This window comes from Pseudorasbora parva, chromosome 8 (assembly GCF_024679245.1).
Source record: "Pseudorasbora parva isolate DD20220531a chromosome 8, ASM2467924v1, whole genome shotgun sequence".
NCBI classification, from domain to species: domain Eukaryota; kingdom Metazoa; phylum Chordata; class Actinopteri; order Cypriniformes; family Gobionidae; genus Pseudorasbora; species Pseudorasbora parva.
This window is the reverse complement of record NC_090179.1, coordinates 19,381,021-19,453,109: the sequence shown is the minus strand read 5'-3', so window position 1 is coordinate 19,453,109 and position 72,089 is coordinate 19,381,021. Positions and strand designations below refer to the sequence as shown.

Here is a 72,089-nt window from a genome sequence, read left to right as displayed (position 1 = left end):
CCAGCATTCTCAATTACTACAGCAAACAGCCCGCTGTGAAACCAAATGCCTGATGCAAGTCACTCTCAACAGGATTGGTTTTAGAATGAACAGGTGTTATGGCGACTCATGGAAATACTTGGTAATAACGGTATCCTCAGCAGTCTTGTTCCGAAATCAATTGGACATAGAACTAACTGCGAATTAGTATTTGTGTGTTTTTACTGATTCGGTGTAATATTATGCTTGTAATTAAGGGCACTGACATTAAAAGGACCCTAAAGTGTGCACAAAGTCACAACAGCAGTTAAAATAATGAGGGTGAAATTGTTCAATATTCATGTGCCTACACGTAGTCTAAAAAAAATACCTTGAAAGAGCATTTAACAAAAGACATTCATTAGCCTAGAGCCTGTTTTCCTTTTGTGGGATGCCGTTAAGTCGTTTAGTCACAAGCTATAAACGCATAAATTACTGTATAGGTAAACCTAAACATCCAATAATTAAACGCATAATAAATCAAATAAATAACAGCGAGTGAAAAATACAGTATTTAAGAGATTTTAAAAAAAGGAATTTGTTAAAATATAATCCGAAGATAATAAAAAATGCAAGAGAAAACTCCACGAACAAGAGTTTTTATACGTTTTAAGAGGAACTATTTCTCATAATTAATTTGATTAAAGTCAACAGCGTCTCGACAGTGTATGTTTCAGAAACTATTAGACCCTGCAAGTTGCAACTGAAACTGGGATCATCGTTCATGCTTAATGCATCACTTTTAGGAATTTGCCAGCGATTTTTGTGGCTCGTTGTAGCGGTACAGCTGAGATGTGGGACTGCTGTCGAGACTGGTCAGTGCATGTCAGGGTGGCTGATCTAAATCTGTCGGCCCATCTGGGAGAGCTCGCCCAGGGATTAGGTAAGCTCAGAGAGATCCAGAGTCTCGATCTGGCAACGATGCCAGTCCTGGACCAACAGCTGGTAGGGGTCATGGTTCTCTCTTCTATCTCTCCATGACAATCTTTCACTCCATTCACATGGTGTTTGAACAAATAAATACTGAAGCTGATATGCAACTGTTTGATAATATGATATATCAGTTAATTTCTAAAGAATGAGGGCACAGGGGTGATGAACATTTATAGGAGCAGCTCTGAGGGTTAATCTCAAACAACTCAAAGTCTCATCGGATGAGATTATAGAGCCTTAGTTTTCAAACTACAAAGCACTGTCTGATACTCAAGCAGATTTGGTGATAAAGATCAGCTTTTAGAAATGTATATAGACCTGTTGCGTTTCCAGGAGATATCGCCAAAAACACCTCTCATAACTAAGATAACATCTGAACAAAGCATTATACTTATAGATCTCCGCACTGTCTGAACCACAGGTATCCAAACCTGTCCTGGAGGACCCCCGGCCCTGTACATTTTGTCTCCCATATTTGAAACACCCACTTAAGGTCTTGCAGTCTCTAATACCGAGCTCATGAGCTGAATCAGGTGTGTTAGGAGAGGAAGATAAAATGTTCAGTGCTGGGGGTCCAGGACACGTTTGAAAACCCCTGGTCTGAACAACTTACTGTAAAAAAAAAAAAAATCAGTGTGAAATGTTTAAGTTTGACTTGTATGTTTAAGTTATTTCAACTTAGATTATGTTAAACTGACTGTAAAAAATTAGTTACATCTCTTATGACTAAAAAAAGTTTAACATTTCTTATCTTATTTTGATGATTAAAACAATGTAAAAACACGTTGTTGTTTTTTATATATGTTTTTACAGTGCAGGAATAATACAGCAAATGATGTAGCTTACACACTGTAAAACAATTGGTTGGTTTTTGTTGGTTTAACTTAAAAAAGTGAGTAACCTGGTTGTCTTAAAATTTTGAGTTTATTGAAATTAAAAATTTGAGTTGATATAATGAAGGAAATTTATTTAATAAATAGAAACTCAAAATATTATTGTATCTGAACCACATAAAAAAAATTATAAATCATGAAAATAGCACTATTTGTCATGTTTCACTGCGTCATCAGAAATAAAACACATACAATTACCCAATATGCTTACAAAATCTTTTAATAATATTATAATAAAGGTTGTCAAATCTCAACAAAAAAAGGTCATTGTATTAACTCAAAATGTTAATTTCAATGAACTCAAAATTTTAAGGCAAAATTTTAACTTTTTTTCGAAATATTTTTTTACAGTGTAGAGGTGTGCTATAACTTTTATAAGTGAGCCAATTTTCGCCTGGTGGATGTTAAAATGGACCATATTCAATATGAATATGGCAACATGATAGCTCTTTCTACAATGCAACAAAAATTATTTAAAAAATACATGGTTGCCTTAAAATTTTGAGTACATGGAAAATAAAAATTTGAGTTAATACAACAAATATTTTTGAGAATCGGCAACCTTTATTCAAATATTATTAAAAGACTGTAAGCATATTGGGTAATTGTGATGACGCAGTGAAACATGCCAAATTGTGCTATTTTCATGATTAATCACATTTTTTATGTGGTTCAGATACAATAATATTTTGAATTTCTATTTATTAAACCAATTTCCTTCATTGTATCAACTAAATGTTTTTATTTATTTCAATAAACTCAAAATTTTAAGGCAACCAGGTTATTTACTTTTTTTAAAGTTAAACCAACAATATTTTTTTACAGTGTATTAAATCACTGACAGAAACCCTCCGCTATCAGTTAATCACTGTGTGCAAAGTAATTTAGCATGTTGACATCACCATAGCAACTAGGTCAACCTCACCCTTATGCTTGACTTAAGATTTAGCTCTATTTCTTAGTAAAAGTTGATCTCAGCAGCTTAATGAATAGGTTTTTAAAGGAAGCTCTTAACTAAAAACTTTTACTGCTATTTAGGTTAAGTCGTATACCCCTTTCCCACCAGCATGAACCAGATTCTAGTTCAGTGCTAGTGCTATTGCCGGTTTGTTGTTGGTTTGACTGACAAACCTTCTAAGAAGCGGTTTACCTTTCCACAGGCTAGAGAACCATCTTTCCGCCTCATCTCTCCCAGCACACACACCAGGCTTGTTCAAAATGCATCTGCGTATGACATCAAATTACCCCAAGAGCAATTCAAAAGCATAAAGGAGTCAAATGCTCTCCAAACGCTCTTGCGGTACTTTGATGTTATACGTCAGTCGGTCTGTGCTGATGCATCTCGGACAAACCTTCCATCAACAATGGTGGACATTGTATTACTATTGATGCACATGGTTTTGCAAACCTACATCAGCATCTGAACACGGCAAATCCAACGTGCTTGTGCAGCTCACCGTAATTTGTGTAGGTGGAGATTACAATTGAGCTGTTATTAGTTTGATTAACCGCCATTTTGGCTATTTTATATGGCAGTAAACAAGATTCTGTTGATCTTGATGATCACGGTAACCCCGCCCCAGCCCCTGACGCAAGCAGTTATTACTTCAGCAATGTTTTGGTGCTACTCAAAAAGCACTTTCCCTTGTTCAGATCTGGTGCTTTGGGTGAACGAAAGTCAAAGAACTGATTTGAAACTAGGCTCTGAATCAGCACCCAGACGTCCTTGGTGGAAAATGGGTATTAATGGTAATATCAAAGGTTTTGGGAATATGGCCCCAGACTAGTAAGCAACCATCTAGAAATACCTAACAACCCAAAAACACCTTAACAATGCCCTGTCAACCAACCAAAACTATGGTAAAGAGTTGTGCATCTACACTCTTGAAAATAAAGGCTCCAAAATAGGGTTTTTGCCATAAAATAACCATCTGGGGTTCCCCAAAAACCTGTGAACTGTTGTTAACAGACCTCTTTTATTCTTAGAACATAGAACATTTTAATAATCGAAAGAACTACGAAGAGTGCAATGGAAATGTTCTGTGGGCAATGAAGACTCTTCATGGAACCATGCCAATAAAGATTCTTTATTTAGAAGAGTGTGGTCTGTCTTTTAACTAGAAAAAAATAAAAATAAAAATAAATAAAAATAAAGAACACTGGTGGGGAAAGCGTCAACAGTATATATATATATATATATATATATATATATATATATATATATATATATATATATATATATATATATATATATATATATATATATATATATATATATATATATATATATATATATATATATATATATATACACACACACACACAGTATATATATCCACAAGTTTCATGGTCCCCAGAATATTTTTATAAATATCTGAACATGCAATACATCAAAAGAGAGAACATCAGCTTTTAAACAAACATTTTTTTTTATTTCTAGCTTAATGCATTCTTTTTGATCAATACTTGAATGTGGTAAGTAACATTTTGAGCAAAAAGCTGAGAAAAGTGCATTATTGTTTAAGACAACATGCGGATTGAATTCAGAATGATGATCAAAACATATATGGAATAAATCGAGTCCATCAACCTTTACAGTCCTATAGCTTGTCCTGGGTTGATTTCATTCAGTAACATTAGGCAGTTTTGCTGTTCGTGTGATTGTGCTATTTTACATATGCAGCTTACATACCCTATCGCTTGTTTCTTCTTCTTCGCATGTGTTTTGATCTGGAGCTTCTATACTCTTTCAGAAGATGCATAATAGTGCCCCCTACACTATAACAATAAAAACACGAAATTTTCGTCAATTTTGAGGAAGCATTGTCTCATAAATGATGAAAATGTCTGTCAATGGAAGGTTAAAAGTTAATACATTACAACTATGCATTACTGTGTATTCGAACAGACAAAAAACACAAGGAGAATATTGGCTTGACACATTTGAGGACAATTTCGTTCCATTCTTCCAGTGAACATCTGTGATAGCGTTGGAAAATGTATCTATATCCCTTCGGCATCCTTTCCAACTCTTCCAAACACAGTGACCATCATTCAAAACGTGCTTTCTCAACCAACCTTGATATAACCCAAAGCCTGATACCGTCACCCTATTTGACATAATTCAAAATCATTTTGGATGAGAAAATACATTTTTACCCTAGTGCTCAACCTGCCCATTTGATCACACCTCCATCTTGCAAGTATCACTATCAGTTTTCTGAGGCCTAGTGTGTTGTACTCTTCCCTACATTTTAATGTGCATTTTTATTGTAGGCTGATCTGGAAAGAAGACACTTGCTAAGAATATAAATCTAGCCATTTCCTAGGTGAATGCTACTTTTGTGCAGACGTCCTCAAATCAACTTTAATCACTACCAAACACAGAAGCAGACAAAGACTGCCCCAAAGAGAATGTGCTTGTATTGATCAGATTGTTCAGTCTGGGCCTACTGATTAATGCAGACTGAACAAAGAGTGAAACAAACAAAAAAGATTTTGAATTGTCAGTATTAAGGCATTTTTCGCAAGATAAAGTATTACAACTTTTAGGCCTGGTTTCACAGACAGGGCTTAGATTAAGCCAGGGTTATAGGCCTTAGTTCAGTTAGGACATTTGATAGCTTGTATAAACTTGCCTTGGAATAAAACATTACTGTGGTGCATCCTGAGACAAAACAAATGGCACTGACATATTTTGAGATATTTCAGTGCAAGTTGCTTTCAGTTAAAACAGCTTAAACATGCATTTTAGCATTATGGGTAATATGAATATGGGTAAGTTTCATTAAAAAAAGCAACATTTTGTACAAAAAGCTGAGAAAATCACGTTTTTTTGTGAAAGACTGTATCCAGATCAGATTCAGAGCGATGATCAAACACAGATGGAGTAGACCGAGTCCATCAACACAATGCTTACACAGTCCTGTAGCACGTCCTGGGTCCACATTTCATTCAGTAACATCAGGCAGTTTGGATTTATATGATGTTTAATATTGAGGATCAAGTTTTTTTTCATATGCATATGAATACATGCGATCGCTTGTTTTGCTCCGTCTTACTCGCGTGTGTTTTGATCAGGAGATTCAGTACACTGTTAAAAAAATGTTGCTGGTTTTTGTTGGTTTAACTTAAAAAAGTAAGTAACCTGGTTGCCTTAAAATTTTGAGTTTATTGAAAATAAAAATTTGAGTTGATACAATGAAGGAAATGTGTTTAATAAATAGAAACTTAAAATATTATTGTTTCTGAACCACATTTAAAAAACGTGATAAATCATGAAAATAGCACTATTTTGCATGTTTCACTGCATCATCAGAAATAAAATACACACTGCAAAAAATTATTTTTAATTTTTTTTTTGAGTTCATTGAAATAAAAATTTTGAATTAATACAATGAACATTTTTTGAGATTTGACAACCTTTATTAATATTTTTAAAAGATTTTGTAAGTATATTGGGTAATTGTGTGTGTTTTATTTCTGATGACGCAGCAAAACATATTTTCATAATTTATCAAATTTTTTATGTGGTTTAGATACAATAATATTTATTCTATTTATGAAACAAATTTCCTTTATTGTATCAACTCAAATTTTTAATTTCAATAAACTTGAAATTTTAAGGCAACCAGGTTACTTACTTTTTTAAGTTAAACCAAAAAACAACCTTTTTTTTTACAGTGCACACAATTACCCAATATGCTTACAAAATCTTTTAGTAATATTTTAATAAAGGTTGTCGAATCTCAAAAAATGTTCATTGTATTAAGTCAAAATTTTAATTTCAATGAACTCAAAATTTTAAGGCAACCAGTTAAGTTTTTTACTAAATAATTTTTACAGTGTATACTCATTCAAAAGATGCGTAAAAATCTAACAGTGAAAACACGGAAACCCAGAAAAATCCGTTTTTGGCCTGGAAGCGTTTTTTTCACAAATAGCGGAAAATTCAGTGTTTGGCGGGGAAAGAGTTAATGTAAGTTTTTGCTTGTACTAAAGCATAAAAATACCATAATATATTTACATGTTTAGGAAGCATGTTGAGTTCACACACTAGTTTCTCTGAAAGACAATGCTACAGCCAGTTATTGTGCTTTGAAATGTACGTTCTGTGTCGGAATAACACATATTGGCAGTTTACTCAATAGTATTTTGACAGCACAGTTTGCCAGTTGATGGAAAGCACAGCATATTGTTGCCATTGCCAGGGAACCATCTGGGTCAGCGATCGCAGATTCTACCCGACCTAAAAAGCCTAGGCATCCATCTGAAAATCTCAATGAATGGAAGCACATTAACTCTTTCCCCGCCAGCGTTTAAAAAAAAAAAAAAGTTGCCAGCCACCGCCAGGGTTTTTGACAATATTCACCAAAATTGAATAGCCCATAGAATATTTTGTTTAATGAATATCTGAGCATGCAATATATCAAATTAAAGAGCTGACCCTCTTCTTAAAAAAAAAAAAAAATCTATTCTATGCTATTCTTTATTCTAGCTTCATGCATTCCTTTTTTTATCAACACCAATATGGGTAGGTTTCATAAAAAAAGCAACATTGATCAAGACATTGATCAATCATTGATCAATTTCTACAAGTTTCCAGATCAGATTCAGAGCGATAATCAAACACAGATGGAGTAGACCGAGTCCATCAACACCCCTAATGCTTCACAGTCCTGTAGCACATCCTGGGTCCACATTTCATTCACTAACATTAGATAGTTTTGATTCATATGCTGTTTAATGAGGATGATAACGTTATTTTCAATATGCATATGATTACATGCGATCGCTCGTTTCACTGCGTCTTCCTCACGTGTGTTTTGATCAGGAGATTCAGTACTTTCATTCAGAAGATGCGCAATAGCGTCCCCCTAGCGCCCGACAGTGAAAACACGGAAACCAGGAAAATTCCGTTATTGGCCTGTTTTCTCACAAATAACGGAAATTTCCGTGTTTGTCGGGGAAAGAGTTAAATCATGGATAAAAAACTCCTCAACTTACAAAGTCTCCTCACCTTCCATGGTCAGTTGCGCTTGTTCCTGTTACGTGTCCTCAAACTGGCAACCTGCTTGAGCGTCGAGTCTAAGGAGGAGGGGGCGGGGCAAACAATATTTAGAATTTGGGCTGCAGTACCCATTTCAACCACTAGCTCATTCTTACCTCCAGCACCTTTAAGCCTTGTCTATGAAACTGGGGTTTTCTATAATAAGGTCCAGATTTACTAATCAGGGCAAATTAGCACAAGAGCACAATTACAAAAAAAAGTGTCGATGGGGTGAAAAGTTCTGCACATGATCTACTGATGACATGCAAATTAAGACGCAGCAATCATTCCCATAATGACCATCACAATCTACCAAGAGCAACGAAAAATAGCTTCTGGTTTGAGATATGCTTTATATATATATATATATATATATATATATATATATATATATATATATATATATATATATATATATATATATAATGGTGCAAATACCAGTAAACTGACTAGCGTAAACCTTAGTAACCTTTCCTCCAATACATGTTATGTCTGAAAGGGAAACTCCTACAAATGCATATGCAAGAAGGCCAGGCGCAAAAATCTACCTCGTCTACGCTTTTTCAGCGCTAATTTCTCACTGTGTTTCTCTCTAGTAAACGTTAACCGAGCTTTTGGAAACCGCAATCTTAACTGCACAAGCCTCCAAAGCGCAGTCACTCACAAATGACTCCACATCACACAGGCACTTGATATTCTCTGTAACTTTAAACCTGACTGTTGAAACCTGTTCCAGTCTAAGAATACCATATCACACAATAAGGGGCACGGCACATGGAACGAAGCAGCGTTTATCACGCTCCCGTTTCCGTAACACAGCCTTCTTCAGCAGCCTGTGGCCCAGCAAAAGGTCATACCCTTGACCCTTCAGCAACTATATACCTCCTGAACTTCCCCCGAGGTACTTTCATTTCAGCCAACTCTGCTTTCAATAATGGCCTGCCTGGTATTTTGATATTAGAATGAAAGACATGTTGATGACTGTTCTTTTCATGATGGTATCTGTAGTTACAGTCAGATAAAGATGACTTAACAGTACTCAAGTTTGAAGCAGTGCTCATATGCATATCAACAAAATGCATTATATAAACAATAATAATGCATGAGATGGCTGGCATAGGTAAAGACAGAAAGAGTTATTGCCATGTAGCAGTACTTAGAGTTATGGTTGACACAGATCAAGGCTGTACTCAATAACACAATTATAGTAAAAGCTGCTGTAATGTTCCATATGGTGGATGTAAAGGGAGGAGAACTTTGACCATATAGCAGACTGAGGACCACTCAGCACTAAACTCTGAACTGATGTTTTTAATGATGAAAGGCAAAAGTAATACGCTAGCTGTGCACTACGTTAAATGTGTGCGCGTGTGAGTCAAAATAAAATGGACTTTGCAACCGATTTTACTTAAGGAAACGTTCACCCAAAAATGAAATCCTTTACTCAACCTCAAGTTGTTCCAAACCTGTATGAATTTCTTTCTTCAGCTTCAATCATAATTCAGAAGGATATGGTTAACAACAGCTAATGGACCCCTTTGATTTCCATAGTATAGAGGGGGAAAATACTATGGAAGTCAATAGGGTCCAACCACTGTTTGGTTCTCATCTTCTCCAATATCTTATTTTGTGTTTAGCAGAAATTCATAAAGGTTTGGAACAACTCTTTCACCCCCATCTCCGAGTGAAGCAGGACATTCAATGAAAGGAGGCAAACCTAAGATGAAAACTGTTTAAAGGGATCATAAATTGAGAAATCAATTTTCCCTTGAGCTTTTGATATATAAAAGTTCATCGTGATATAAGAATATCCCATAAGTTTCAGAACTGAAAACTTCCTTTAAAAAAAGTCAAAGAAAAGCTTTTATTGACAGCTGGCTCAGCAAATGATCGATCTGTGAATGTGCTTCCCTGTGATGTCAGAGAGCAGTGAAACGTCCGAAAAAGAAGAATGTCGAATTATGTAGCCCTGCCCACCGATTTGTGCATGGCATGTTATAGATAAAGAACATAGGCCTACGTGGAGCTAAACCGGATTGAACTTTCAACAATAACCATGCCACATAAGCTTAATTCAGATTCCAATATTAGGAATGCATGGTTGAACTTTATTTTTTATAAAGATCCAGCTAAAGATCCAGCTAACGTGGGTAACACTTTAAGTGTTTCTTCACTTCATTTCATGTGGATGAAAATGAGGTAAACATGAGACTGGACTTGCAGACAATGAGATTAAACAATGATGCTTTTCCTTGCTATAGCATATCAATGGTGCAACACACTTATGGGAGTAATACATGCATACATATATATATATGACTTCCACCGTTTTTTATTATTATTTATATAAAAAAATAAAAAAGTCAGTTCATGACCCCTTTTAGAAAAAAAGAAGAAGCAGTTATATCACAAACAAATGAAAAAAGGAACATTATTTCAGAGGCAGAGCAAATTAATTACATTTTGATGAGAGAAAGAATCCGTTTTTATTTCAAGCTGACTTCAAAGTAACAATAGAATTCACTTAATTTACACTGCGGAGTCATACCGGTTGATAAAAAGAGACATTTGAAACTCAATCTTGACATTATTATATGCCTGAGACTATTAATAGCATACATACTGTGACATTTGGATGAACTAGACATAAACCAGCTCTGATTTATACATTTAGAAGGAGCGCTGACCTTTAAGTGATACAATATTTACTTAAGGGATGTAGAGGAGACCATTTTAAGACTAATGAAAAGACATTTTAACCTTTGTTTGTCCACGTCAGCAAGAAAATGCTCTCCGTGGAGGGAATGCCATTTTAGTTTGTCTTCAAGAAAAATGCCCAGAAAGCCATGTTTGTCCATCAGAGCGAGATCGGAATCGACTTTTTAGCGCCTCGTCAAATTAAAATGAAATCTCACGACAATACAGTCGTTTCAGTTCAACTTTGCATCAGCCTTGCAAATTAGACGGGAGGGGAAAGGCTTCAATGTTAATTTCAGTCTTGCGTCCTCGTCGACGCTGACGTTTCTTTTCTAATTGACCCCGGGTCAAATGGGCCTGAGATAATATTTTGTTAAAATATTCTCATTTCCTGGGGAGACACATTTCCATATAACTTCCACCTCATGCTTTATTTATGACTTTCTTTACAATCACCATGCAAAACGACATCTTAACTGTCGCCTTCTCTCCCACCCCCCGACCAAGAACAGTTTAGTAAATATCAAACTGTATTCATTATTAATAAATCTACAGTTAAAAACCCCTCTTATAAGTACATGAATTATTTAAGTGTTCAAAGGCCTGGGGTGGGTTATAGCACCCTCAGTGTGAGGTTACACAATTACTGTAGCCTATATTGCAGTGAGAACACTACTAAGTAGATATACGTCACCCTTGACTGCATGAAAGTAGCTGTTAATTTACACGTCTGGCTCACACCCTGTCAAGACCTGGTAAACTCTACGCAGTAGCTGTGGATGTTTACTCAGAACTCACAGCAGGTGTGAGACCCTGTTGTTTAGAGATCATCTATTGCTCCTTTACTCAACCTCGTCTCTTTCAACTCACAGGAATCCCATCATCTGCTGTGCGTCCAGCAAGCTGTTTCTCTCATCATTGTGTGCTTGTGATCTGCAGTCTCACATTTGATCCCCTCACCTACAATAAATCTTAACGGGGTGGAGACCAAAACCATCCACATGGTTTTACAGTTCTCCTCTCTTTGACACAATTTCTACAAGATTTCTTTATTTTTTTTTTCTCGTGAGAAATGACAAAGGTCTAACCCTAAGAAATGCATGTAAACTTGTGTATTAACAAGATGGCGGGCAATCTCTGCGCAGTTAATCACATTTTCAGAGCAGCATGAAAGTGGCATAAGTCTATTATGAAAAAGAAGTAATGAAAAGTGAGTGAATTTGCGTTCAACCAACAAGCTACGTTGAGTTAGAAGAACTTAATCATTTGTAGAATAAGCACACATTTTGGAGTTGATTACTTGAAAAAAATAAGTTGTCTAATACCAGAGTTGTAGCCCTGGATTCAATAAATCTTAGCATGTGCTAACATAACTTATTGATCATTTATATTTAATGAACAAGTAAGATATGTATACTTGTCACTGGCATTAGCGCAAGTCAGTAGTAGTGTTTACCTTCATGTATCTCTTTAACATATTGGTAACCATAAAAACTTTAACATTACAGAAACTTTTTTTTATGTCAAACATACTAGCATTAAACAGGTCTTTCCCTTTATTAAAAATAAAAAAAAATGAACACTCATTTTCAACATTTATTCTCCTTATCCAGTCCTATGCAAAGCATGCTGAGAACTAAAAATCCGCTGCCTAATTTCACTGCCTAAAGACAATTTAATTAATTTGAGTTTAAATTACGCACAATATTAAGTTGAGGTAATAAGCCAATGCAGAAATTTGAGTTTAAATCGCACACGATATTAAGTTGATGTAATAATCAACATACACTCTAAAAAATTCTGGGTAAAAAACAACCCAATGTTGGGTCAAATATGGACTAATCCGGCAATTGGGTTGTTTTAACCCAGTGGTTGGGTTGTCTTAAGCAAATATTTAACCCAACCATAGGACAAAATCAACCCAATCACTGGGTTAAAACAACCCAACTGCTGAGTTAGTCCATATTTGACCCAACATCGGGTTAAAACAACCCAGCATTTTTTAGAGTGTACTTGTGTCAACAGAACTCTGTTATAGAAAACAATGTTTGCAACTTAAAAGGTTTAATTAAAACATGACATCTGATTTTTTAACTTGCAACCATGCATTTATTTAAGTTGTGGTAACCACCTTACGTTTTATTTTGTAGTGCCGCAACTTTTAAACAAGTGTGAATCCAAATAATTACACTCTTTATCCCAATCAACTTCCCAGCCAAGGTATTGTGACATTCCAATTCCAATTCCTGTGATGAATCTTTATTTTCTTAGAAGAGTGCTGAACTTTTCCAAATAACTCATTGGTTTACTCATTCAATATTCAGAGTAAGTCAACAAAACTTTAATAGCACAAATTGTCAGCGTTTACAGTATTTCTAATGTAAACAGAACTTAGTTAATTCTGGGATCATTTTTATTACTACAGTGAGTTCACTATATGGGTCGAACGAACATCAGTAAATGTATCCGGACAATGGATACATTTTTTTTTTAATATTGTGTCATGACAGATTGTGTCCTTCCTCAAAAGCAGGTCTCCCCAAACTGTCAGTTAATGATTATCCTAAGTATGTGCAAATTATATTCATTCAAAATATGCATATCTTATTATATAATCTATACAAATACTTATTTTATGCATAATAAAACCAATTAAACATAATTGTATACACTTGATTAACTTTTAATTATTAACAATAGCTTATTAATTAAATAATTTAACATAATTCATTATTTTTATTTTTTTTATAACTTAAATATTTGGATATTTAACACTTAATTCAGCACATACTACACATTACACATACATTAAAGATGATTGAGAATAGGGTAAATGTAGCCTAGAATTCTAGACGCACCCTAGCGGCAGCAAATCTAATCTGTCGTGAGTATCGTCTAGCAACTCTCAATACACTTCAAAGCTGTAAACGCTAAACTCTGGTCAGGCCAATCATATTGTGTATAGAGTCGGTGGGCGGGGCTTCACATAATGACGGCAGAGTTGCGCTTGTGTGCTACTAGTAAACACAGAAGCTGGCGAACGACGATCGTTCGAATCAGCTTTGACCGCGACTCTGGAAGACTTGGAGTTGAGCTTTTCTCTGAGAAAAGAACAAAGAACGGCACTGAAGTCTTTCTTAAAAAGGGAAGATGTGTTCGGAGTTTTGTCGACCGGATACGGCAAATGTTTAATCTGTCAACTAGCTCGCTTCACCTTCTTTATTGCTCTGGTTGGTTGTAGCGCTATCCTATCGCGTGCAGAGGGAGTTTGAAAGACAACCGTTTATCCCGCCCCTCGGATTGAGCCCTGTCAATGGTGAGGTTCCAGACCAAACATCTGGATGTGGGTCTGGCTTGTCAGTGTGTATAAACAAAGTTATCAGGCTAATCACTTATCTGTCATGCTAGTATATAAGCTAATACAGGTCATTACAATGGCATTTATCATAACGGGGCTAAAGAGAGTACCTTTTGAAAGCAAACCAATGGGATTGCTTGGGATCCCAAAGGAGACCTGATTTTGGGGGGACCCAATTTGTCACCAAAACAGAAATACATATTTCTTCCGATAGTATTATAAAACTAGCCAATTACTGTTGGAAAGACAGGCTTCCATTTGACAAACCAAAATGTGAAGTGAAACTATGACAAAATCTCAGTGGGTATTTAACTGTTTAATTAATCTAATCAAAAGACTGCACAGCACAAATATGAGATGGGTTTGAAATGCTTTACTGCAGCATTTTGGCTTAAGTTTTCCATTTGTTTGTGTAATGAGACAAAGCCCAAAAGATGCACAAAAAAACAAACAAAAATGTTTTGATCAACACATCAAGAAAAAATTCTCCATTGGTTCTGCAGTTTATTTGGGTAGACTATGACTCAGCTGTTTATCCAATCACTGCATAAAACAGCAAATAAATATGATGACGCCAATAGGATATTTGCTTTCAGACCATCCAACCTGAAAGCATGAATACACATAACATACATATAACTACAACCCTATTTTGTGCATAGGCCTATCACTTTTTCAGCTTTGTGGTAAGATAAATCTTCTTTCTTTCTTTCTTTCTTTCTTTCTTTCTTTTAAAGGAATCCCATCGTACGTATTGGGTCATAATTTAAAGAAACCCCATTAAGATCATCTGTTCCGTAGACTCTTGTTTGCTCCGGGACACACCTGTTTACTTTCCCCAGCAGTTTATTCATTCAGAGGCGCGCATAACCAAGCACCCCCTGTTGTTTAAGAACCAGACACCCCCAACTGCAAGTCACCCCCCCTGTACTTTAAACCCTTAACCAATCGCCGGACCCAGGGGGCGTAGGCCAATGGCTGTCCCTGTGGACTGAGAATTACTTCATTCTCAAACTCGATGTTCCCCAGTCAAAAAAGCGCCTGTCTTATTCATCGAGTCATCATCCAGTCAGTGGTACGACAGTCAGTGCGGATAGTATCCTCGCCTTGCCGCTGCATAACAAGAGAGCGAGGAGCGAGCAGATCCGTGCGGAGGGGACTGTGCGCAAGAGGAGGCGTTTATGTGCGCGCTATAGAGCTTGTGGTGCTGAAACGCGCTCAGATGCACTGGCGAGCGGAGCCCTGCTGATCAGGAGAAACGGAGATTTTTTTTTCATCACCTATACGGAGGATTTACTCCAAGTACTTGGATTGATACAAGACCTACCCACTAAATCAACTTGATTTGAACCACAAATTATAGGGAAATATAAGGAAACGATCTAAAGAAAGTTCTAAACTTTAGAGAGACGACCAGTGTTCAGCGTTCTAGACTGTGTTCGGATGGCAGCAGAGACTTTCAGCTCTCCGAGCTGAGGTTAACATTATCTACCGGGTTTTTTATTTTAAACATTTACATTTTTTACCTTATTCAAGAGGTGGGCGAGGACCAGCGAAAGCTTCCACGGTCAGTCCAGTCGGAGCATTCGTGCGCACACTTTCATTCTGGACTGCAGGACAAGTGTTGAAGACCCCGGAAAGATGTTGGTGTTTTACATCGCATTGTGCCTTTTAGGAACAGGTAAGACATTTTTGTTGTTTTAGTTCACTTACTATTCTAATGACGAAATCGGATGTTTGCGTTGCCTACTCCGTAGCATTGCGTCAACCTAATCATAACGCGACTTACTAGCTCAGCGCGCTCCGCTTTCAAGTTAACGCAGTGGTTTTAATTGTCATGATTGCATTTTGTGACATTTTGAAGTCATAGGGAGACCCTGGCGAGATGTTGGGCGAGTGGCACTGCGCCAAATGCAAACAAGGCTTATTTGGAAATTAAACTTGTTCAAAACAGGCGTGTACCCAAGCATAATGCAGCTCGTGTTAGTAGGCTCTGTATTAAGAAAAGTACTTCAGCAGTGCCGTGACACAGTGATGGCATTATGCGTATGCTTGATACTGCAAGGCAGCCTACTTAATAATGGGATGTCCTAACGTTGTAGTGCAGTGTTTTTATTTTTATTTTTTACTGCTAGTATCATTGTCAGTTTTTATTTGGTAATTTTGTATAGTTACACCTGTTGTCTGTTGATATACACTCTGGCACATAGGGAACTTCAAATATGTGTGTGTGTGTGTGTGTGTGTGTGTGTGTGTCTGTGTGTGTATATATATATATATATATATATATATATATATATATATATATATATATATATATATATATATATATATATATATATATATATATATAGGCTACACACACACACACACACACACACACACACACACACATTTGAACGATGTGTAGATATATGAGGGATGAATGGATGCGCTTTGGGAACTTTTTTGTTCGCTGCAGTCACACCGATCACTAGCAATGGAACAAGTGGCTGCGGTTCTGACTTATACCTTACTGTATGGGCTTGAGGCTGTACTGTACATGGTCATGTTGACTTGGGGTTGATATCCAGTGCCCCATTAAGTGAGATCGTCTAGACAGCAGACTTGGTATAAGAGGAAAGTTGAAGAAAGACGAGGCAGGTGTGACCACGATAATGGATAGCTAACACCCTTCTGGATTCGGAAAAGTGTGTTAAAAACCACTGGGGTCTACTGCATGGGAGAAGTGCTGATGACAGTATCCAAAAACAGGGCACTCTTAATAATTTCACAGCCAACGCCATCAGGAAGGCACCATCTCCTTTCTCAAACAGAATAATTTAACAGCATTAAATAAATATAAATGGTGGCGGGCAGAGGTGCGACATTTCTCAATAGGGGAGCTGGGAATGCGCGCGATCTGAAAGATTATGCTCGTCGCTGTGTTGATTTATTCATTATTTTGTAGGCCTACTTTATGTAGTAAATGCCCACGGGCATCTCTCGCTATCCTGATATGTTGTGAGCGTGAATGAGCAGGCTATCGCTTGCTGCACTCACTGTGTGTGCTCTTTGTTTCTGCTGGAGTCTGCTATATTGCAGCGCAGCAGAGTAGGGTTGGAAACGGGGAACTGGTTACATTCTTTAAGAAAATATTGGAATCGAATGTTTTTATGCTTTCGACTCTATACATTCTCGAACATGATTTTTTTCGCCGATGAGGATGGTACGCCGTACTATTCTCCGACTGGCAGCGCGATGAGTGCAGTCCGAATCCAAAACGAATGACTCTCATGAACAGGTTCTTTTACTGAGTCATAAGCAAAGTAGTTCGATTCTCGAAATGATTCTTATGAACCGGTTCGTTTCAGTGAATCACAAGCATACAGCGTGACTTTTTCGATAGAACGACTTATAAGTAGGTTCCTTTTTGTGAATTACTAAAATACAGCGTGACAAATGTTGCTTGAGTTTCTAACACATAACTCTTATAAGGTTTTTTTAGTGAATCAAAATCAGTGGTAGCGAATCTGAATCAGTCTGGCTAATCTGTTGTCATTACTTTTCATGTCATACTCGAAATAGAGGCAATAATTGTTATTTAATGTCATGACATTCAGTGTAAGATGACGTCTGAAGACATTAAAATCATTTATTTTTATCATTCATATTTTGTGTTGTTAAATTTTGGTTTTAGGTTACATTTAACCTACTCAAATAGTTTTTTTTCCCCCCTCAAAAGTATTTATAAATGAAAATCATTAGATCTTTCTGCAGTAAAAAAGAAAAGAAAAAGAAAACTTGTAAATGTGTCACTAAACCATTACACTGATTTTGAATTATTTGCAAACTACTAAAAAAGTCTATCTGTGCAAAATCTATAAAAGCTCAGTAGGTACTCTGCATTCCTAAGTAGACAGTTGTTGTGAGCCATATTCAGTTTTGTGCTGTTTATTTCACACCAAAGGCGGCGCTATATTTTGCATATTCTGTGTGCTTTGATTGAGAGAGGTTGATTCATTTGCGGAGAAGTAGCATCCTCGAGCCTGGCCTATTTTTACCATGAGTCTGTTGTTTCCACGCCTTTTAACAAATATTTTATTCATTGGGTGTATTATTAACGCCGGCTTTGATTCAGCTCGAGATAAAGGCTTCAAAATCCCCTGGCCCTCTCAGATCCAAAAGTGTTTCTTCTCCCAATTAACGGCGTAACCGCAAGCGAGGCAAAGCGCTTTCGGTCGGCGCTTCAGTAAACGAATTAAAAACAAATGTTTATTGGCGGTTAAGCTGCGCTTTCTGTCTGTCTCTTTGATAAATGAGGCCGCCGTATTGACACGGATGGAGGCAGTAATTAAATTTAAATGTTGAATCTAAATGCCTAGCACTGTCATAAACTCGGAGTGAAAATATATATTAGGCAGAAATGTTAATAAAATGCTTACATGATTCGCAAATAGGCTTTAAATTTGTAATAATCATTTGTGGGATAAAAGTTGAACGTGTAAGTTTTGGGTTAATTTTGCTCAATGCCAAAGTGTAATCTTAGGATATGTTGTCGCATTTCCTTTATGTTGTGCTTTTTATGTGGACCTCCTAACTCGTTTAACAGTAAAATATGACCCTGGCTGCACTCTAGATGTTTTTCTCATCGTTAAGTGGGTGTGTAAGTAAGACAGAAGGAGGGGGGAGAGGGAAGAATAGGATGTAGCAGAGCAATTCTTTGACAGACTGGTGGCAGCTGCTTTGGGAGGAGCAGAGAGGCTCCCGGACGGCCTGAACCACTCATCTCACCTGACATCTATACAAGCAGCACGCCACACTCTGAAAAACCACCAGCAGCTCACATCTGACTCACCAGCTCCCTCTCTGAATAATGGCTCATGGATAGATAGCGCAGCGAGAGAAAGATTGTCCCGGTTCTCATAAACACGCGTGCACCCTTACACACTCACCCAGATTTATACACACCCGAACGTAGGTGCAAACACACATCTCCTTTATCTCCTGGTCTCTCGCTTGTTTGTCTTATCTGTCTTTCTCGCGCTCTCTCTCTCACACACACATGATTTCAGAGTGTCTGACAAGACGAAGGCTCAGAACTAGTAGAAAAGAGCTAGGGATTGAAGCGGAGAACATGACAGAGTCTTGAAGAGACGAGCCCCTAGTGCCAGATATTCATGTGCGTGCCCTTAACAAAGCTCCGCCGCTTCTTTCTCCCAGCCATAATTTGCTTTCTCGGAATGTCCCTCAGTCTCCCAGCGGAATTATGCTGCACTGTGCCATCAGTATTCCAAGTAATCTCCAGCACTTTTTTTTTTTTTTTTTTTGAAACCTTTGGCGTGGGGTTGGAGTCCCAGAAGGCAGCGTTCAAAGGAAGAGTGTTGAGATCATAAAACTTTCGCCTACTGCTTCCTTCCTCCCTAGTCCCTTTGCCTTGTAAAGAGCAAAGAAATACATAACTGACTCTCCCTTTGTGCATTATTATTTATTTAAATTGTATCATTTTGTATCCTAACACACTCTCATTCACACAATTTATTTCTATTGATCATCAGTATCATCAAGGTAAATGATTGAATACATTGACTATCTTATTTATAATAGTATTGTGGTATGGCGTCAGCATATTAGATCTGATACTTGTCTAACATCAAAGTCCCTCAAGGAAAGTCGGTTCACGCTGCACCATATTTGCATACCATATTTCGGCCATCCAGGATACAGTCCTATCTATTTGAATGGGGGAATCCTGGAATCTCAAAAACTTCTTGGCGAACTTAGAGTAAAAAAAAAAAAAAAAAACATTTTAAATCAGCTACTAAATCTAACATGAACTGTACCATAAATGTAGCCTGAATGTCAACCGAACTCAGCCCCGGCCACAATATTTGAGCTCGGGCAGTTTGGTCTGGACTTGATCCATAGAGCAGTAATTATGTCTGAAGTAACCTGTTTGGACCAATGAAATTGTCAGGTCGGGCTTTAGACGATGATGGACAGATGATCAACAGTAACGTAATCATTCACATCAACAAAGGCGCTTGGTTGAATTTGTTCTAATCCTAAACGGAGAACTTGTTCGTATATGCGTTCACCTTCACTATTGCTCTCAGAAATGATGATCATGTTGGTAAGTACTCTGTGTATCCTTATAGGGGTAGTTTACCCAAAAATGAAATTGATGTCATTAATGGCTCACCCTAATGTCGTTCCACACCCGTTCATCTTCAGAACACAGTTTAAGATATTTTATATTTTGTCAGACAGCGTATCTAAGTGTAGGCACACTATACTGTCCATGTCCAGAAAGCTAATAAAACCATCATCAAAGTAGTCCATATGTGACATCAGTGGGTTAATTAGAATCTCTTGAAGCATCGAAAAAACATTTTGGTCCAAAAATAACAAAAACTACGACTTTATTTAGCATTGTTTTCTCTTCCGCGTTTGTTTTCAAACCTCAAATAAAGATTCAAACGGCCATGAATCAGTGGATTGATTCATGATTAGGATCGCCAATGTCACATGATTTCAGCAGTTTGGCAGTTTTTTTTGGCAAGGTTGCCTGCTAAAATTCACATTCATGGGTTTATATATCACATAACTGAGCTCGCTTTAACCCGCAGACATGGAAAACAACCCACGGGGAAACCGTAGACATGGCAATACAGTGCAGTTGAGTTCTGTTTAACTAACGCAACTAACATCTAACGCAGAACAGTTGAGTTCTGACAACTAACGCAACTAACATCGTTCCATTGCTCTGATTGGTTATAGCTCTATCCAATTGAGGTCTTATCTGGTTCGGTTGAAACACGGCCCATAATTACAGCCCAATGGAGCAGTATCAGACTCCGAGTATGACGCCGTCAGGCTATAATAGGAGTGAAACGTCTTTATCTATAATCTTTGGTAACACCCTGTCTTCAGCTGTCTTTCTGTGATGTTAAACAATGCTGTGAGGTGTTGAATAAAAGTATATTCATTAACACCTTCTGAGAAATAATAATTACAATCTTTAAATACTTTCTTAGTTATGTCTATGACTCGAATTTGTTCTAGATCATTAGGCGTCATTATGGTGCTTTGCCTGTTTGAAAGTTTCTTTAGTCGGTGCCTTCATACTTAATTGCTGTCTGTTAAGTAATTGACTAACTGGGCAGCAAGGCAGCTGGCTTCAGTTTCAGACTCAGCCGCACACATGTAAACACTCCAACAAACAGCTTTGCAGATCTTCAGTCTTGTCTTGATGTCTTAGCTTGCTCCATTAGAGGGACAGATAGTTTGACCTGCACACAGGCCTCCCATTAGTGGTGGGGACTGCCGGGCGCTTAGATTGAGTGGGGTTGTGCTATGTGTATTTCTGGCCTTCTGGCTCTCTGGGTTTGTTTTAGGAGTTTTCTGTATTATGCATGAGCTGAATGTCTTAGGAGAGCTTATGGGGACTGAAAATGACTTGTTTTTGTGTGTGTGTGTGTGTGTGTGTGTGTGTGTGTGTGTGTGTGTGTGTGTGTGTGTGTGTGTGTGTGTGTGTGTGTGTGTGTGTGTGTGTTTGTTGTTAAGAGGCTTAATGTTTGTATTGTATGTAAAGAGGTGTAATATGAGGTTGTATGTCATTCCGTGTTAGAGAAAGCTTCAGATAAGCTGCATCTAGTATGAAGATTGGAAACGCATAACATGACATGTAGAGGTAATAATACAGAGAAAGAATCTGTCTCTTTTTTCCCGCTTCTCTTGTGTTTTCCTCTCAGAGTAAAGAATAACAAAAAGCAAATGTGAAATAAGAAATAGTCACATTGTTAGATATAAAGTTGCAATTGTGAAATATATAAAGTCATAATTACGAGCAATAAAGTAAGGTAAAAGTTACAACGAGTCATATTGTGAGAAATTGATCTTTTTTTAAACTCTGAGACAGAAACGGGCTTCACCTGTTTTTCCTTATTGAAAAGGAGTTGCCAAGTTGGACGGCAAAGAAGTTCAGTGGGGAGTGTGTGCGTTTGAGTTAGAGCGAGCAAGTGTGTGACACACACGATTCACAATAACGCCGATGCAGCAGAATCTGTCTGGTGCGGGAAGACTGCTGCATTATTTAGGAGACGCTCGTATGGCATAGATATGGATGAGTTTTGGCCTGCTTTGATGCGCTTGCACTCTGCAGAACAGAGTGAGATGGACTGGCTGCGAGCGGCTGAGTGCTCTGGGCTCTTTTACAGGGAGAGGTTGGCGCTCGGAGACAAATTCAACATAAAGGTCAGTTTTGTTTACAGCGGAGAGCAAATCGCGAGATTTTCTCCCCAGACAACATTCTAGCGTACAAATTTTATATGTGTTGCTGGGACTGATGCTGAGAATGACATTTAAGCTGGTGAATAGGACTTAGGGGATCACGATAATGCTATACATTCTCTTTACGGTCTAACAAAACATGGATGTTAACTTTTATAGCACCTCCTGTGGAGAATGGGCCACAACTCCTTGTTTTCCATCTTTTTCCCGCGTCCTCGTTTGCCCGTCATAACGCTCAAACCGTGCTCCTGATGACACATACAGCTGTTAGGTTAGGGGGGGTCTTGAAACAATGGCTCTCTCTGTTTTCGGCTACACACAGCCGTATTGTCTAATTATCTTTCACAGACATAAGACAGCGACCCTGGGGTCTCACCCGTGTTTTTACGCTGCATCCCCCCCCCCCCCTCCCCCCCCACACACACACACAGACCCAAAGACAGAGGCACACACGGAAAAATATTGAGAATTAGTGGAATAGAGAAGGTTTTGGAGGGAAAGGCTGTAATCAGTTTGCCCATGCAGGAGCACATAGATAAAGAACTTGGCATTGCGTTCAGGGGGGCTTTTGTTATCAGTTGTCAGTGTCTCCAACCCGCACGGCTAATGGCAGAGCCTGGAGGAGAGGTGGCCAGTTGTCCCTCACTCTGGGACAAGGCCATCTCCTCCATCTCCATTGTTTTTTTGTTTTTTTTCAGCCCCGCTCTTCCTCTAACCTCGTCTCCATCCACCCACATCCTCACCTCATTTTCCTTGGGCGGAAAGACGAGTGAGTGGACAAAGAGGAATTGTGCTGACTTCTTCCTCTAGAGGAGAAAATGAAAAAGAGGGCAATGATGTCATCGGAGGTCTTCAGTTACATTAAAACGGACAGTTTGTTTCATCAAGGCCGAGAGTGACTCCTAGAGTGGAATTTTATCTAATGCATCCACGTCCCCAGGGATTCCTCTCAACAATGTTGTTGTTTTTTTCTTTCTTCTTGTTATTCTGATGATGAGATACAGTAGACAACAGGGTCAGATAATCACCGATATTTGCATACAGTGGAAAAAAGAGGGTGTTTACTGCTGACATTACTCCCAGATCACAAGGGGGTGAGACTCTGCAGCCTGAGTTAATTTGGAGAAAATCATTAAAACAATGCCTAAGGAAAGGCACAATTTCAAACACTCATCTCCTATTTTAAGAAGCACTTTGCTTGCATTTTTTTTCCTCCCAAAATGTGAAAAATGTCACTCGTTACTGGGGGAAATGTATCACAATTTGGTACCAATAGAAGCAGGGAAGTGATTTGACACAGGCGTGTGTAGAATGAGCTGGGATTTGGTAGAGCGCGCATTGGCTTCTATTTTACTATCACCTCCAGTCCTCCAAGACAAAATTTCATATCTCCTGCTGTGACACAGGAAGCAACAGTAAATTGAAATTTATCTTCCATGTTGCTGCAATATCTGGGCTCATATTATCCTCTCGGGCCGAGATCCCTAAGCCCGGCCTTAAAGATGGCCCTGATATGAGAGGATGTTTTCTGCGCTGGGAAAATCCAATTCTGCTATGAAAACTGTTCATTAATTTTATCTGTCTGTTTATTTATTGAATATTAGATTTTTGTTTTCACGTTCGGGGGAGAATGCTGAACTGCAAATCATCGAGCTAGATTTGACATTATGTTCCTTTATTACTTATCTGCTCTGGGATCTGTGTTTGTTATCGTTATGGATTTATGCATACGTTCATGAGTCATGGAAGTTCAGATGGACTGACAGCTAGCAGTAATTGATTGTTTTTCTCTCGCACACACACGCGGTTGAAGGTTGTGCCAGAGGGGCAGCTGAGATGAGTGTCTCGTGGTTAAAGCTGCATGGCCTTTGTAGGGTGATTAGTCAAAGCCTGGCTGTTTAATTAATGATTACTCCATCACAGAAGACATGGCGTGCCTGAGAGAGATGGAAAAGCTCTTACAAAAGCCACAGTCTGATTGTAATATTATGTGATGCTCCAGGATCTAACTTTACCACTGAGTTCCATATACTCTAGTCTAAGTCTTTTAGGCTTTGACTGTCATATTGTGCTGGCCGGTTTTTATTTGTTCTGCCATTTTTAGATGTTCTCCATAGCATCCTACTCAATAAATGAAAGCGTTTCTCTTAGGATATAGTGTTTCATACTAATATAGCAAGTGTAGTACATTGACACCCGTGCACTGGTAGGTCACCCGTCTCGCTAATGCTGCATACTTATCAGGATAGGATCTTATACCTGTTTCCATTATAAGATAGCATCATATTAAACAAAAGATCTCAGCTCAGCGCAGCCCTACTTGAGCCTCTCACATAAGGACTGTCATGCAGACAGGAAGACTCTCATTATCAGCTATTTGCGAGCTCATTCTCTCTCTATCTATCTGTCTGTCTGTCTCTCTTACTCTGTCGCACTCACACTCACCATCCCTTAACCAAATAGTTCTTCCTCTCTGGAAACCCCAGTGGAATGTGTGCGCAAATATTGTGATTGCGAGCTCGACCGTTAACCATAATACTCCGCACCGGAGAGAAGACCTTGCTCAAGCCTCAAGCTCCCCCACCGCATCAGGGTGAAAGGCATCTCTGTTTAGTTTTCAGACAGCTGGGCAAGAAATTGAGAAAAGCATATATGTCTTTCCTTCTCTCTCTCCCCGCACCGTCTTCTTTCTCTTGCTTTTTCTTGATTGCTGGGATATTACGGCATGGCTTTGAATGCCACAGTGGGAGGTCGAGGGAGAAGCTGGCCAATTTGCTATCAAGCGAGGGGTGTCAGTCAAAGCGCGTCAAACAAGCTTCCCGCCGTCACTCATGTGTCCAAACATGGTAATTTTATCGAGCGATCCAAAGTTATCTGAAACAAGCCGGCGCCTTTGGAAAAAATACAACGGGTGATCAAATGATTTGGAAGGTTGGAAAGATGGCGGTAAAGAAAGTGAGAGAACCGTTTAGCCTAGGTGCGGACGGCTTAGGAGTCCATGCAGCTTGACAAAATGGTGTGCCAAGGTAGAAAGGAAAGAGAGGAAAAGAAGGGGGGGTCAAACAGATTAACTCCCAGCGCCTTAGCTCTGAAGGTAATGGATACCCTTGTACTGGTGTGAAGGAACCCCTTCATCTGTTCCCCCAGTTTAAAAGTAGGAAACAGAGTAACAAAGAGATACCAGATGAAAAAGTGACTGTCTGACACAGGAGACTGGATAGGGCATGTGGACACCTGGGGGCAATGATGAAGCCGTAACAAAGAAGACAAGCTTTGAATGCACAGGTTGGGCAGAGCTGGGTGGATGAAAGGGAAAGCAAGGGAGTGGGGGGTGTTGATGGGTTGAATTTGATACACAGCCTCTTTCAGACGATGAGGTAATGTCAGGCAGTGCCCCTGGACCTTCCTGATTGATGCATTCCAGCCGCTCTACTGCTGTGGGAGGGCTGTAACGGATTACAGCGCTGAACCCTGCGCGAAGAAAGACAGAGAAACCTCTAATGGTCTGTGACTATTGTCTGGGTGAGGCGTCCAAACCCTGCAGTTCTCTGCAGAGTTGAAGAGGAAGTTCACACACACACACACGCACACACACACACACACATACACAGACAGGTACACGGAACGCCTTGAAAAGAGCTACCTCAGCATTGTTGTGCAGGATATTGGCTGTTTACTTTTGAAATTCTCTCCTTGGTTCTGGCTTGCTGTAAACACTGGTGTGGGGTTCTTGTCAGTCACAGATAAGGACAGAGATAAATAGGAGAGGGAGGGAGTGAGATAGAAGACAAAGAGAACAAGGAACAAAGAGAGACAAAGAAAGAAAATTTGCTAGCTAAACATAATGTCTCTTGGAGTGAATAATGAGTTTGTATGGACAGACAGAGTCTAAAAAAGTGATATGCTTACATTGGCTGAGCTTTTTAGAACTTTACCAAGCCGCAGCACAAAATGCCACTTTTTATGCATTTGCATGCATAAATATGCCTATTATGCAAATTAGAACGGAATGGGCTCCATAGTCCCACAATCCTTCACTCTACTTGCCTGAAAAGACCAGCTTAGACTAGCAGGAGTTTCTGTGAAGATGGTGTGTATATATACACAAATTAGGCATAACATTATGTCCACCTTCCTAATATTGTGTTGTTCCCCCTTTTGCTGCCAAAAAAGATGTTACCAGCAGATCTTTTGAGTCCTGTAAGTTGTGAGGTGGGGCCTCCATAGATCAGAATTGTTTGTTCAGCACATCTCACATCTCTCACACCTCAAACTCGTTGTTGTGCTCCTCAAACCATTCCTGAACCATTTTTGCTTTGTGACAGGGCCCTTTATCTGGCTGAAAGAGGCCACAACGAACAGGGAATACCGTTTGTATGAGGGTTACAAGGTCTGCAACAATGCTTAGGTAGGTGGTACATGTCAAAGTAACATCCAAATGGATGGCAGGACCCAAGGTATAAACATACATAACTGTGTTGTTCAGTAGCTAGTGATGCTGATAGACTAACACATGATCTATGTATCCTGGTAAGCAGGTTGTTCATCTTTTCAGGAAGGTATTGTTTATCCAGAGAAGAACACAGGGTAAAATTTCTTGCCATCCTTAGGAACAGCATAATAGAATAGGACAAATACATAAATAAGAAAAGCCATCAAACAGGCAATGTGTGGGCTGGTCCATGAGTGGAAAAGAGAAGGAGAAAGCTCTGACACAATAGTAATGCAAACCACTTGGTACTTAACCTCAAGCCACTTGTTTATGCTTTCTTCTCAAATGGATTGTGTATGTTTCTTGGGTGTGACAAAAACAGCTTCACAAGTATGCTGAGAAAAAAGATTCATTGGTATTGGAGGACAGAGCAGGTCTTCTAGCTTTGGGCTCCAGACTGGCTTTGTACACAGCAGGCTGCTTGTGTTTCAAGCATTCCCAAACAGAGAAGGTGAGAGAATGAGGCGCGTGTTCCCGCTGGAACTGCGCTTCTCTAGCTTCTACTCACTTACAAGGGAGATACTCTCCTGCCTGAAGATACGGGCTCAGCTTTCTCTATAAGCTGTGTCCCACTGCGTGGAGATTTAGAGATGATTTATGAAGCCCCCTAGAAAACAGGGCACAAATGTGAAAGGTTGTCATATGATTCTAACATTTCGCTTCCAAAGTCAATGTTTTGTTGAGTATTGGTGGAGCTGCAGATTTGAGAAAACTTGTTTAGATAGAAATGATTTCACAGGCAGAGGAATTTGTGTGAGTATTTTTTTTTTCAGAGCCTCCTTTGAGCTTTGTGATACTAGAATGGCCAAAAAAGGAAAAGTGTGCTTATTGCTTTTATAAAAGCACTATTCCATTAGTAGTTACGTTTATTAATTATATTAAAATGAATGAACATGCTCTGGCATAGCATTGCTAGGTCAATTCTGCCTGTTTTACCATTTTTATTTTATGAATCTGGAGAAATACTTTGAATTGAACAATGCGTCAGCTCCAATTACCAATTAACCATGTAGAATATCAATAAGAACACCTCCATTTGCCTCGAGGTAAATGAATGTTACTAATTTGCATTCTTTTCTTTAAACATAATTTTACTTATTGATTCAGGTCATTGTAGTGTGATAGTAATTTAAGAGCTCACAGTGCCGGAGTAGATGTGTTCTGTTCACTTACACTGATGTTATCAGTTGTAATCACGATCAAATGAGGCTTTTCTTCTCGGTTGACTGTGAGAAGCATTTGTCTTAATTCTGATTTGCAGACTTTTCTTTAAAGCCAAAATAATTGAAAAAGGAATATAGGAAACAGTTCCTATATTGTGTAAATTAAGATAATTTTTACTTCTTTATGAGCACATTTTACTACACGTACAAAAAAAACAAAATCAAATTCTTCAGTTTATTTATGTGGAAGGTTTTCTAAAGTTAGCAATAGTAACAAAGATGGACAGAGCTTAACAATGGATCAATTTGAATTTGGAATTTGAACTATTCATTTAACAAAATGGTAAAAAATGTCTAGGCACTAGTCTGATGAATGTGGACAGCAGCTTAGTAAGCTCACTTCTTTGTGGTGAGCTTAGATACTGGTGCAAGGGTGTGTCTGATGTCATCACTTTTTCACTCAGCTTGTTGAGAGGAGGTGATGGATAGGTTTCTAATGGACTCCCTCAATCACAAGCTACTTAAGCAGACTGATCAGTAACAGAGTGGCAAAGAGGCCAACACAAACCCCCTTTCAACAGAGCCACAGGGAGGTTCAGAGATCATCCGTGCTAGTGATTAGCCCTGCAACAGTCCTTACGCTGCAAGCTTTCACTCATTTACCAGGCATCTGAGAAATCTATGGTCCAAACTCACCGTGAAAGAGTCTAGAATTGTCAAGCGGATCCTTAAAAGGCTCTGCTGAAGCCGAGTCTTTTGTCCCGGCATTGACGCGGTAGCTTGGTGCGAAACCTCTTTTGTTTTGCTAATGTTATTAATGGACTCACTTAAGTATAAAAGTGAAGCAGATTTAACTCAGTAGGGAAAAATACAGGGTGGTATTCAATTTATATTACACAAAAGGTGTACTATAGGAATGTAAGCCTGAAAGTGTGAGGTGTACTTATGTATTTGTTGGTGGAAGCATCCTGTGAGTCTGACTGTTGCTATCACTGATTTTTATAAAACACTATAGTTTAAAGTGGGACAAACTCATTAGCCCTGTTCCTTAGAGCCGAGCAAAGAAATCACAAGTATTAGCAGTGGGAGTGGTCTCTCCTCTCAAAAAACACTCTCCCTTCTGTCTCTATCTCTCCCTGTGATTCAGTGTATCCTGTTAACAAGTGCCAGCTTCATCGAATACCCACAACACAAGTCAGTGTGTGTGTTTTCACACCAATTAACAGCTCTCTTTTGGTGCCTGCTGAGGTGATGATGGCCTGACTCTGGCCAGGCGCATGGTGTTTGTGTATATTTGGAATCTTTTCTATGTTGAACCTTTCCTATTTTCATTTGTAAGCAGTGTAATTAGTAGCTGTAGAACCTTATAGATCTGATAGATCGAGACGCCAAAAGGTCCAATGAACGTATAGGGATTTCTCAGTCTTCGTATTGAGTTCTCTCATTCTTCACAAATCTAGCATTGGCTGACTTGCTCTCTGTCAAATTAACGGCCTACTCTGCAGCGTTCACAATCTGCCCCTTAAGAGGTAAAAACTCCTCCATTGGCCGAGAGTTGAGTGGTCATTAATATCAGGCTGGTCCTCATTGGCACAAATGGCAATGCTGGAGAAAAATTATGCTGTCCAACCCTCTTCCTTTCTTTCCCTCTCTCCCTCGCACTATCTTTCTTTTGGCTCTCGGAGCCAAACTAGCATCCCCTCCTCTCTTGCACTCTCAATCTAGATAATTCAATCTGTCCAATATCAAATAATCGCCTCCATTTTTTCGGCCCATTTTAACCTTATCACTGGCGCTGCCTCCTCAGGGGACCGAGTCTCGTTTCACCTTGTTAAGAGAGAGAGGGAGCCCAAGAGCGATAACCTGGGATCGTGGCGAAACGAGGCGGGTGACGAATAGTTCTCCAAGGAGCGGGGAGTGAAGACCTGTTTGTTGTTCTCACAATGTGAATGAGGGTGCAAACAGGCTAAGGATTTTGTTGTTGTCTGAAAAAGAAAAGGTGGAGAGATGGAGAAGGGGTCGCACAAAAAAGAAAAAGAGCGCATGAAAAAATGTGAAGCATGAGAAACGTGCTGTACGGGTTTGTGAAAACTGGAGCCCCTCTGCGTCCCATAGTCCTTTTTAACACTTTCTCCAGGCACTTAATTAAAATCCAATAAGGTTCTCGCCTGGTGGCCATTGTTCCTAACCTATGTTTACCTTCTCTACAAGCATAGCTAGCAGCTTAATCTTGCAAGAAAGTGGGGTCGATAGGTCAAGACCAGACTCTAGACACCACCATGAGCGAGTGTGTGTGTGTGTGTGTGGGGGGGGGGGGTCTTTCCCCTCATCTTCCTATTCTTTTTATTGTGTCTCTCTCTCTTTCCTTTTCTTTTCCTCATTTCCCATGGAACCTAATCCTTAAGCTTGATTGTTCTAAGCTGATTTCAAGCTTGCCCCTGGGAGGAGATGGGCTTTTGGAGTTGGTTTTAATTAAGATTTAAAGGAAGCCTCCCTCAAGAAGGAAGATTTGGTTGTTTTCTCCGGATGGAGGTATGAGAGTGGACAAGAGGAGGGGGAACAGATTGGCCAGAGAGAGAAAAAAGCAAAGTTATTCATCAGGGACAATTGAATTATAATAGTTTATGTGGTACCCTTCATCTCAGTGGTACCCTTAAAAAATAAAGGTGCAAGGAAGAACCAAAAATGGGGTTTCACTGTATACACTACAACAAATTTCAGGTCTACAATTGCTCATTTTCTAGTGACTGATCACATCTACATTTTTCAGTTGGCCAAATTGAATTTCTGTGAATTGATGCGATTTAATTCACAGAAATTTAATTTGGCCAACTGAAAAAAATCGGATGTGACCAGTCACTAGAAAATGTTCAATTGTAGACCTAAAGTTTGTTTTACATTGTAGAACCATTTTTGGTCCCCCAAAGAACCGCTTTGTGAAAGGCTCCTTAAAGAATCATTTTGTTTCTAACCATTTTATACTCTAAAGAACCTTTCTGCACTACAAAGAACCTTTTGTTCAATAGAAAGGTTCTTTGGATCTTAAAGGTTCTTCATGGAACCATACACCCTGCTAAAGAACCATTTAAGAACCTTTACTTTTAAGAGTATGGGGTGGCAACCTTTCTTTTTTCCAATTCATTCTCTCTCCATGAGCTGCTGGGATGAAAAAGCTAAATTATACTTTTCTCTTTTTTTTAAACCAGAATCTATAGAGATTGATTTGAGCTTCCTAAGATCCAAACCCATATCCTGTAAAGACGCCATTGGAACACTGCCGAGCTGCAGGCAAGCAATCTCCAGATTATCTAGATGTTGTAATGATCGATAGCGACACCTTATGTACCCTTTTTCCACTGAAATGGTGCTGATGCTGGAGCCAGTGCTCTGGGAATCTGTGAAACTTACCGGTTTACATTTACACAACTTACAGACATTAATTGATAATAGCTTTAAAATTCCATTTCAATTTAGGTAGCAAACAGAATTAAAATAGTAGTTTGAATATTTGAATTTGGTTCTTCCACCAGATGTAAGGCAGCACAGGGAAGAAAGTGTTCACACCACTTCCATAAGTGTAATTCTAACTAGAAAAGTAGTTGTCTTACAGTTGAATAGGGGTAATGAATTAAGAGCACATACCTCACTTGTTTACCAGTCTCTGAAGTAGCCCAGAAACTTAGACTTACCTGCTAATAAAGCTTTGTTTATGTAATCTGTAAAGCGGTCAGGACAGCTGGTGCTTAAATCATGATTTGGATCTGTTGGCGTCCTGGTCATGAACGTCCAGGGAATTAGATTCCTTTAGAGTGGAAATTCTGTATGTATGTGCGTGTCTTTGTTCAGCCTTTTTCTCTGCTTTTGCCTATCTTTCGTATTGCACTCTTTCTTCTCTTTCTCTCCCTCTCCCCCTGTCTCTCTGTATAATGGTCTTGTACACAGGTGGCCATGTCCCTTCGATGGACACCCCCAGACGTCCTTGTTAGACACTTAATTAAAAGCCTTATCACAGGAAAACACGCTGAGACATTCCAATATGGGCCTGGGCATCAGAGATACTGCCACGACCAGACAGCGTCCATCTATTACTGCTGCCTGCTTAACTGCCCAGCCAAACACAGTGTGTGTGTGTGTGTGTTTGTGTGTGTGTATATGTATATGTTAAAACAAAAAGTAATAAGGAGTGTGTATGCAAAATAAGAAATGGTGCGAGTTGTTTGAGAATAGATAAAGAGTGAATGACGAAGGGAGAGAAAATGTTAGGGCCAGTTTACCTGGCATTCACATCCACTTTGGGGGATCTGTACAGGACACTGCTAAATAGTGGATCCAATTTTTTTTTGAGATTTTGCTTTGAAAAATATAACTGACTTTATATTTTTAAGTTATCATCAGGTGTATCAAGTGATCAAATCGCCTCAGATGGATCTAAATATCAGATGTAAACAGAGCTTAAAGGGTTAGTTCACCCAAAAATGAAAATTCTCTCATTAATTACTTACCCTAATGTCGTTTGACACCCGTAAGACCTCCGTTCATCTTCGGAACACAAATGAAGATATTTTTGTTTAAATCCGATGGCTCAGAAGCCAAAAGCCCATCTCACTACAGTGACTCAACAATAATTTTATAAAGCGACGAGAATAGTTTTTGTGCGCAAAAAAAAAAACTAAATAATGACTTATATAGTGATGGGCCGATTTCAAAACAAAGCTATGAACGATTATGAATCCGCGTCTTGATTTATGATTTGGATTGCTTGTCAAACTGCCAAACTGCTGAAATCACGTGACATTAGCGATCTGAATCATGAATCGATACACTGATTCATAATGTTTGGAACTTTGTTTTGAAAATCGGCCCATCACTATATAAGTTGCTATTAAATTTATTTTGCACACAAAAATTATTCTTGTTGCTTCATAAAATGATTGTAGAGCCACTATAGTGAGATTTTTAATGACGTCTTTAGTGCCTTTATGGGTCTTAAGAGAGGAAATGACATTGGTGTCAATGAAGGCCTTTCTGAGCCATCGGATTTCAACAAAAATATCTTCATTTGTGTTCCGAAGATGAACGGAGGTCTTACGGGTGTCGAACGACATTAGGGTAAGTAATTAATAAGAGAATTTTCATTTTTGGGTGAACTAACCCTTTAAGGCTAAGAAGAACAGAGTTTTGGTACAACACATGGATAATACATATTAGCAGGAGAATTTGTGAAAACATCCACATCTGTCCTTCTGTGCATTCCTTCCCGCCCACTGCTATCAGCACTCTCTTCCCTATGATCAGTTAACTTTTAGAGCTGATGACAGGACGGGGAAAAAAATCCCTAATGAAAGAAAAGCACACAATGAAGTGTTTAAGTTCATCACGCCACTAGCTGGGTTAGGCATGCTAGGTGTTAAAGAAGAGCGGGGAGGTTAAGTGTCCCTCCCACTACATTCTTCAGCAATGCTAGGCAGGGACCAGCACACAGGGACCATATGTCCCAAACCCTGGTCAATGATCCTCCCCAAATGAAAAGGACAAAGCCCCTTTCACTCAATTGAGACCGGGGAAATCTGCAATTCCACACTGGCAGCATAGCACCAGTCAACAAGAAGATAGTGAAAAGAAGGAGGACAGGGAAAGAAGGAGAAAGAGAGAGTATGAGAGGGACTTGGCATTTTCCATCACATTAACTAGGAACAATCCTGCCAAACAGCCTTGAGGCTCCTTCTCTTTTTTCCTGACTTCTTCTGTAGGTTGCCCGGTTCCAAAGCCCCCAGGAGGCACTCTTCAAAAGCTCAGTGTCTATTCCTTTTGCTCAGATGCTCAGCTAATAATGCCACAGCCAAAGCACAGCGATCTATATCTCTGGCTATCACAAAGCAAGTTCTCTTATGTTAAGCTGGGTCTTGTGCACTGGGGAGTTGAAGGTTTACAGGGGCACGTCACATTTTTTAAAAGGCCACAACAAACCCATCCAATCATAAAATAACAGTTAGATGGCGCATCCTGGTGAGGTGCTTTTCGACAGGGGGTAGTCTTAGCGAATGAAAGAAGGAAGCGAGATAAAGAAAGCTTAGCAAAGACATGGAGAGGCCAGAGCGGCACTGTAAAGTGCACAGGGTTCCTGGGGGAGAAATAGATCAGGCATGTATTCTGGCGCTGCAGCGATTAATATCAGCGGAGGAAAAAAGGTCAAACTTGACTGGAAAACGCTACAGTATATCATTGTTACTGGCACGGCCCACATTTCATACATCACGCCATGCTGTGTTGCCTCAACTCTCCCGTCGCTGGTCTCGCAGCCACAGCCCACGCCAAGTATTATCAAAGATTGATAGAGTGTCCTAGTTAAGTGAGGAGGGTGTAGGAAGTTGGAAGGAGGGATGAAGTGAGGAAAGAAGATTTGCCACCTCTGTGCTTCAGGGTTACAACTTGTTGTCTTCTTGTAACACGGTCACCAGTCAGTAAAAAACAAATGTATGTGTCACCTTTTTGGCTAAAACTAACGTCAACAATGTCGCCGGTTGGCTAAAACTAACACTTGTTGTCTGGAATCCACGGTTATGCTCAGCTAAAGGTTCTTCAGACGATGTGTGTGTGGCTTCCATAACAACACTCTTCACGATCTCTGCCAACTCCCCATTCTCCCTTTTCTCTTGTTCAGAGTGCTTGCTTAATAATTAATTGATTTATTAGTTCGTTCATTAATCATTCATTCATTAATCAGGGCCAGATTTTTCCAGAGGAAGTGGTTCAATCCGTAAAAAAAAAAAAAAAAAAAAAAAAAATCCTGACTTCACATTTCAGCCTAATTACGCTTCTTTGCTAATCACCACCAAAGAAATGGAGTTTCAGGAAATTACTTTTTTTCTTCCCTTCTTCCCTCCCTCTCTTATTTTGCGCCAAGCAAGCCAGGATGTATTGAGGTCGGCAGGTAAGATTTTTTCTATCCTCCTTCGCCAAGCCATTCGTTTTTGTTCTGGAGGATTTTAGTCATCAGTCATGTTAAAAGAACACTTTTGAGTCCAGGCTAATCTGATGAACAGGACAGTCCAGTCTTTAATTAAACTACCCAACCCCCTACCACCTTAACTTGATAGAGGAAGGAAATGCAAACTGTGGTGACTGAAAACCACAGACATCGATTAATCATGGCGAATTTGAAGGCCGTCCGTGAGCGCGGGTCAGCCCTTTCACCGGCGAAGAGGCGGCTCATTGTTTCAGCTGATGCCACCCTTCCTAGAGAGATGAAGGAGCTGTTTGTTTAATTGTATACTGTTACGTGATGCGGATAGAAGTGACCGCACATAGGTGTCGAAAGAAACAGACCATAACAGGCAGGATGGGAAAAAATTCTAATGGAAAAGGGAAATTGTAATGGAACAGAAATACAGTCTCTTGTACATCAAACAAACTGGTGGCCTTCAAAAACAACACTTAGCCATGGCTAGTCTCTCTTTCGAGGAGAGAGGAAAAACATCAAATTAGAGAAAGCTTCAATAGAATTGCCAGTGCCACATTAACCTCCAAGCTGTAAAAAAACGCACACGCATTGAACAACTCTAACAAGGTATTCATTGAACCCATCTCTCTTTATTTTCCAACACACATACTCTCATGCATGCACAGACTTCAATATGCCACTAACAAGTGAGGTTACAGCTATTTTCCCTTTCCTCTCCACATTTACACCAATAAAGTGCATGGCCCTCTTTGCTCTAATGAGATGCATACATTTACAACATCACTTCCTCATTAAAAAATAATAATAATAAAGACAGTATGAGGGGGAAAAAAGCGTATTAATTATGGAACGCACTTCCTCCTATCACAGAGAGCCACAGGGGCCTCCACTGGGCTCAATTAGGAAGTGTAGGCCACAAATCCCCAGACTAAATTAATTGACACCCCAGGGCATTGAGCCTAGCATCCCAATAGCTCAGAATAAGTGCTAGATTTCTTTGTTTTCATTTCATTTGCCTTTTGAAAGTGAATGCAGGGCAGAGATCAACAAAGGCGAATAAGAGGGGCACGTTTAAACGTGATCTTTTCATTGACTTTATGGATTTTTAATCATCTTGCAATATTTACAGTGTTGCTTTTTCTCAGTGTTGTTTACCCTGACTTATCAGCCAGAGGAATGAAACGAGAGTGCATATAAAAGCATTGCTTATTTGTTTATTAATTCGTCTTTATTGTATTTGTTTATATTCCCCCGCAGTAAATTAGGCCCGTCGTTTCCATTATTGTGGGGGTGTTGGTGCATACAGCAACCCACACATTTATGCAAAGAGCACACAACGCTAATGATTTAAAAGCATGCTAGATCTTAGATCATGCTGTACATCAAGCAACAGAGAGCAAGTATGAGAGAGATAAAGAGAGTTCAGTTCAGGCGGTATAGGAGAGAGAGAATTAGACAAAGGCGGCATGAAAAGTAGATAAAGTGTGTAGTGAGAGAGAGAGAGAGAGAGAGAGAGAGAGAGAGAGAGAGAGAGAGAGAGAGAGAGAGAGAGAGAGAGAGGGAGAGAGAGAGAGAAAAGGAAGAGCAGCAGCAATAACCATCTCCAGAAAATACCAGGAGACCTGCAGGAATGAAATGACAAGACTGGCTCAATCAACATCTTGTCAAGACAGTTGGCTGATGTGTAGAGACAATCTCATCCTCCCCCTCTTCCTTCCCTCTCTAGTTTTTTCCTCCCAGCCTCTTTGTGTTCCTAGCGGAGAGCTTCCGTCTGCAAGTAGAGGAGTTCTTAGACTCTGAAGTGGGAGAGTGAGAATGGGAACGCTGGAATAATGACACTTGGAAAAGTTCTGACGCTCACCAGAGACGCTGCACAGCAGAGAAGAGTGCGTGACAGACACAGCCTCTGCTGCACGCAGAGGTCCTGAGCGACACACACACACACACACACACACACACACACACACACACACACACACACACACACACAAGCTCATATCAGTATCATTCTCATTTCAAGATGTAGCTATCGGACTTCTTTTGCGACCTGACAGGTTGACGCAATCTGATGATGTGGCCATTGCTACCGCTGTTGGACAAAGTTCACAACTTTATTACTTGAGTAAAAGTAAAAGTACCACCGGCCAAATATTACTCTGTTACAAGTAAAAGTTGTAAAAACAGATTTTTTACTTAAGTAAAAGTACAGAAGTATTTGTTTTCAAAAGTATTTAAGTATCAAAAGAACATTTCCTTTTTTATGCCAATGCATAATTTTATTATTGTTGTATAAATGCAAACTATGCCATCTGGTTTAAGTCAGTCAACATCCGACATGCTATCATACGACTAACTTAAACTTTTTTAAATACTTGTATAAAGTTACAGAGCCCTTTACAAAGCTGATGTCACTTTATGGCAGAATGCACAGATCCAATACACTGATACACATCTGATATTTTCTGCCTTCTGTTTACGTTCACTTAAGACATAATACACTTTGTTTACGTGAATACTCGCCAAAATGATATCTGTCTTCTTCCATTTTTCTATAAACTGATCTGTGTTCAAAAAATGCTGGGACATCATTGAACTTCACATGACCCTATACAAGAGTGATTCCCTAAAGGCTTTCTACAAAAACCCAAACACCCTTTAAAGAAGAAAAAAAATCATCCACTGACTTTCAATGCTGCTACAGACACGACTTCTGATTTTGAGGACCTTGATGGAAATGTAGTGGAGTAAAAAGTATGATATTTGTCTTTCAAATGTAGTGAAGTTAAAGTAATTTGTGTCCAGAAAAAAAATAATACTCCAGTAAAGTACAGACAATAGTACTCAAAAAAACTCAAAAATAGTACTTAAGTACAGTAGTAAAGTAAATATACTTAGTTACTGCCCACCTCTTGTCATGTCAAGATTAAAATACATTTTAATATAGTTATCTTGCTAGGGTGTTCCGGATGGTTTCTAGGTGACTGCTTATTTTGACCCAGATATCTAGATATGACTTAGGTCTCTCCTTCAAATTTAAAGGAACACTCCAGCATTCTTTAGAAATAGGGCTTATTCAACTTCTTTCCTACATTTAGATATGTGGGCAAATGCATTATTGTGTCAGTGCATGCATTGTTTTAGTTTGACAGCATCGCCGCTAGCTTAGCTTAGCATAATGAATGGAATCCTATGTTGCCAGCTAGCATGTCCTGAGTAAAAGTAATCAAAGCACTGCTACTTGGGCGCAGAGATATCACGGCTCTCATCCTCTCGTCCTCCGGCTGTTGGGCGATCGCAATGTGTGTTGTGTGATATCTCTGCACCCAAGCAGCAGTGCTTCGCCTGTGCTTCCCCATAATATAGTCCCATGTCAATATCTGCCTAGGAAATCGCCTAGTCTTAATCTGCTTCATCTGCAATAAGTCTTATCACTTAGAAAATCAATAGCACAACACTCCTCAACAAGCCACATGATTTGAGGAATCACTTTGCTTTGACTAAACTACAAAATCTACAAAACGAATAAATGTAAATATCAAGTCATTCCCGTAGTCAGTTTAATACGTCAGGTTAGACGTTTGTTCAGATCCCTAACCCTATATTAACCCTATAAGTAAGAAATTCCTTTATATGAGAAATGCTTTAGCAAGCACCACTAGCAAGAGAATACGACAGAGTGAGAAATAACTGCAGGGTGAGAAGCTTGATTATAGATTTCCTTCATTCCCTCTCAAAAGCATAGGCTTGTTTGAGCCCTCTATCTGTCAGAAGCCTGTTCTCCCCTTCTCCACCCCTGCTGGAAGCTCTTATGTCCTATTCTCTGTTTCTCTCGCTGCGGCAGACCCCCCATCATCCCCGTTTCACTCTCTCTGTTGACAGGCTGACTTGAACCCCTGCAATTTTCATGCCGATAAATAGAGAAAGGACAGGGATAGGGAGCGAGCGAGCGAGGGACAGGGTGTCTGGAATGCGGAGAGAGGAGCAGAAAGAGGCATGGAGAAGGCAAATCAACAATTTGTCACACCTTATGTAACTGTGAAAAGGGCCCTGCTCAGCATTGATGCCGGGGATCAGGCCTGGCTGACAGGAGAAAAGAGAGAGGGATGGAGGGAAAAGAGAAAGTGGGGGTTTACTAAAGGGATTGTAGGGGCTAGAAGAAGAGAGGGAAGGACAGAGGAAGAAGGTGTAATGGATGGATGAGCTGTATGGTCGTCCTGAAAAGGGTCTCATACTGTGCCAGGATGCTTACAATAGACTGCAGACTGAATAAGAAGCTAGGAGGATTAAACCTCTGCAAACAGCTCTTAAAAAGCTGTTAGGCTGCAATTTAGACACAAAACAACACTGAAAGTGAGAAAGGAACGGGGGGAGAAAGATGCGACTGGAATGCGAGGCAGGCGATAAGGTGCAGATGATGAGAACAGGCAAATGGGAAGGCAAGAATGAAGGAGAAGAGAAAGGAATGAAATGTGGCAGGTTCTGAAACCGTAGAAACAAATACCAGTGGCCCTTGGCTCCGTTTGTTTGGACATTAGGTAGAGGAGACGGCTATGTTTACAAGGGAGACTTTTCAAGATGCAGCCTAGAGAACGTCACAACGACTTTGGTATAACACATCTTCACGTGCTTAAACTCTTTCACACACACGCACACAAACACAAACACACACACACACACTCGCACACCCTCCACAATGAGAGCGAAACAATAGAGAGTCTACCCACACCAAACAAAAGGATAATTCCATGGCGCAGAATGGAGCTCAGCTCTTTCCAGCTTGGGTTTAGTGGCCTTATCTGAAGCTGGCACAATGGATCGCTTTTAGCCAGCCCTGTTTATTTCCAGCAAGTTACTTTTTCACACTAGTTTTCTCTTTTCCCTCTGCACTCAACCACAGCTTTACCCATTCTTTCTCTTGTATTCCAATCTCTCCTCTAGACAAGGTGGTGTTTGTACTTAATAGAAAACCAGACTATAAAAAGGGTGATTTCGGGGGGCTTTTATATTATTTACAGGGCAGCAAATGTGGAATTAATTGGATTGAGATATAAGATTATCTGTATTCAAATCATAGACTGTAAAAAAAAATCAACAGCACTCCATCCATTCCACTGTAGAAAAGCCGGCAATGTCCCAATATGGCGCTGACATCTTGCACTAATTCGGTGAAGCGGAACTGCACTATCAAGGCCTCGCCCACACTCCCTCAGAATCGGTTTGTACAGTTTACTGCAAAACAACTCATTATGTCAGTGTAAAAAATAAGGCAGCGGTTATTTGCACTAAGCGTAAATAGAATCAAATTGCAGTTTACACAAAGGGCCCTATCTTGCACCCAGCGCAATTGACTTTGTACACGGACGCATGTGTCATTCCTATTTTGCACCCGTGCAAATCGCGCTTTTCCCTCCACAGAAGCATGTCGCTAAACTAGTGAATGAACTTGCGCTCCCTGGGCGGTTCAGCGCAAAAAAGGAGGCGTGTTCCGGCGCAAACGATCCCTGGTGCTATTTTGCTGTTCCATTAAACAATTGCGCCACTGACCAGAAAAAAAACTAGTCTAAAGTTAGCGCATACACTTTGCTCATGTAATCTACACAGATGCAACAGTTATTTTTGCAAATCATAAATTGTTACACTAAAAAAATATTAACATATGAGATGACGGAAATCATTGTGGTGTGCCACGAAGATGTGAGAAAATAGGCATAAATCTAGCTTACAAATTATTCAGGCTTGTAGTAATTAAGGATCAGACCTGTTTGCCCAATAGTGGCAAGACATATATGTATATAAGGACATCTGATAAATTGGTTTGTCCATCAAGAACCAGGAAAAAAAAAATCGACTGAAAAACTGTTTAACCGACGCTATTTTGGGTGGGTTTCTCCCATCCCCATACAGCACAACTTCTCTGTCTTTCACTGCTCTTACAAGAACATCAGTCTCCTCAGCTGTGAACCGCTCCTGGCGTGCGCCTGGTAAATATGCCATAATAATAGCAATCCATAATGGAACTTGCGCACCTGCTTTAAAAGGGAATGTTGGATGCCGCTCTGATTGGTTTATTCACGTTACGCCCAAACCACACCTATGAATAATGAAGCTATTTCAGACCAACCCATTTTAGATTTGCACCGGGCGCAAGAGCCATTTATCCCGCCGGGAAAATAGCAACAGCGCCGAGACCCGCCCACAAAGCTACTTACGCTTCGCGCTTTGACACTTGCGTTTCAGATCGTTAAAATAGGGCCCTAAGTGTTAATAGCAACTAGATTCTATTTGCACTCAGTGAAATCAACATATTTTAGCGACAGATGATATTTACACTAAGTGCAAATAGCTGTAGATTTTATTTACTAAGTGAAAATAGTGATATATTCTATTTACACAATATAAAGTTACAGTTCTTTGTAATATAAATAGTAATAAATACTTTATTTTTATAGATACATACTATTTGCACCCTTAGTATTATTGTCCAATAAAGCTGCAGTCCATAACTTTTTGCACTCTAGTGGTTAAGATGCATGCATCTTGCGGAAGAACATTGCAGCCGGAGCTACTTCTCTCTGTTTATGTCTATGGTGAGTCATGCAGAGACTGTGCTCCTCCGCAGTGGTACCTACCAGTCTGGTCTGAAATAGTCCCAATATAAATGCTTATTATAAGTGTACCATAATGATTCAGGGTAAGACAAAAACACAGTTTGGAAAATAGATTCATGTTGTACATTCTCATTATATAATTTTTGTAAATCTTGAACATAAAAAGTTACGGACACCAGCTTTAACAAGATGCAATAATAACCGTTTGAATTATCATTTTTATTTAAATTATTAAATGGATGCCGTCTTAAAGGAACACTAAAAGCCCTCCCTACACCTATCGCTAACCCTGCCCAATAAATGCTTTTATTATAGTTAAACATTTTGTTAGGCACTTTATTTCCACATTTAGAACATTTTCTTAATTTTTATTGAAAACAAAATGCATTTCCAATGTGATTTGTGATGAGAAAACAACAAGGCACCCTTTTTGCACCAAGTGTGAATAGACACTAAGTTAAAGTTAAAGTTAAAGATCCAATCTCCTCCCGAAAATCCCAGAAAAAGTCAGTTGGAGCCTCAGTGCCGACTACGCTCAGAGAAGCTTTCAATCACAGCTGTCAATCATGATGCCACACCCCCATTTTTATAGCATCAAATAACTAATAGCTACACTGTAAAAATTTGTGGTTGTTTTTTGTTGGTTGAACTTAAAAAAGTAAGTAACCTGGTTGCCTTAAAATTTTGAGTTTATTGAAATTAAAAATTTGAGTTGATACAATGAAGGAAATTTGTTTAATAAATAGAAACTCAAAATATTTTTGTATCTGAACCACATAAAAAAAATTGATAAATCATGAAAATAGCACTATTTGTCATGTTTCACTGCGTCATTAGAAATAAAACACACACAATTACCCAATATGCTTAAAAAATCTTTTAATAATCTTTTAATAAAGGTTGTCAAATCTCAAAAAATGTTAATTGTATTAACTCAAAATTTCAATTTCAATGAACTCAAAATTTTAAGGCAACCAGGTAACTTTTTTTCTAAATAATTTTTTACAGTGTATTTTTTGTTTTACCAACTTGCATCCAAGTGATTAAAAGTACCTAAAATGAAAAACTATCTTTGGAATTTCTTTTTTTTTTTAATTTTCCATCTATCTATTTACCCTCCTACAATCTCCATCTTCACTGTTTATAATCAGAGTTGTCAGAACAAACAGTGAAGAGGTTGAGGGAGGGCTAAATATGGCTTGACATGGGATAAATATTCTGATTTATCTGCAACTGTGCCAGGGGCGAAACCAAGTGCCACATACACAAACATAGACGTTCACTAATACCATCAAGACTCCCTGCTGTCCCTAGTGAGGGTAGACCAGAGAGGGATCATTGCTAACATCTGTTCGTCCGTTCGTCCCAGTGAGGCAGAGTGCATAGCTCTCTCCTCAGATACATCCTGGGCACTAAAAACAGCCTGGAGAAACTAGGGGAGAGTGAGAGAAAAAAAAGCAAAGCTCTTTAATATGTCATGCTCAAGTCAGGCCCAGCTGCAGCTGCACTTAACATGTGACAAAAAAAGACAAAGTCACTGTGTCAAAGTAGCAACTAAATGTGAGCCGCAATCCCCACAGCACGCCTGCCCTATTTACGCCACCACATGAACACACACTCCTCTCTGCTTCCATCCAGTGCCGTGAAATGATATTCCATTTTGAAAAAAATCCGGATTAAAGTGTATCAGGCCAAGTGTGTTGTGACCTTGTTACTAGGGGAAGGGGGGACGCGTAAACACACAGGCACACGCAGATGCCACACACTGTGGAGCAAATCACAACGTAGGTTTTTAGAGACGGCTTTCTCTGTCTTATCCCACGCACCTCTTTATTTCTTATGATACCTTGTAATGACATTGCGCGAGCCAGACAGCCATGTTAATACCTAGCCTTTTGTCTGACCTGCTCACGTGAGTATCATATTTATTATCCTGCTCTATATTTTATATTCCATTGCTGGTTATGAACTTTTATAAACCAGTTTTTATTCTTTCCATGAGAGTATTCTAACCAGTACCGGCTTAGTAAACCCCAAAAGAGTCCACCTATAAAAAATGTTCAGTTTTCTCCTACCGTTGCTCCTCTTCATCTCAACACCTCCTCCTTTTTATTCATCTTTTTCTCCTTTCATCCCTCGCTTCTCTGTCAGGAATGAACTCATGTAATTAAGCCGCTAACATGCCGTTAAAGAATTGGCTAATTCAGCAAGGAGGAATTATTCCAATTTGAAATGACTCATTAACCAGACGTGATATTTTGTTGAGCTTCTCTTGGAACAAGAATTGGAGAGGGCTGAATCACTCCCGTGGTGTGAACTCGTTTCGCTGTATATGTGGGTTTGTGCGTGCGAATGCCTACATGCATTCCAAGGGTAATAAAGATGTTTTTGGTTTCGCTCATAAGGCCTAGTGCGTGCATTGATACGGGTGCATAACTTGTAAATGGGCCTGAATGCAAGCTGTGAATGTCTTGTGTGCGAGAGAGAGTGATTAAAGACGTGCACGGAGGCACAACTCAGTGAGGGGTCTAAAGAGGAACTATTGAATGTACAAAAGCCCTTAAACATCGGCTCATCCTGATGAATTATCACCGCTCGTAAACATTTAGATGCTGGGGCAAGATTCTTTAATTGCAATCGATGTTCATCCAGTACCTGATGCAAAAAGGAGAATCCCAGAAGCACAACACAATTACAGTATCTGTAAAAAGACTCAATATCTCATAAAAGTGGAGCTCCAGGGATGGCAGGAGTGTACAAAAAAGAGCAATTCTATATGAAAATACGGTTTAAGGCATGGCTTAGAAAAACCGCCGCTAATAATAATGTCAAGAAGAGTTTTGTTTTTGACAAAAGAATCATTTTTAGCTCTGTTGGTCCCCCCTCCAAAAATAAATTACTACTTTGTTTGTGTGAATTGGTATACATACTGTACATTATGTATGAAGCATAACTACACTACACTGTAAACAATATTGTTGGTTTAACTTAAAAAAGTAACCTGGTGCCTTAACTTAAAATTGTAAGTTTATTGAAATTAAAAATGTGAGTTAATACAATGAAGGAAATTGGTTTAATAAATAGAAACTCAAAATATTATTGTATCTGAACACTGTAAAAAAATTGACATTTTTCCAGTGACGGATCACATCAAAATTTTTCAGTTGGCCAAATTGAATTCCTGTGAATTGATGCAATTTAATTCACAGAAATTAAATTTGGCCAACTGAAAAAATTTAAATGTGATCCGTCACTGGAAAAATTTCAACTGGGGCCTGAATTATTATTATTATTTTTTTATTATTATTTTACAGTGAACCACACACAAATATATATATATATATATATATATATATATATATATATATATATATATATATATATATATATATATATATATATATATATATATATATATTTTTTTTTTTTTTTTTTTTTTTTTTTTTTGGGGGGGGGGGGACATGAAAATAGCTAAACTTGGCATGTTCACTGTGTCTTAAAACAAATATCCAATATGCTTCTACTAAAAATCTTTTAGTATTATTTGAATAAATGTTGTCAATTCTCAAAAATGTTAATAGTATTAACTCAAATTTGGAATTTCAATGAACTCAAAATTAAGATAACCAGGTAACTTATTTTTTAAATAGTGTGTAATAATGGGAAGATGCAGGGAAGAAACTAGGTAGCTCTTTGCTAGAGACCATTCTGAGCATTTGGTATCCTCCTCTCAGTAACAGATCCCATGGGAATGGGGCACTTGTGGGATGTAGGGTGATCGTTTGGTATTAGGTGGAAGAATCAGGCATTATGTGTCTTTACCTTATTGTTCTTATTTAGATTTTGAAATGTTTATTTTGTTTAGTCAGTTGTGTTTTACCTACTATTTATTTTTTCTGTCCAGTAGAATGTTGGTGCTATAGACAAAAAATACAATGAAGTAGAGCTAGCATACTTCTGTTTTATTGCTATTTATTTTCCTGTCTGGCTGTGTCCATCCTCAAGAGAAGAAAAGAGGACTGTCAGCACAAGTGGGAGAAAAAAGCTAGTTTGAAAATACCTGAAATCTGCACTGGCCTTTGCCTTGGAGGGAAAGAAAGCTTATGTTTCTGAGAGAGAACACTGGTGTGGGGTTGTGTTGGAGGTTAGGGGGGTGGATGGTCTTTGCTGCACCCCTTGATGGAGTGGATAATTGAGTCTCGACCAAACTCTGTCAGCCAAGCTCGGAAGCTCCTTTTCAGCTCAAAGAAATGCAGTGAGAATGATGAAGTGAGAGAGAGAGAGGGAGAACAACAGAGAGTGAGAGAGGATGGAGGAGAAAGAAAATCCTGGGCTCCCTCAGGGGGGGAAAGCCGCTATTGAAAAGCTATTAAACTTGCATTTAGCAGGATTGATTGGAAATGAAGAGGCCTATTAAAACCAAGGGACAAGAGGACAATAGTGTGTTTCTGGCCACCGTATGTTGCCCTCCTTTCACCGTCTTGCTGCGCCCCCCCTGGGGTGGGGCCCCCTACCCTGTCTGTTTAAACACCCCTGGCCCAAAGAGAGAAGTTTCAGAGGGGTTTAGCACCAGCTGAATAGATCCCTCTTTATCCACCGCTGGCACCCTATTCTCCTATTTAACCACACAGAAATAAAGGGCAAAGAAATAGGAGGAAAGGCAGAAAAAATGGGGGGACGGCCCTTTTCTTTTTGAAGAACCAGTAACAGCCCTCCCCTTCTAAAACCTCCATCAAATTGGGCTCTTTCTTTCTTCGCCTTCTCTGAAATCTCATGTGAATGGATTGGTTACTTCTGGCTGGTTGCCAGCTTTCTCCTTTCAAGAGGGCTCATGATGCACCAGATCCAATCATGAAGCTCTTGCAATGGAGAAACACAGAAATGTGTGTAAGAAGACCATGTGTGTATATAAAAGTGATTGGAATAGTGTGCGAGAGCGAAGGCTGTTTGTTGTTTAGTCTGGGCACGTTTATTGGGTTTTTTGTTTATTTTCAGTTGAACTGAGCTATGCAAATCAGACAGGAAAGACGGAGCAAAAAGTGTTTAAAAAGGAGATAGAAAGATGCCAGCAAAGCCAAAAAAGAGGGAAGGCAGTGCGGCGGCAGGTGCCTTTTTCAGCCCACGACGGATGGCTCTCATGGGACGCTGAAAGCTCCTTTGATTGTTTAACCAACAATTTTAGTAAAAAAATAGCACTTCCCCCACCATGGGAAGAAGTAACAGATTCTCCAACTCAACGGGACATTGCTTTCCATGTCATTCTGTGCAGGTTGCCATATGGGCACAGGAAAGAGTTAAATAAGTCATGACCAGCTGACGCCCAGACCCCTTGCCAAGTACAAAAACCGAACTGTTGTAAAATGTGTTATGGACTGTGCTTTTTTTTCTTACAGTTGGAAGATGATGCAATATTAGCCTTTTCTGCATCAATCAGTTAGCGAAATGCCGCTCACTGACCTTGGTAAAGAAAAAAAAAGCCTAGCATAGTGCGTGACCACTCATGAAACTTAACTTAAAAGAGTGTGTTGGGTAGGCAAAATGGATTTAGATCAGTGTAAAAAGGTAATATGTTCCTAGAGCCCAGTGCATGGGTACTGCAAGGAAAAATTGTGTTTCATTGTGTAACTGGAAGAGTATTACCAGCTGCAGAGATGGTGAATGTGAGCTGGAATGGCTCTTGCTGATTCAGCGCTAATATACTATCGCGCTAATGTGTTCTGCGCTTTCCCATCTCTCTCCCTGTACAAAATCACTGACCTGAAAGCTGGACTGGTTAGAGAAAATGACAGATAGGCTTCAGCATTAGGAGGGAGAGCCTTGCTGTAGTTTACCATGGTAATCCAACTAGCTTCTGGTCTATTTCAGAGAGCCAGGTGTATAGGCAGAGCGATGCAAAGAAAAGTGCCACTTCTGCATTTAAAGTAAAACTGAATTAGATTGGAAGAGAACAAATGCTATGGGCATGCTTTTTAACCAATTTGTTGCAAACAGGACAAGGTAGATTGAAGCCCATCATCGCATTTGTTTGGATGCTTCAGTTTTACAACATGTGCTTTACATTTCAATAACAGCAGGGTCCACTAGGTGTCAGCACTCACATTTATGGTGTTGCTTTCAAAAACTAGTCAAGATGGCTGCATTTACACTGCAGGTCTTGATGCACAATTCCGATTTGGTGACTATATCCGATTTTTTTGACGACCCGCTTACATCATCTTTTCAAAAGCGACCTGTATCCGATATCTGCATTTACACTGTACACTGGGAAAACCGCCCAAGGCGTTCTTAACTGGTGAAAGGAAGTAAAACACCGTGATATGCAATGGACACAGACAAAATGATTGCACAATGTTTTGCTGTCTGCACTGTTCCACACATCTTTAAAGTCGGCAAAACATTTCTCTCTTAAGGCGGAGAAAAAGAGGAGAGCCCTTGACGGGGTTGCCAGGTTATCACAACAAAACCCGTCCAATTGCAACTCAAAACTGTGTTAAAGTAGCCCAATTCCGGATGAAAACCGCAGACTTGGCAACACTGGATCGCAGTTTGTGTCCACCTGAGTTGACGTCATTCGCCTCCGTCCTTTTTTCAATGACGTACGACTCGCGTTTACTGGGGAATATCCGATTGGACCGCTTACATGGCAGATGCTAATGCACGCATCCGAATCATATCGGATTTATTACCACATACGAGTGAGGCCTGAATCCGATCTGAGGTTATCGGAATTCATGCGTTTTTTTACTGCTTACACGTTCACATGTCATATCCGATCTGTGCCACATGAGAGGAAAAAATCGGAATTGAGTCACTTGATCCATGCAGTGTAAATGGGGCCGATGTAGACTGGGTAAACCCAGCCTGATCTGCCGGCAATTTGATTTCGCCCGTGAACTCTTGAAACCTCTACATTCATTTCTACTGCTTCTGTTAAATTTTTGCGGGAACGAATCACAGACTGGCTTATTCAACTGGCATGCTATTGGCGGATTTAACACAAAGACAGATCGAGAAATGATGGGTCGTTGCCACCTGATCACGCCTCTTGTGGTCTGATTGATTGAAGGACTATCCAATTGCAAACGGAGTTATTCGAAAAATGCTTGTTGATCACGCCTCTTGTGCAGTAGAAAATACACAGCAGACTCCCCATACCAATGTTCACTCTTAAATTGAGCTTAGTCCGGTGATAGCCAGACAAGTCAAAATGCTCATGTGGCATGCTTATTAGACATATTTTACAACATCAAACAACAACCAAAGTATTAATCTTGTTTTATTTTTGTGTTCCTCTTGCAGTGTCTCAAGCAGCCTACTTCTCCCAGCAACCCCAGGACCAAGTAGTGGTTGCTGGCCAATCAGTAACCTTGCCCTGTGTGATTGTGGGATATCGCGGGATGGTGCAGTGGACCAAAGACGGCCTGGCGTTAGGTGGTGAACGAGACCTACCTGGTAAGAGTCGTGCAAAAGCAAAACGAACAGCGAGGTTAGGAGTCATTCCATTTGACAGTTAGACTAGGTAAACCCAGCCTGATCTGCCGACCATTTGATTTATCTCTGCAGCTCAGTCTGGAAAACTGTACATTAATTTATGCTGCTTCTGTTACACTTTTGCGGGAACTAATCACAGACTGGCTTATCCACCTGGTGCGCTATTGGCGGGCTTAACACAACGACATAGAGAAATGATGGGTCGTTGCCCATTGAGCACACCTCTTGTGGTCTGATTGCTTGAAGGACTATCGAATTGCATACAGAGTTATTTTAATAATGCTTGTTGATCTCGCCTCTTGTGCAGTTGAAAACTCATGACACTCATGTGTCTTTCCTGTAGCTCAATGAGTAGAGCATGGCGCTAGCAACGCCAAGGTCATGGGTTCGATTCCCAGGGAAAGCAAGACTTGACAAAAATGTAAAATGTGTACCTTGAATACAATGTAAGTCGCTTTGGATAAAAGCGTCTGCCAAATGCGTAAATGTAAATGAAAATGCAGTGCAGACTCCCCAAACCAATGTTAAGTCTTAAATTGAGCTTAATCCGGTGATAGCCAGACAATTTAACAGTGCTTTTCATCATTGAGTCAGTTTTTAAAATTGAGTTGGGAGAAGAAAAAAAATGAAGTCAGCGTAATTAATTTTCAAGGTGTTTCTAAATGGCGCACTGGCTTGTAATTAGCTGGAAACCCAGTTTCCTATATGTCAACCAAATTTAGAGCAAGTAGCAAGGCAGAAATGATGCTGTTCCCCCAGGAGGTACACAATGCTTATTGAAGTCCATTTACCAAGGCTTAGTCTTCCCTTATCTTCATCTTTTTTCTTTCCAATTAACAACTGGGAGATAAAGCCAATCATAGATTGGCAGGTAAAGGGCAGCATCCCTCCTCTGCAGTGGATGTGTGTTTGACTAATGTCACAGCCTTACTTCCTAGGCTCTATTGAGCGAAGAAACGGGAAGGCAAACAAACACTGCGGCTAATGCAAACTAGCGTTTAATTCGTCTAATCATCTCAGCCGTCTGCTCGGGCTGAGGTGGAGAATCAATCACCGCTCATGTCACGCGCTGACATTTAAAATTATTTCCCCAGCAGCTTTGAAATTAGCAACCTGGACAGTTAAAGCAATCTCTGTCGGTTGGCTGCACGAGTGAGGCATCTCACATGTCGCCGATGACCAAGTGACACAATGATGCTAACGCACGTAGAGTTGGATCTCAAACTAGCCCTATCTGTGATGGCAATATGTGTGTGTATATCTCTAACTGTGATGTTTGTGTGGACCAGGTTGGGTGCGTTACTCTCTGATGGGAGACCCGTTATCAGGTGAGCACAGCTTGGTGATCGATTCAGCTGAGCTAGGCGATGATGCGGTCTACGAGTGTCAAGCCACGCAGGCTGGGCTGCGATCGCACAGAGCCAAACTGACGGTGCTGGGTAAGAACCGTGTGTGTGTGTGTGTGTGTGATGTGAGTGAGTATGATTGAGGGTGAGAAGAAACCACTGCGATATAATTCTTCTGCAACTGATTAAAAGCGAGGGGAATAGAGCATTCCTCATAGTCCCCAATTTCATTAACAGTCTTTAAAATACTGCCTCAAATTCGTAACACTGCAAATTTCTCTGCTCCACGTAAACACTTCAGAGATCCCACCCCCATGCAATCGTAAGTCATGCCTTTATTATTTATGCACAATTTTAAATCACGCCACACAACGTCTCTTTTTTTAAATATCCCACCCCCTCCTCACGGTTTCTTTCCCCCTCTCTCTGTAGCCTACTGACACTTAACACAGTGAAGGGCCGAGGAAATGTGATTGCAGCAGTCACAAATGACTTGCGTGAATGGTTAAAAGTCAAAGTCTGCACAGTTAGCACATTCTACAGTGACTCACAGAATTCATCAACCACAGGGCTGCTTTTACATTAACGCAATATGATTGATCTACATATTCTCTGGCATTTAGCGACAGGGGGTGGGGGTGGGGGGACTGGGGTTGATCACTGGGGATTTCAGCTCAGTGCTGCGATGCTGACACCTGGTGGCCCAACTTGGACACAGCTGTGTTGTATAATAGCTGAAAAACACACTTGTGCTGTATTTCCCCTACAGCATATCAAGGGCTAAAATATGGGACACTAAAGAGTTAGTGCTATGAGAAAGATAAAGCCTAAGTTTGTTACTGCAAAATGAAATCTCAAATTGAACAAAGTTGGCACACCCACACAGACTCCCCAAAGAAAAGTAGGGCTGCAACAATAGCCTTTGTGCACACTGCCGATGTTTGGCGCGCTGCTTGGATTCCCAGACTAGAGGGTAGCGAATATGCCAGCTCCTGCATGAAGGGAAAGAGTTGTGTGTGTGTGTACGTGTATGTGAGCGTTCATGTGTGTACGCGCATGTAGGGGCATGTGGGGAAATCAATGCAGCCGGATGAGACCAAAGCAATCCAACAGAGTCAAAAAAGTCAACGGCAGGAGTGCAGTCGAGGGAATCCGCATGGAAATTAGAATCACCTCGCGCACGGATTCCATTAGCGCCTGGGCAAGACCAGCGAAAAGACCTCTGACAATTCTGATACAAAAACAGAAATTGGTTCGGAGAAAAGGAGCAGGACAGATGGAAGAGTGTGTACACCAGAACCTATTTATTTATTTATTTTTGCGTGCGCGTTTCTGAGCGTACTGCGAGATGGACACCTTCATCAAAGGTGGCAGACACTATTTGCCCAAGGCTTGCGCACAGGCATGCAAACAAATGAACAAATCAGTAATTCAGATGAATCGGGCCTGCGGCAGAGTGCCTGTAAATAGACTCATAATGGCAAATCTCAGCCATGTTAAAAGGGCATGAGTACTGTCTTAACCTTTTTTCAGAGAGAGCAATCTCTCTCAATCTCTCTGTCCGTTTACCAGCCTGTTCTGTATAGGTCAAACCAGCAAAATGAAATGCTTCTGCACTGCAGTCAGGAACAGGTTAGGGTATGGATTTATGCATGTTTAAAATTGCACTACATTTTGAACAATCTTTGATACAGTTGAATTTAACTTAATAGTCTACTGGTCTTTAGTGCGCTTAAAGTCCTCCTGTAGTAAATCAAATCCTTTGACAGTCATCTTTGATCACCACATTTTTTTCATGCAAAAAAAATCTGCATGCCTTAAAATAGCGTTTAGTATACACATAACCATGAATATGCTCATAGTCCCGCTTCCATTCACTCACACCAGCTTAGAGATCCACTCTGTCAAGTCAACTTTACCATAGTAAATGCTGCATAATGGTGCTCTTTACAACATCTGACATAAAACAGTAATTAATATAATTAGCCTTGTGCTTGACTACATTATCAAATAGCTAATAATGTTGCTAATGTTACCCAAACCGTGTTCCCGTTTGACATCAGTCTGCCTTCAGTATCATTATCTAGCGTTCACACTGGACACGAATGACGCAAATAAATTGCGCAAAGTTGGACGCATGAACACTTTGAATCCATTGGCTTCATTCGCGTATGACATTAACTACACAACAGACGCAAATTTGTCAAAACAGATACAAATTTGCTGAGCTCCGCTGATCACATGGATCGCACACCCATAAAAACGGCAGATCAAATTTTCAAATAGGCATGAATATCCGCCAATGTTCAGATTTTTCAGCTTGCGCGATTCGTGCGTCATTGGTGGCACCTCATTCGTGCGATTCACGCCACTGAATGTCTATTTTTGCATTGATTCAACATGTAAATCACTCGCTCTTATCGCTTCATTCGCGTCTGGTGTGAACGCACCTTTAGAAACGCTTTGAACATCATAGAACGTCAGTGGAGAAAGGCATATAGTTCATCATAGCATCGTAATATACATCATATACATAATTCACACGCTATATTGCTAAATGTTTGATTTTTCATGTCAACAGAAAAAAAACTGCCTTCTCTTGGGACTCCCCTGCTTCGCAGCATAGTTTACAATATGCTAAAGCCCGCCCACACGTTGACGTGATTGGTTACAAGGTAGTTTGAGACGTAAGAAACACAAGCATTTTCAAACCGCGCTTTTGAGATTTTTGGTTCACTGGACTTTTAAGGAGAAAATACTCACTCATGAATTTGAACATGATTTGTTTGCATTTTAAATGCACCACATAGACTTATAAACAGTAAAAACTTGATTTTCACCACAGGGGGTCTTTAAAAAGTGAATTTAACTTTGATGTTGTTTAACCATGTTAGTTCCCAACAAAATATTCATTTAAAAAAACATTCCAGCCCTAGTTTATATGGAATTTCTATATAGTATATGCCGTTATACCGTGTAAAATAACATAAACAACATAAAATCAATAGGATGCAAAGATGAAGATCGGATCAGGTTTAAGATGTATCCTCACAAATCCAAGTCTTGCATTGGTCATTGCCAGATTTATCACAGTTTCTTCAATGAGCCACTTGTGGGTTCCCATAGTGATTGGGCACCCATGCATTTCAAATTGTGGGCTTCCACGTGATGCCTTTAAACGGCAGTTGAAAGCAAGTATAATGTGTCCTTTATGTTTTGTTTTTTCTCGCAAATAATAATTTTTTTTTGTTTGTTTTCTTCAGTGCCACCTTCAGATCCTGTAGTGGAAGGAGGGCCAGTGGTCCGACTGAAAGCTCACACCCCTCATAACCTGACGTGCCGGGCATCTGGAGCCAAACCTGCCGCAGAGATTACCTGGTACCGAGATGGAGAGATAATGCAAGATGCCATCTACTCAAAGGTGAGGCTGTGGACACATCAGTCTTTACTGACAGGCACAGCCATGACAGCCACTACGGCTGATTACAACTTAGGATCTCTGTCTTTCCCCTTACCTGTCCTTCACATTAACTCCATCTCACTGTGCACACCCAAAGTTGCGAAAAACTTGAATTCGATCTCTGTATGTCTCATCCTCATCACCCCACCGCAAGCTGCCTCCTTTTGTGCCTCTATTTTCTCTCGCTCTCGCTGTTGCTCTAATACTCGAGCATAACTGGAGCATGTCAAAGCTCAGACAGGCATAAGCGTTTGATACAGTTTCCGCTGAGAGAGAAAGAGCAAAGGAGGGAGAGAGGAAAAAAGAGAGAGAGAGGGGTGGGAGAGGAGAGGGGAAATCAGCCACAACAATGCCGAAACACAATGGGAAGTGCGGTGGAGCATGAACCGGGTGCAACTGCGAAAGTGTCACATTTGTCATGCTCTCTGACCACGCTAAACGACACTAAACGACACGTTTAAAGGGGGGAAAGCGGGCAGTGAATCGAGGGAAGAGGAAAGCAAAAGAGAGAGGAAGACAGATGAAACTCGGAAAAGTAGATGAAGGAAAAATGAACACGGGAGAAGCTTGTTTAAGAGTGAGGTAAAAGCCGCAAAGCCGTTTTGATTTAAGCCGGAGGAAAACCTGATGGAAAACCACATGAAGACACAAAGAATAAAGTGAAGGAATGTAGGTAGACAAGTCGGTGGGAGAGAGCAGATGAGCAATAATAACAGGACAGTGAGTGGAAGGCCGATGACAGGCAGCATCGTGACTCGATCTAGCGTAAAAAATGCATTCAGCGCGTCGGAGGTTAAGCGTGTGACCTGCCATCGATTCGCCCCGGGCTCTCCAGGGAGCTGTTTTCCCATAATGCTCCTGCCTCAGTACAGCACCGCGCCTTTCCCACCTTCCAAATGCCCCAAATCTAAAACTCCACCTCATCCTCCATTAAGGCTGTCTTGTAATTTCAGCAGGCAGTGATTCACCTAGACTCTACACTTCTCCCCACTTAGGCGTATTGATTTCTCACGCACAATAAATAGATTCCAAAGATGATGTGCGGCGGGAAGAGCTGATAGACAGATCTTTGGGCAAACGAGCAGAATGGACCCGGCAGCGCTGTAGAACACACGCGCACACCTGCCTCGCTAAACTGATGGTGGCTTTAATTCTCTGCAATGCTCAACCTACAGTGCTGGCACAGACTCGAGCTCAAATGGGATTACCGGCATCATGGGAATTCCTTATTAAATTAGGACTTGCATCAGGAAATATAGGACAATTAGATTAGGATTATCATGTCTGTGTGATTTTAACAGTGATAACAAGATGGGAGTAACAGCTGTGTTTTGTATCAGAAGTACACCGACAATTAGGGCGAAATAACATTTCAGTAGCCATGCTGTCTGTCAAACACCTCTTCTTATTTGAATTCAAAGGCTGTCACGCATAATAGAAATTACAGATAGTTGTGTTAAGAGCTGCCTATGACAGAACATTTCATTGAGGCGTTCTATTTTCAGAGAGCTGCAGCAATTTGTTCCACCAGCACTGATACAGTCTTTTTTTAAACTGTTTTCACACCGTATTACTGTCTTTTCAGAATTTGATGGAGGATGGAAAGAGAGAAACAGCGGTTAGCTTGCTACCCATGGTGCCTGAGGACAGCGATTCTGGACGTACCTACACCTGCAGGGTCCTAAATCCAGCCGCCCCTGCAGGTCGCCAAACTTCGGTTACCATCAATGTTCAGCGTGAGTATTATTCCTTTATTCTTTTTAAAAAAATGTGTCTTGTCTGTGATAGAGATCACTTATAAGATTCCTTATATGCGAAGACTTCTTGATGATTGCGGGTTTTATGAAATGACCTTTGTAATATGGAATTGTTTTGTTTTTATTTTTATCATCTAGTTTTGATCTAGTTTATTTTGGATCATGGGTTTGTATTGATGTCTTATTGTAAACAGCAAAATAATTTGGCGTTCTTCAGTGAACCTTGCCTGTCAAGCCGGACCCACATCAAGATGTTTGGTCTGGGATCTCACCAGTAGGGCTCAATCTGAGGGGTGGGATAAACGGTTGTCTTTCAAACTCCCTCTGCACGCGATAGGATAGCGCTACACCAACCAGAGCACTATCCGTGATGAGACAACAATCACAAGCGGGTTGTGGCTGAGTCCCATGCGTTTTCCCACCATCAGAGCTAGTTGATAGATTAAAGGGGGGGTGAAACACTTCAGTCAGTCTCATGTCAAACCTGAGTACCTATAGAGTAGTATTGGATCCTTCATATCTCTGAAAAGTCTTTAGTTTTATCATATTTATAAAAGAAAGATATTAGGCTGTTTAGAATCTTTCCGGAAAAAAACGAGCGGCTGAAGGCATACCGTGTGGGCGGAGCTAAAAAATGACGAGCGCACGCAGCTATTCCGCTGAGAGCATCTGAATGCTTTGACATCCTACGTGGAAGAAAATAAACATTATCCTAAATAAACCATTGAGATCAATCAGATTTAGCCATACATATATGATCCAGAATCAGATCTAGAGGCTGAACAGGAGAAGCAGCAACGATGAAAACAAATGAAAATAATGACTTCAGGCCGTTCTCAAATAAAAGCTTATCTGAAGTCTTCCAGAGTTGAAAGACCCTTTATGTAAAGCCCGCCTACCAACCCTATACACGATGTGAATGGTCTGAAGAGTTTGGTTTTTCAAGTTTGCAAGCCAACTAAGAGTTGCCAGACGACCCTGGCTGCAAATTACATTTGCTTCCGCTAGAATGCGTCTAGATTTCTAGGCTACAGTGAGCCTGCAATTATGCTGAAAATGTAAATAATAATAAAATAATTATGCAGAATGTGTGGTGCTTTAATTTTTACATGTTTTTATATGTTTACTGAATAATTGAAAATGGCAACAGCTACTTGGTGTTTAAAATTATTCGGGTCGGGGGGTATAGCACATAAAACAAATTTTTTGATACACCAAAAATGTATACATTAAAAAAAAAATGCTGGGTTAAAAACAACCCAAGTTGGGTTCAAAATGGACAAACCCAGCAATTTGGTTGTTTAACCCAGCGGTTAGGTTAAATGTTTGCCCAGTTTTTTTTTTTTTTTCAACTCAACTATTGTTTAAAATGACTGTATTGCTTGCTTAAAATTGACCCAAAGTATGTTGGAAATAAACATTTATTAATATGTTTAATAAATTAACATTATTAATACGTTTAGTGAATAATAATTAGTAATACACATTTATTAAATTGCTTATTAATAAATGTTCACCGTTTGATTATTATTGCTGCCTCTAGTAATTATCTGTCTGATTTTTAATTTGGGGTTTATTTTAGGCCAGACATATAGTAATTTTAAGCAGTAGTTGGGTTAAATAAAATTGACTAGCATGTTGGGCAAACTCTCAACCCAACTAACCCAACTACTGGCTTAAAACAATGCAATCGCTGGGTTTGTCCATTTTCAACCCAACGTGGGTTGTTTTTAACCCAGCATTTTTAGAGAGTAAGATTAGTGATTCCATAAATGTGAGAACTGGTTTGAATATGTTTGCAAGGAACTGTGGAATTGTCTATATATAAGCAGGGCTTTTCGTGGTAAAAAAAAATAAATAAAAAAATAAAAGTGTAATTGGACAGGGGAATGGATTTTAAAAAAGGATTGTGACTTAGATTTACGCACCTGGAGCTTGGCAGTAAAGTCATTGGGAAGGATTTGTAAAGCCTCTATTGCTGCAGTGAATCTAATCCTGCATGTTTCCTTCCAGATCCTCCGTCTGTGACTCTGTCTGTTCAGCCTCAGACGGTGATGGAGGGAGCAAAAGTGTTGTTCATCTGCTCTGCCTCTGCCAACCCTGAGATCACAGGTTACAGGTAAGCACATTTAATATCACAACAGACTCACTGCATAATCCCAGATTATCCACTCCATCAGATTTAGGTTTGAGGGTAAACCCCAAATTGGATATAAATTACAGATCAAATGCTTTGTGCACAGTTGCTTCAATGTTTGGTGTTAATAATAGTTTTCATTCTAAAGGTAGCAGCATCACTAAGAAGATTCCTGGTGAATCTAATAAACAAACGCATTTTTCCTCTTCATGTTTCAAACAGATGGTCCAAAGGTGGGATTCCCATCTCAGAGGCCAATGGGGACAGCCTGGAGGTGACCGTAGATCACTCTTACTTCACAGACCCAGTGTCCTGCGAGGTGTCCAACTCAGTAGGAAGTACTAATGTCAGTACCTTGGTGGATGTACAATGTAAGTCCTTTTCTACCTCTTAAAAAAACTAAGCTCTACTGTTCAGCCCACCTATGTAATCATATATACATATCTATGTCCATCTTTTTCCTTGTATTGCAGGAATCAAATTAGAAAAAAGTCTTTAAAATTTAGGATACATTTTAGAGATGTTTGTTGTACTACAAGTAGCACTGCAAAGAAATTGCTTGATAAATGACTCACTATGGTCCTGCATTTTGCAACGGCAGTGTTATTATAATCAGCCTCCTAAATATTGTAAACGTGGCTCTGCATGATACATTCTCATATATAAGAGATAACCAATACAATGTCACATATTTCCCTTCAACAATATAAAAACACACGTATCCCTCACAATCCATCCTTGGAATGACCTTCATTTCCTTCTTGTATTATAGCATATTTCCTTTAATGAGGCTGCGGATGAGAACAGTGTAATGGGCTTCATTCTTGTTTTGTGCATGCAAAAACACACTGTAATAAAATGTACTAGAACACACTGTGAATCCGCATCTTTCATTTGCAGTTGGTCCCAGGTTGCTGACGGAACCAAAACCACAGACAGTGGACATTGGGATGGACGCAGCTTTCACTTGCTCGTGGACTGGCAACCCTCCCCTCACTCTGGCCTGGACCAAACAGGGATCCAGTGCGGTATGGTGACCTCTTCTCTTCTTCTTTCCAAATATGGCATGCCATCTGTTCAACAACTGCCACAGCAGTCCTGTTTGAATCATTCTACAAGTTTTAGATATCATTTGATTTCTATTAGGATATGTAAGAATTGGGTGCCAATGATTCTTAAAGACTTTTGTTTTGTTTTACAATCCATTGTCTCTCCAGACCAGTTTTTGTTTGATCCAGTACACACATTTAATCTCAAATTAGCATGTTTATTCACTCAAAAGAGGTTAATTTAAGTAACAAGTATATGTTTAAAGGGTTAGTACACCCAAAAAAGAAAATGTCATTAATTACTCACCCTCATGTCGTTCCAAACCCGTGAGATCTTTGGAACAAAAATGTATTTTTGGAACAAAAAAATATATTTTTGATGAAATCCAAGAGCTCTCTGATCCCTTCATAGACAGCAACGCTACTGCAACTTTCAAGGCCCCTGAAGGTAAGAAAGACATCGTTAAAATAGTCCATGTGACTCCAGTGGTTCAACCCTTAAATTAATGAAGCAACGAGAATACTTTTGTGTGCAAAAACAAACTTAACAACTTAAAGATGCACTATGTAGGATTTTTGCTGTAAAATATCCAAAAACCACGAGGCCAGTGTTATATATGTTGTTCAGTTAAGTTCTTACAACATTCCAAATTTTGCGAAATATTTGTAAATTGTGAGAAAATTGCTATTTTAACTAAGGAACAGAGATGTCTGAGGAAGTCGCTTGTCAATGGCCTCATATCTGCGTTACCCTCAGTTTCCTGTTTTCCAGAAACGCTTTACTCTTAGCAGTGTGAACAAGTGTCACAGCAGCCACTGAGCGAATGCAGTATGAGTAACGTCATAACATCATTTTCAACTCACTTAAATGTATCTAATATGATAAACAGAGCTGCGTTACCTCATACTCATGACCGGAAAAGCGGAAGTGGAGCCGGCCTCTGTGTCCCGTCATAATAAAAGTCCCGTTGCTCGCGAGTTGTGCTTCAATCGCTGCAGCGGCCTTGTTTAGCTCCCTCAACACTCGGTCCTGCTCTGTTACATACTACGGTAACGTTAATAATCACATCCATGAACAAGATTGCTGCGAGTCCTATCCTTATGAGTCCTATCCAAATTCTTTCCCACCGGCGGTGGAAATTCTGCGCTCAAACTTGGCGTCATCAAACTACGCCTTTGTTTTGAATAAGCGCCCTCTAGCGGATGGAAAATGTACATAGTGTAGCTTTAATTCTTTCCTGTTGCTCTGTTACGCTATTTCCTTTGTTGGGCTATTCACAAAGTACAACAATTCCGGGTTTGGCCAAGCACGGTCCCATGATGACATGCATACGATTTGTTGCTTACGTGAATCGCTGCACGATCTTACGGGAGTAAAATCTTTATTTTAATTTGTTTTTGCGCACAAAAAGTATTCTTGTTGCTTCATAATATTGAGGTTGAACCAATACTACCTTTCTGGGTCTTGAAAGTTGCAATTCCATTATGGTCAATTATAAGTCTATGGAGGGGCCTCAGGGGTTTCAGATTTCATCAGAAATCCCTTAATTTGTGTTTCGAAGATGAACGAAGGTCTTACGGGTTTGTAATGTCATCAGGGTGAGTACATAATGACAGAATTGTACTTTTTGGGTGAACTAACCCTTTCAGTCATAACTTGTTTGAATAAACACCGGATTCACCCCACCTCCAAAATCGCAATTTAACTCCTGTATGTACAAGAAAGATAAAATGATTTTCTGCTCATAGATGGATGGTTAATGGATGGCATTTCTGTTTACGGTGCATTTACAAGAGTTTGGCAAATGGATAAAATGATTGCTAGCCTAAAATGAAAGTTTAGCTCCAGTAGATGTGTGAAATGCATCAGCCTATTCTGCCGTAAGTGTTTCTCTGCTGCTGCTTAATCAGATTTCATAAAGAGCCCGAGAAAGCAAACACAAAGCGAGAGAGGGTGGAAAGAAAGAGAGAGAGAGAGAGAGAGAGAGAGAGAGAGAGAGAGAGAGAGAGAGAGAGAGAGAGAGAGAGAGAGAGAGAGAGAGAGGGAGGCTAAGGCTGAAAAGCCAGAAGGTTCTGATGAGGCAATCAGTTAATTTTGCCATGACTACATCCCTCCACCCTTCCCTTCCTGAGTATGGGCCGATCTGATCCACAAGTAGAGCGTTTACTTCGTCGCCACAAGATATGGATTAATTGGCTAATTCGATGAGTGCCGGCGATTGAAAAATCGAGGCGAGTGCTAAACGGATTAATCACAGTTTGGTGGCGTCGAGAGGGGGAAGGAGGAAAGGGTGTGCTCTAATGATCAATGGCTCTAACAAGTGACCAAGGCGTGTGTACCGGAGGAGAAGGAGCACAAGTATCTGCTCACACTCCGGAAATTTTTGCACTGCCATTGTCGTAGGTTTAATTAGAGCAGTGGGTTGACTCAGAGGACCCAGGCTGGAGCGCTTTAGACAGTAATTAAGATTGCTGCAGTCGAAATTACAGGCGGAGTCAATGCTTTCCCCTTGGTATTGGTGGCATTGGTCTTTCTCTTGTGTGAGCCTCAAGCTACAAAATGGATGACTGGTGTTAATGGTAATGGCCGTCTCTGAGGGCCTTGGCTTGATCCGCCTGGAACAAAAATCGTGCCGTGTGTCTACACAATCTTCCCATCTTCATCCTACGGAAATATTGACATGCTGTAATGATTTTCATTCCACAACTTGCTAGAAAGATAAGACTTTAACTGGACGTGAAAAACATCAATATTACAAAACGCAAATAGACAGGCACTGTCATACAGACGTTTGATAGAATGTCTATAGTTATATTTGGCGTGTGGTAATAATTATTGACATGTGGGTGAGAAAATGTGAGAGATGTTTTGGTATGGCAACAGATCTGAACAGGCTATTCTTGTTCATTTTATTTAACAGGTGCTCAGCAATAGTAACACCCTGCAGGTGAAGGCAGTCACCCAAAATGATTCTGGGACGTACACCTGCAAAGCCATCGTGCCTCGAATCGGTGTGGCTGAGAGAGATGTGACTCTAACTGTCAATGGTAACCAAATTCATTTGTTTAATTCGATTTTATCCCATGATACGCCCTGTTTCCAATCCACGAGTTGTTTTTTTTTGGTAGCTTACTAGGGTTTGGGGGGGAAAGCTGTAATTTTTTACTATTAATCAGTGAATTGCTTCCTTAATTTATGAGCTTTATATTTATGTGCATGACTCATGCAGTTAGTCTTGAGTGCACAAGGAGCATCAGCTCTGTGTCTTTCATTAGCACCCTTAGTAAGTACGTTTTCTCACATTCTCTGTTTCTCTCTCCCTCACACAAACACTTCAGGTCCTCCCATCATCACGGCTGAGGCCACGCAGCAGGCCGTCAAGCATTCCAAGGGCAAGCTGGAGTGTCTAGTGGGCAGCAGCCCTCCTCCTGACAAGATTGTAAGTATACTTTCTCCGAATTCTGTTTGCGTGTGTGTGCTAGGTATCTGATGCTTAGTGTAGCCTTATTCCTGACAAGCTTGTTTGTGAGCCTTTCCCTTGAGCGGGTGCTTTCTGTGTGTGCACATCACACGCTCTCCCTCCAACAAGATCTCATGCGAGTCTTCTCTTCCCTTGCTCCTGCTTTTCTTTCCATATCTGACACCCACACAAATATACACTCGCACAGCTACGCAGCTCCGTTCCCCTATTAGAAAGCACTCGATGATAGGGCTGATCTTGCATCTCACCTCTTCCACCCTCAAGCGCGCAGAGGCGAACTGCACTAATGCCAGGGTCTGCAGAGAAGACCTCCGGCCCTCTAGGCTCCTTTCCAACGACGAGCAATTAGCGCATAGCACCGCTGACCTTCCACGACCCCATAGTACGTGGGAAGGCATTTCAGTGGATAATTAGGGTCCAAGTTGGAGAGGCAGCGAGAAGAAGGGGGAAGCATAGAAATGCACGGAGACAGATGGAAGCAAGGTTAACGGAGAGCAATATTACATAGAAGGAATCAGAGGAAGAAACACAAAAAAAAAACTGATCCTGGAAACAGTGACAGGTGGGGATTCGGGGTGTTAGTGCGTGTTATTCCTTCACCTCAGGCCAGTCGAGGGAGGACTTCTCTGACATGCTATTTCACCTCTTTTTCAGAAAGGTGAAGTTAAGAAACAATGGCTTGTTCTCTCTCTCTGAGATGCTTTGAGATTTCAGACTGACCCTCTGCTTGACAGAAGCTGCTTGTCTTCCCTGCACGGTTTTTCACAAAGCTCTTTTTCACAAGCCGAGGCACAACACTGTTGGTAAACCAACTCGACATGACAGCGAGCACAAGAAAAATTCTAATCTCTGACACTGAGTTTAAGACACTGAATGTCTACTACTGGGATGACAATTGTTTATATGTTCTTAATTTTTTTCATGATATTTAAAGTCAGCTTGGAACTTTCAAAATTTACCCCCTTTAACTTAATAATATACGGATCAGTACACGGTTTATCCCATGTCCCCCTCCCCCCTGAAGCTTGAACGTGTGTGACGCACTAGAAGAGACCTCATTGGTTATCATGCGTCACACATGCACATTTTAGCTTCTTCTTTTCTGTTTAATGGCGGCTGCCGGTTGGAAATCCCACTTGAAGGTGCATACCGCCACCTACTTCACAACACCGGCATGACAGCTGATGTAAAATAAAGGATCAGGCTTAGGATAGCTGATACCGATGAGATCGACTCGAGACATCCCTACTTAAAACATGTTTCTTGTCGTATTGTAAATGATTCAATGCTGCGCGTTACAAATGAAATGTTTTTTGCAATTAGGAACTTTCCACTTGACATCAAGAATCCCGCTTACATTTTCATGATCGAATCATTAAAATCGGTTGAAACTGTCGTGATCGGTTGTAAATATTTCATGCTTCCCGAAAGTGTGTAAAAAAAGACATTAAACCTGGTTGTCTCTTCCTCCTCAGGTGTGGACATTTGGGGACATGATCTTGTCGTCTGGCTCTTCAGGTCGTTTCTCTGTCCAGACAGTAAACAGTGACCAAGGGGTCCTCTCCTCGCTAATCCTCTCAGAGACTCTGGCACAAGATTTCCAGCTTCGATACAACTGCACTGCTTGGAACCGCTTTGGTACAGGCACGGCACTGGTCACTCTTGAAGAGCAAGGTATGTGTCTTCATGCCAAATTATCCTTTCATCTAGCAATATAGTACGAGTCAAAAGTTTGGACACACCTCCTTACTACTGAATTCCACCTTTTAGAATGGTAGACATTAAATTATGAAATTTCACAATGAAGTATGGAAATGGTGTATTGATCAAACAGATGTTAAATAAATTAAAACAAGCAGTGAGGAAATGTTTGGGGGAAAAGTAAAAAAAAAAAGTAAAAAAGTAAGTTAGCTGGTTGCCTTAGTTAATAAAATGAAGGAGATTGATTAAATAAATAGAAACTCAAAATACTATGTTATCTGAACCACATTAATTATCTAAGTTGGTGTGTCAACACTGAATTTTTTTTTTTTTTTTTTTAAATAAGTTAACTGGTTGCCTTAAAATTTCAAGTTCATTGAAATTAAAACTTTGAGTTAATACAACGAAGGAGATTGAGTTCATAAATACAAACTCAAAATACTATGTTATCTGAACCACATTAATTATCTGAGTTGGTTTGTCAAAATATAAAATAAAAAAATGATACATCATGAAAATATTGTTTAAATTCCCTTGCTGCAGTCAAAATGGAGAGGTGAAAAGCACACAACTGAAAGTGAAGTGAGAAAAGTGATTTAGGTTTGGGTATGGGCCAAGCTCTGTTGGGCACCATTGCTTTAATCTTTGAATGATGGTTGATTTTTAAACACTGACAGGAAGTTGTTGGGTTCGTCCACCATTAAGTTGGTGCCTTTTATTTAAGATTAGTTATGAGCAGCTGTAATCCAGTTCGAGTCAGCTCTATGCAGGGATTGCATCTCAAAACACCCAGCAACCCTGTGCTTATCTTAATTATACACCACCAAATCAATATCATTTAATCAGAAGATGGTCCACTTAATGAATACATTCGTTCCATAACAAAGATATAGATTTTGAGCCTGAATGAATTAAATCAAGACCTAAAGTACAGCATGGGTATGTGACGCTTCACTGGCCGTAACATTTTGTATGCACAGTGCACCATCTTAAATTTGCTTAAATAAGACTAAGAGCGTGGTAGACGGCTTGAGCCTTTGTACTGGGAGACACCAAAAATAAGGTCTTCGCCAGCAATTTGCATCAAGGCAGCAGAGCCAAGTCTCTGGAGAGGCAGACAGTGCTATCTCCTGGAATCTCTAATTAGATTACTGTCGGCTGCCTCGCTGCATGTCAGGTCTGGTTACCCCTCTTCCACCAGAGATTAGAGACAATAGCTGGGTCTTGTGATGCCACTGCGGATCACACCAGATGAATTTCTATATGTTGCGCTTGAGTTTGGACGTGGCTCGAGAAAAAAAAAAAAAGAGTTCCTTGTAGAAAGCATTTGTCAAGCAGACAGCTTTTCCCGAAGCACCTGGAGAAGCGACGTACCTTTTGATAATATGAAAATTAAATAATCTCACAAATAACTAAATTAAATAATCTCACAAATTATGTCATGGACATGTCTGTCATATTTTAGAAGTCTCTTATGCTCATCAAGCCTGCATACAAAAAAAAAAAAAAAAAATAGAAGAAAAAAAAAACTGCGATATTGTGAAATATTATTAAAATGTTAACCAATTCAGCACTGCAGCATATTTTGAAAAATTATGATAATGCAATATTGGACCCACAGGTGGGGCACAGAGTTGAAGTGGTTAAATAATGGTTTTCAATTTTTAGTATAATTTGAAGTTTAATATAATTATGCAAAGCTTAATTTTAATCAGCGACAAGAAATAATTTTAATATGCTGATTTATTATCAGTGTTGGAAACAGTTGTGCTGCTTAATATATATATTTTTAGGATTATTTTATGAATAAAAATAATAAAAATTCAAAAATAAATAAATTCAAAAGTTTGTTGTCAGCATATTTGTTTTTTTTATAAATTACTTTTATTAAGCAAGGATGTGTTCAGTTGATAAAGAGTGATAGTAAAGGTTTAGATTTTTATTTTAATGCTGTTCATTTTAACTTTGTTCATCAATGAATCATAAAAAACACAGGTTCCAAAAAATATTAAGCAGCACAACTGTTTCCAACATTGATAAAAAATCAGCATCTAAGAAAGATTTCATAAAGATCATGTGACACCTGATGAAAATTCAGCTTAGCATCACAGAAATAAATTATATTAAAGTATATTAGTAAAGTATATTAAAAAAGAAAACAAATATTTTATATTTTTATAATATTTTATAATATTACATTTTTTTCTGTATTGTTGATCAAATAAATACAGGCTTGTTAAGCATAAGATACTTTTTTTTTTTTTTTTTTTTTTTACAAAAACATTAAAAATAGTAATATATCCAAACTTTTGACTGGTACTTTCTATTATATTTCACAAAGAAAATGAACCCTATTTCATATCTTTGACATTTTTTGATCTTATACATTTTTTTAATGACCTCTACATATAACTATGGATGAACCCAAAGTGTAGAAGGACAAACTAAGCTGTGTGGAACTTAAAATCCTTAAACGCACTTGTTTTGTACCTGGCCTTGTAATTATGTGAAAGGCATGTACATCCTGAATTCGGATTGTCTGCAATCCGTGCAGCTGGAGATGTAGTGGCTAAATAGATGTAATTCAGCTCAGTGACGTCCCCTGTTTCCCTTGCAGAGGCCCTCCCCTTGCTAATCATCATCGGAGCGTCGGTGGGTGGAGGCTGCGTCTTCATCGTTTGTGTCATTACCCTGGTTTCCATCTGCTGCCGTCACACTGCTAAAGGTGAGGTCAAAGGTCAGATGTTATCTGAGAGCTCTTATTCTCTCCTCAAAAACATGATACAGTAGAAATCAAATGAACTAACTAGACAGAGGTTAATTATGGGGCCACCTCTTTGCCTGGAGCAGTGTTGACCTTTTCACCTCTCTGGAAATCTTCCCACCGTTCACCTCATTAATCTCTATACACTGCGCTATTTCCTCACCCAGGCAAAAAGGGCACACGTCTGTCTAAGAGCGACATCCGCGTACAAATCGTGCACAGCGACCACAACGCAGCAAGAGGAAATGACGATGAGGAGGATGTGAAGGAGCCTATGGTAAGTCCCTCTGAAAACAATGCAGAAATGGATAGTAGTAGAAAGGAATAGCTTTTAAATTAATTTTCCTTTCATAAAAAGTGTAGCCTGATGTTGTCATACTCAATTCTAGTCAGAATATGAGTTTGAAACTACTCCATTGGGCTGTAATTATGGGGCGTGTTTCAACCGAACCAGGAAAGACATCAATTGGATAGACCTACAACCAATCAGAGCAACGGAGTGACACATAACGTTAGTCGTCAAATGACAACAGAACTCAACTGCACTGTGTTGGCAAGTCTGCGGTTCTCCCGAGGGTTGTTTCCCATGTCCGCGGGTTGAAGCGACCTCAATTATGTGATATTTAGACCCAGGAATGCAAATTTTAGCAGGCCACCTTGCCAAAATAACACACATTTTACCCCCCAAGCGCCATTTTTTCCGGAGAGCTATTGTTTTGGGCTAGTTAGCGGGTTTTGTTGTAAAAACTTGGCAACCCTGTCTGCATGCACGCTGGAATAAACAATCTTTGCCCGTGTTGTAAAAAAAGAATTTAAGGATACCAACATGATCATAATTTCTGAGAGGAATAGTGAAGGTGAACGCATTTAGGAACGACTTCTACATTTCGGAATTGAAAAACTTCAACCCAAGCCTCTTTGATGAAGTAAATGATTACATTACTGTTGATCATCTGTCCATCATCGACTAAAGCCCGTCCTGACAATTTCATTGCTCAGAACAGTTTCACTTCAGACTTAATTGCTCCTCTATGGATCACGTCCAGACCGAACTGCCCGAGCTTAAATATTGTGGGCGGGGCTGAGTTCGGCTGACATCCAGGCTATAAAAAGTGCAATGCTGAAGGAAAAACAAGAACTCAGCCCACTTTAATTCTAAAATACAGTTGAATATTTCCAAGGAAAATGGGAACCGCAATAAAAAAACTAAATGTTAGGCTATACTCGACTATCTATCAGGAGGCCTTAGTAACATCAGCCAAAATGTAAAGTCATTTATTATAATATTTTAGTTCTTAAAACTGCATGTTGATCATTTGTTTACAATAAGACCAGGAGCTAGGGACACTATTCATTATGAGTGTATGACATTTAACAAACCATAGACACCGAGCAGTCCCTAACCCGAATTTCTGTACTCTTCTCAGGCTCCCAACAGCAGTGAGTCTCCAGGAACATCTCGCACAGAGCACAGCGACCTGCTGGAGGAGGAGGATGATGAGAGATCAGATATCAAGGTATTACATTTCACAAAGCATGACTCGGGATGGTTAATCTGATAAAAGCAAACGGTTGTTTGAAAGATTCGAGGAAACTACCGTACTTAATAACACTAACTTGCTGAAAACATATTTGTATTACGCTAAAAGATTGGATCATGTTCAAGAAAGCCTGCAATTATTGGTCAAATACTAACTTCTAAGTTTTGTCATTTATCTGACAATGTTTTCTTTCTTTCTTCCTAGGACCCCACCAATGGCTACTACAATGTGCGGGCTCACGAGGACCGCCCCATCACGAGAACTGGCTTCTCCGAATATGTCCCTAATGCTCGGCCAGTCTACACTCCCTCTCAGCTTCCCTCGCCGAGCCCCTTATACGGCCAGCAGTCCACTCAGCCTCGGATTTACGACTTCTCCCAGCGTTACGCCACAACCCCTGCCACACGCACAACCTACGAGCAACAGCAGTCACAACAACCACAGCAACAACAGCAAGCTCCCACAATCTACCCTCAGGAGCCAGTCTACGCAGGCTCCGCCTACCTGCCCGCCACCTACGGCCGCGCCTTCACGAGCTACGTCAAACCCGCCTCCTACGAGAAGGTCGACGGGTACGAGCATTCAGACCAGGCCAGCAAAGTATCTAGCTCTTCTCGTTTTTCATACGCATCCTCGCAGGTGTCGTCACAGCAGTCGGACTACGGGCGGCCCTCGCAGCAACGCATGCAGACTCACGTTTGAAAGCTCCCCAGAAGACCCGCCGAGGGTCTGGGACGATCAGCGTCACAAGAACGTTCTTCTGAATTGGCTTCAGGAGGGATCAAGCTAACTTAAAACTGAGATTCAAGAGGCGGAAAAGCTTTACTGAAGTGAATCAATAACTCAAGTGAATGTGGGATCGATGAGAAACTTCTTTCGAAAGAACTACGACGTGCCACTCAATCTTGGAAGTCACCTTCAAGCTACTGATTTTCTTCGTCCAAATGCTGAACAATGAACACCGTCCGTCAATTCGTCTCCGGCACTGTATTTCTGCAAAAATGCTCTAGCACTAACTCTAAGCAGTGCTGTGGAGAAGTGCCCTCATGAACTAACATTTGGGGGGAGCAAGCTCATGACACTATGCTGAAACAATCAAAATGACATGAAATTAAAAAAAAAAAAAAAACTTAACAAAAAAAACTGTTTGTTGGCATGCTGATGGAATTGTAAGCACATTTGTGTATCAATGACAACAGGTCTTGCCTACACAAAGTGGCTCAAAGTTCAATTCACAAAGCAGGGGAGCAGAAGAAGGCAGCGCGCATGCGCTCACCCTAAGATATATCTCTTCAGAAGCTCTATCTGCAGTCTGCACTGCTGTTGGGCTCTCAAGAGAATATTTATGTAAAGCCTCAATGGACCAGTGCAGGAAACTGGAATCTGGAATGCTTTGGTTAAAACATTTAAATAATAATAATTAAAAAAATGGACAAAATCCATAAAATGTATTTCTGTCTGTTTGATGGAACAAAGATTGGCCAATCCCCAAAGAAGCAAATTTAGAGGTGCAGACTTTTAAAGCTATGCTCTCAAGGATTTGTTGCAGAGTTCAGAGCAGAGCCCATTTCGGGACCATGGTTTCTTAAGCCAAGCCATGTACGGCAAACCTACGGCCTTGCGGCGTGCGGTAATAATCGTGTAATGTTCCTTACGTGACCACTGTATGTTATTAAATACAGAGTGTGCCAAGGTGACTGTTATGTCATGCTGACATCGCTGACACCGTCAGGTAGCACCAACATGTTTACATAAAAGAAACAACTTAAACAAAAACAAAAAAAAAAAATGCAAGTGAAATGCAGTACTGTCCATATCCACTTAGAGCCACTTCAATGACTGTACAAATTGTTGGGAAATTCACTCCTGTCTGTTGCATGCAGATGATGTGTGTACGTGAACGTATTCAGCATTTCTTCTCATCTGTTTGTTCCTTGTGTGAGAAACCGCTTACTGCACCCTATGTCAATTCGATCATGGAGACCTGCGTTTGGAGGTTTCCATACTGCCATTTTCCTTTAAGCCTGAATGGTTGGCTCCATTTTGGAAATAAAAAAATAAAAATAAAAATGAACTGTAAGATAGGTGAAACAAAACATTGCTTGTCTTTATTTTTATATTTTATATAAGCCTTAATGTACAGCGTGTAAGCTGCTCTATTGTAAAGTACCTTTATATTATAAAATGCATATATCTATATCTTTGAGTTGACTTTATTTGGTTCACGGTTTTTACCCCATGTTACTTATCAGTTTTGGAGAGGTGAAAAGTGTTACACAACTAATTGACTATTTTCTTCTGTTTCTTTTTTAATAATGTTCAAATTATTTTATTTGCTAAAAAATGAGCTATTGTTGCTTGTAACTTTGTACACATATTTATATTTAAATAAAACCATTTCAAATAATATCTGCTCTGACTGGAGTGAGTTTGGCACACGTCGCTGGGTCTCGTCAAATGTCATGAGGGAACGAGGACAAACAATACCGGGGCTGCCGAGTTGATGAATACATAAATTAGCAGTGATGCCTATGTTGATTCTCTTATTCCCGCGGCGACAGCGGGGTTTTTAATAAAGACGGATGAGATTCCCAAGCCTCCCGCTGTCTGCGTATCAAACATAGCAGGCACAGGCCGTCTCCCCCAACGCGACGGAATATTACGCTGACGGAGCGGGTGTTGTGTGACAACATTATCTAGTCGTGTCACCCAGTCTCTCAGATTTCATCATGTCACGCCGAGCTTCACCGCAGGGATTGTTGAAGACATAAACACGTACTCAGCATTAAACAAATGGCTAAACAAAAAAAAAATGGATGGCTACTCTGGTAAATTTAGGGTCATGTTTCCATCATCTGTCATCATTCCTTGCATAACACTATAACTGACAAAAATACACTTGTAACCCAACAAAGTGCACACGAGTGCATATAGATACATAATGTAGAGACGGTATTAACATTAAGTAGCATGGCATCTTTCGAACAAGAGCCATTGGCACATGCTGCTGTGCAAGCACATCCGTTTTTTACTACCGTGAAACCAAAACTTGCGACGGGCCAATGGATTGCACCATGTGCCACTGACGTTTTGGAACATGTGACACCTCCAGAAGTGACAGACAAAGCAGTTATACTGGTGTAATTATGACACAAAATCATAATTTAGAAAAAAAAAAAAAAAAAATCAATTAATCATTGTAAGCAAGAAAGGGTAAGTGTAACAGGTTATTAGTGCAAAATAAAACTTAAAACAGTTGTGGATGGTGTTATTTGTTAGACGTAATAAAATGAAATAAAACATAATTCTATACTATACTATATATATATTTATTTATTTTTTATTTTTTACAATGCGAACATGCATTTCTTCTGGAGATGCCTGGATGTTTTAAGTATTTGACTTGCTGTAGCCACAGTATAATAGACACCCATTTTATACAGTATCTACAGACCTACCTTATTCTGCATGTGAAGAGCCAGTGTCAAGGTCCAACACACTTCTGAATGGTTGGTGGCAGTTTCCATCATACATTTAAGAGTGGTAGGTGTCACTTTATATATTGGTTCGTGACATTCTTTCTCATGCTAGTTTACAAATGTATGAAATAACCGAGTAGTTATTGTCAATTTATGGTGGTATAGTGCCAAATTTAGTGATCCTATATGCACTGTACTGACAGTAGGGTTAAGAATAGTATTGAAAATTAGTAGTAGGTTGGATTAGCACAATACAATTCCTTATTGTAACATAATTAGGTGGGTCACACACAATTCAGCACAACAGCCTCCGATCTTACCATGATGATAACAGAATAACCAGCTCATAATTGATTTGACCATGTTTGCCAAGTTTTACATTTTTAATGGCCTATTAATCCTTAAACTAGATATCCAAAATGTATGCTGACTGTAAAAT

The 72,089-nt window shown here is 39.8% G+C and overlaps 1 protein-coding gene across 1 annotated transcript; it reads left to right on the top strand.

Annotated features, from left to right (window-relative positions):
- Positions 1 to 14,940: 14,940 nt before the first annotated feature.
- kirrel3l (kirre like nephrin family adhesion molecule 3, like) lies at positions 14,941 to 70,580 on the top strand. The gene is made up of 15 exons (XM_067450275.1): positions 14,941 to 15,629; positions 48,743 to 48,895; positions 50,224 to 50,373; positions 53,544 to 53,701; positions 55,326 to 55,476; positions 57,511 to 57,616; positions 57,857 to 58,005; positions 58,535 to 58,662; positions 61,605 to 61,731; positions 62,023 to 62,123; positions 63,641 to 63,839; positions 66,484 to 66,591; positions 66,798 to 66,907; positions 68,058 to 68,147; positions 68,376 to 70,580. The coding sequence occupies exons 1-15, from the start codon at positions 15,590 to 15,592 to the stop codon at positions 68,871 to 68,873; spliced, it is 2,268 nt and encodes a 755-aa protein (XP_067306376.1). The 5' UTR covers positions 14,941 to 15,589; the 3' UTR covers positions 68,874 to 70,580.
- Positions 70,581 to 72,089: the final 1,509 nt, after the last annotated feature.

What these genes read in the sequence shown, in the direction of transcription:
- kirrel3l (XM_067450275.1), top strand. Translation starts at nt 15,590, where the DNA reads ATGTTGGTGTTTTACATCGCATTGTGCCTTTTAGGAACAG. An exon ending in AGCCAAACTGACGGTGCTGG is followed by an intron (nt 50,374 to 53,543) that starts GTAAGAACCGTG and finishes TGTTTTCTTCAG; the next exon opens with TGCCACCTTCAGATCCTGTA. An exon ending in TACCTTGGTGGATGTACAAT is followed by an intron (nt 58,006 to 58,534) that starts GTAAGTCCTTTT and finishes TTTCATTTGCAG; the next exon opens with TTGGTCCCAGGTTGCTGACG.